Source organism: Pyrus communis, chromosome 9 (assembly GCF_963583255.1).
Source record: "Pyrus communis chromosome 9, drPyrComm1.1, whole genome shotgun sequence".
NCBI classification, from domain to species: domain Eukaryota; kingdom Viridiplantae; phylum Streptophyta; class Magnoliopsida; order Rosales; family Rosaceae; genus Pyrus; species Pyrus communis.
In genome coordinates, this window is record NC_084811.1 from 18,445,020 (window position 1) to 18,517,108 (window position 72,089).

At 36.8% G+C, this 72,089-nt stretch overlaps 5 protein-coding genes and 1 pseudogene across 5 annotated transcripts; 3 read left to right on the forward strand and 3 right to left on the reverse strand.

The window, feature by feature from the left end:
• The first annotated feature begins 10,085 nt into the window (after positions 1–10,085).
• LOC137745994 (two-component response regulator ORR10-like) lies at positions 10,086–12,065 on the forward strand. Its single transcript, XM_068486036.1, has 5 exons — positions 10,086–10,327; positions 10,476–10,579; positions 10,733–10,810; positions 11,274–11,344; positions 11,592–12,065. Exons 1-5 carry the CDS (start codon positions 10,222–10,224, stop codon positions 11,899–11,901), a joined length of 669 nt encoding a protein of 222 aa, XP_068342137.1. The 5' UTR covers positions 10,086–10,221; the 3' UTR covers positions 11,902–12,065.
• Positions 12,066–18,642: 6,577 nt separating this feature from the next.
• Positions 18,643–25,434, forward strand: LOC137745187 (uncharacterized). Its single transcript, XM_068485094.1, has 8 exons — positions 18,643–18,791; positions 19,956–20,186; positions 21,622–21,727; positions 22,482–22,664; positions 23,583–24,068; positions 24,190–24,273; positions 24,346–24,426; positions 24,832–25,434. The coding sequence occupies exons 2-7, from the start codon at positions 20,139–20,141 to the stop codon at positions 24,408–24,410; spliced, it is 972 nt and encodes a 323-aa protein (XP_068341195.1). The 5' UTR covers positions 18,643–18,791; positions 19,956–20,138; the 3' UTR covers positions 24,411–24,426; positions 24,832–25,434.
• A 4,574-nt stretch (positions 25,435–30,008) lies between these two features.
• LOC137744449 (uncharacterized mitochondrial protein AtMg00810-like) lies at positions 30,009–30,584 on the reverse strand. Its single transcript, XM_068484259.1, has one exon. The coding sequence runs from the start codon at positions 30,582–30,584 to the stop codon at positions 30,009–30,011; it is 576 nt and encodes a 191-aa protein (XP_068340360.1).
• A 5,960-nt stretch (positions 30,585–36,544) lies between these two features.
• On the reverse strand, positions 36,545–42,980 carry LOC137745165 (cystathionine beta-lyase, chloroplastic-like). Its single transcript, XM_068485066.1, has 13 exons — positions 42,763–42,980; positions 42,154–42,343; positions 41,955–42,067; positions 41,342–41,412; positions 41,136–41,227; positions 40,394–40,481; positions 40,206–40,317; positions 39,021–39,117; positions 38,847–38,928; positions 37,841–37,958; positions 37,523–37,630; positions 37,344–37,446; positions 36,545–36,891 (listed from the first exon to the last, which is right to left on the reverse strand). The coding sequence occupies exons 1-13, from the start codon at positions 42,829–42,831 to the stop codon at positions 36,716–36,718; spliced, it is 1,419 nt and encodes a 472-aa protein (XP_068341167.1). The 5' UTR covers positions 42,832–42,980; the 3' UTR covers positions 36,545–36,715.
• A 23,800-nt stretch (positions 42,981–66,780) lies between these two features.
• On the forward strand, positions 66,781–68,500 carry LOC137744450 (pentatricopeptide repeat-containing protein At1g62930, chloroplastic-like). The gene is made up of 3 exons (XM_068484260.1): positions 66,781–67,446; positions 67,869–67,899; positions 68,172–68,500. The coding sequence occupies exons 1-3, from the start codon at positions 66,781–66,783 to the stop codon at positions 68,498–68,500; spliced, it is 1,026 nt and encodes a 341-aa protein (XP_068340361.1).
• A 295-nt stretch (positions 68,501–68,795) lies between these two features.
• LOC137744451 (condensin-1 complex subunit CAP-D2-like) overlaps positions 68,796–72,089 on the reverse strand; it is a 7,804-nt pseudogene continuing 4,510 nt past the window's right edge.

Below are 72,089 nucleotides of genomic sequence, written 5' to 3' on the forward strand. Positions count from 1 at the left end.
ATCAATAATTCGAAGACCTTGATTTAGTTTACCCGTTTTACAAATCTCAAGAATAAACCCATCAAATTGCACATAACTCGGGGAGATTCTACTAAATAGTCAAGCATATATCGTCATTCACATTTCTTTCATCACGCAACTTGCACATGATACATCTCACTCACCTTCAAGATCGCCTGTGCACTCCTATATAGTACGCCAAGTGAATGGAGTTAGTAAATATTTTAAATAATAGTATACCCTTCGACTTGCCCTAATCCATCAACTACGTGATTCATCCATATAACATGTTGATTGCTAATACAACGTGACGGTGTAATAGTTACACTGCATGCTAAATCTCTTTACGTTATACAATATGAAATGTTTATTATTACCAATATATGTACTTTATGTCCCCAAAACAAGTGGTAAGTTGAATTTACTGGACTGAGATTTGAAAAGGGGATGAGGATCCTCTTCGGATCCTCTTTGTCAGGATCCTAGGGATCCTCATATCCTATCTGTTCATCGTACATCTTATGGTAAAAAATCGATACTGTGGATGCAAATTTCTTCCTTCTTATTCTTGGACAAAATTGCACCTACAAAACAAATAACACCTTAGGTCAAGACCAAGAGCCTCACACACCCACGATGATTTTTTTTTGGGGGGGGGGGGGGGGTGGGGGACGGGGGCTTTGGCCGAAGAACCTCCGATGTCAAAGATTAGAATTTTGAGGGAAAATTGTTTGGAGAATTTAGAAAATTTTGCAAGAGAGTTGGAATTGAGTTTGGAGAAAATGAGGTAGTATTTATAGGGGTATGGTCAGCCCCTTTGGGAGGATGGGGACCAGCCACTTGGATGGTTTTTTGGGTGTGATTCAGAATGTGTTAGCTAATTAATAAACTAATTGAGTAATAAATCAATTAATTAGCTAATTAATATAATTTGAAAGGAATGATTTGAGGGTTACCTTGTGGAGAAGATTTGATGAGGATGGATGAAATAGGTTTTGAATGATTACCTATTTTGAGCACTTTTGGCCTTAATTGAGTCATGATTGTCCACTGTTCGTGCGTAGGAGTTCTAGTATTCCTCAAGAGTAATTTTGTCATTTTTACCCTAGAATCCACGTGTCGCCGTCATATTTTTCTCAATTATTTTTGGCTCCACAGTTAGGTACTATTTGTATTTAATTTTAAATTAAAAAATTAAAAAATAATTTATAACCACACGATATACAATTAACGAATATAATGTGATGATTCTTAAGATCCTTCCAAAGAGGATTCGAGTGGGATCCAACGAATATAATGTTGAATGTCTGCATGGGTGTGTTGGGTGTGGGCATGGTGACATGATCATGCATGCCATGGGAAGCAAATCTTAAAAGGGAATCAAAAGAAATTGCCTGCTCTGCTTTGCCACCACTTCCCACCTGCTCGAGATATGGCGAGCGTGATAGGAGCATATTTATGCGACTTAAATGGCTTGTTCTCGTACATTTACGTTATGTTTCTTTAGTTATTTTAGTACTTTAAGCTATTTTCGTGTGTTTGTAGGTCTAAAGGGCTAAAGGAGCAAAAAGATGCATTTTGGAGACTTTTGGAGCACTTTTGGGCTAAGGACGGATAGCTTATGCTTGAAGCCAAAGTGTTGGACGAAATTGAAGACCTAATTGGAGCCAAAGTGTTGGAACCTTGTTCTCTTTAGTTTTAGGACATTTAAACCTTTCCTAATCCCAATCATGCCATGCATAACACACATCCATTCTAACACATTGTCATTGCACATGCATTTCCTTCATTAGTTAACCCACATGCACTTATCACTTATCATCACCACATATCATATCACTTAATCACTTATCACTTATCATCACCACTTAACCACTTATCATATCATAACCACATATCATATCACTTATCACTTATCACTTAACATATCATCCACCTACTTCACCTACAACATCCACCTACTTCACCTACAACATCCACTTCACCTACAACATCCACCTACTTCACCTACAACATCCACTTCACCTACAACATCCACCTACTTCACCTACAACATCCACCTACTTCACCTACAAATGACATAGCCATATGTTCCCTCCACTACTCCTATAAATACCCTTGCATTCATTCATTCATGGACATCTCATTTCATACACAACACACCACAAACACTTCCATTCCTTCTCTTTGCCGTGAGTTCCCTTGTAATCCAAACACCATTTTTCCATTTCCCTATTAATCCAAACACCACTCCCCAAACTATTCACACCATCAAACTATCCTTAGACCTTGTGCTACAACAACGAGGAAGAGAAGAGTGCCTAAACGTTCATACAATTCAAGTTTGAGTTGTTGGAATGTTTAGGTGTTTCTTTGATTTCAATGTTTAAATTCAATTCTCTTTGTTTGTACGTATGAGGAATGGAAGAGAAGAGTGCCTAAACGTTCATACAATTCAAGTTTGAGTTGTTGGAATGTTTAGGTATTTCTTTGATTTCAAAGTTATAATAAACTAAACCCCCTTTAGCTAGGGGTGATTCGAAACTATGTTTATATTTGCAATATGAATTGATTAACTTTCGTTGGAATTTCATAAGTTGTGGATTCAATTTGTTTAACCGTTTGATTGATAACTTATTTATGAATGTTCATTGAGATTGCAAGCTTAATTTTCATGCATGAATATGACGCTAGAATATAAGTGAATTTCACCTAATCGTTATGAACTTATATTCACAAGTAGTGGAGGTTGCTTATAAACAATCGCGTTAAATGAATTCTTGGCATAAGTTTCATGCGTATTCCATAGTAACGAATGCCTCGTCGATGTTTATGATTTCCGTTGAACTTAATGATCTTTGTTGAATGTCTCTATCATGCGTATTCCATAGTTAGGGACTTTGATTAAGAATAATTTGGTTGTAATGCGTATCCCATTCAATCCAATGAATATAGGGAAATCTGAAGGTTAATTTAAGCGGACCTAATTAACTTGGAGCATTGAGTTTCATAATTTATCGAAAGACCAACTGAGAATCAATCTTGTATGCAAGTGTAACATGTGTGGAGAAGAACCCCTTGGCTATTCCATCATCCATATTTTATTCACATTCATATTTACATTCTGTTTTAATTGCAATTTGTTCATTTAGTTTAATTTTGTCAAAACCTAAATCCCCCTTTACTTTAATGTCAAATTAGTTAGAAATCAATTTAGTTTGTGTTTTTAAGAGTTTTGAGTCTTTTGAACTTGTTAGAATCTGTTTAGTTTATGTTTTAAAGTATTTTTGAATTCTTTGAGTCTAGTTTAGTGTTTTATATTGTTTTTACGTTTTTAAGTCAGTTTCCAAGAGATTAACAATCCCTCCTAATCCCCGGTCCAGAACGATCCCTACTTATACTTATACTACAATTGTCAAAAAGAGGGTTTAATTTATGCGCGTATAATTCTCGCATCAAATTTTGGCGCCGTTGCCGGGGATTAGAAAATTTGCTAATCCCTTGGATTGTTTTATTTTCGTTTGTTTTTATTTTATTCCAGATTCTTATGTTATTTTGTTTCTTGTTCTAGGTACTAGTTGATGACTCGGAGTTCTCATCCGATTCGTGAACGTATCCTGGAGTGATTGGGTTCTTCGTCCGGCTGCAAGACGTAAAAGAAAGCGCTACTTGGGAGGCAACCCAATGCATTTTGAAAAAAAAAAAAAAAAAAAAAAAAAAAAAAAAAACATGGCAGAACGATGAAGGCTTCACAAGGGTTGTTTACTTAAAGACCCACTACGTGGCAAAACTCTTGAAGCGGAAGGCATCGGGACGGAAGACATCGGGACGGAAGACATCGGGACGGAAGGCATCGGGGCTAAAGACATAGGAGCGGAAGGCATCGGAGCTGGAGGCATCGAAGATAGAGCATTCGAGGCCTCAATACTTGGCCAAACGCTGGATGATCCAGGAAAAAGGTGCCTCTGGAGGAAAGACGAAAACCTTTGACGGTCACTTTGAATCCGACCTTCAGACTCTTGCAGTTCATCAAGCTTCCTCTTCATGCCCGTCGAATAGTTGTTGGCAAGCACGTGCAAACTTCTATTCTCATGCTTAAGCAGTTTGATCTCCTGCTTAAGACTTTCCACCTCTGCCATCAATGATTCCACCTGACGGGAGCGGGCAAGCAGGCGTTGGCCCATGTTGGACACAGAACTCGCACACTGAACACTAAGTGCGAGGGACTCTTGAACGGCCAACTCATCGGACCGTCCTGACAGCAGCCTACTATCTTTTGGAGTGAGGAGGTTCCTAGCTACTATTGTAGCTGTTGTGGCGTCCTGCATCACGGAGTCTTCACCTGTGAGAGGACCGTTAGAAGATAAGAAAGAAGGGCGCCATACGTTACCTTGACGCGGCGCGGCCGTATCACTGCTGAGACTCAATTCTAAGCTAAGGTTCGATGGGTTTGCCATTTTTCAAAAGTGTTCAAAGAGATGGGGTGGATGGAGTTAATTCTCAAAGGGCCGGAGTCGATTTTCAAGAATGGGAATTCTTCAGAGTCTGTTTGTTGTGGTGATCGATAGCTCTATAAGAAGCCAAGGCGACGCGTCCACCAATTCGAAAAGCCGGAATTTCCGGCGTAATTTAGACGACGCGTTCAACTTTGTCAAAAGATTTCTGACAAAGCTGAAAACACGTGGAGGCCATCATCGCAACTACACATCTTTAGCCGACAAGCGCAAAGTTCGGCGACGCTTTCTCTACTTTTCAGAAGACGTGTGCAGCTTTGTCAAAAGGAGCCGTATCTGCACTACCACGTGTCGTTCAGAAAGCGAAGGGGCGTCGTTCAGAAATCGAAGGGGCGCCTGCTCAGAAATCGAAGAGGCGTATTCAAAGATCGAAGAGGCGCCACTATTTCAAAGAGCCGGATTTGCGGGATCAAAACGTTTGTCGACAAGGGTAAAAAGTACCACCACTTGATATTATCTCTATATATGTCGACCTTCGTCTTTTATGGCAGAGCAAACCTGAAGAAAATGCCCAACTCTCCCTCACCTCTGAGGGCGCACTCCCAGCAAAGCCTTTCAAAATACTCAATTCTTTCTTCTTCCCCAAAGATGATACCAGATGCCTGGAGTACATATGACCCAGGAGGAAACGGCGGATTGAAGCATGTGCTGATTCATTCACCGCTTCTTCAAAGCAAAGGTATCTCATATCATCAAGGTCAAAAGCAAAAGTATCTCATATCATGCTCTTTCCCTGTCTTTTTCTTTGTCCTTGTTCTTACTTGCATGGCAAAGTAAAAGAAGCAATCAGCCGGCACTTGGAGTCAGTCTTCCGATCTGGAGCCAACTGCCTGGAATCTATTCCTGATTGCTTACCTAGCGTTGCTCTCGAGTAGTCATCTTCAACGGTTGTTACACTTCCAGAGAAGGGACCACTCCTGCAAAGATTGAACAAAGAAACAGAGAACAGGAGGAAGCTCAGACCTTCGGGGGAAACCAAAAGAACCATCCTGCTGCCCAGTTCAAGAAGTAGCACAAAGGAAAATCAACGATGGGCAGAAACCAGTTCAAGAGTAAGCCTGTGGAATCACAAAGATCAAAGCCTCAATGCAATCACCAAGGAGAAGAGGGAATTTACACTCCATAACCAGATTTGCGTCCCTAAACTCTTCTCTTTGTTAATTACATTATGCCATGTTTAATATGTTTAGTTGCTTTTTGTGTGTTTACTTATGTTTTGTGTGAATCTATGCTTAAAACATTGAGGACAATGTTTGATTTAAGTGTGGGGGGGTAACTAAAGTGTTTTGATGCAAATTCGTAGGGTTTTATCCACCATAACTTCTAATGTTGTTCCTTGCTATTTTAAGGTGTTTTTAAGTTGTTTTAGAGTGTTTTAGTGTGTTTTGTTTTATAATTCGAAAATCCCATAAAAATTTGAAAAATTGTTTTGAAAAACCCAAAAAGAGTTGTTTTAAAGTTGTTTTTGTGTGTGTTATTGTGTCTTAGGGTACCTTCCAACACAATGATAAGGATTTGGTTTATAATTGCATGACGGTTAGAAAGAGTTATAAACATAGAGAAAAGTTTGATTTACTCTTGGTATATGCTTGGTTATGGTTATAATGTATGACTTCACATGCAATCATAAAAGAAAAAAAAATTTGTTTTTGTAACATGCTTGAAGGAAGGAACTCAAACAAACGCTACAACCCTGAGAGACTTGAGCCTATAACGTTCCTTGGAGAGTATAATCTGTGATTTCTTGTTTTCTAAAGTCGTTGCATGATCTCATTATTCTTTGCTTGGTTACTACTTAGAAGGCGTTTTATCATATAGTTCCAAATGCTAGAACTCATGCCCATTTCATTCAAAGCATGTTATTGATTTGCATAACACATATTCAAGAAGAAGTTGTGTAGTGACCACCACCATAGCCAAATAGCCTTACTTCCCATACTTCGTATATGTTGTAAGTTTTAACCCCGTTGAGCCTTGTTTAGCCTTTATTCTTTGTTTACCCACATTTTCCTCACCTAGCCTAGTTTAGGACAATCCCCACCCTTGTTCTTAAAAGATAGTGAGCATGACTTAATTGAATTCCTTTTGAGTTACATTATGAAAGAAAATAAGTGTGGGGGAGAGAATGTTTAAGTGTTGATGTTTTGAGATTCAAAAGAAAAGAAAAAAAAAAAGAGAAAAGAAAGAAAGAAAGAAAAAAAAAAAGAGCTTGAAAAAAAAAAAAAAATGAAAGAATAAGTGATTGAAGAAAGGTTCCAAAACACCAATTCTGGGCGTAAATTGTCTAAATTCTCCCTTTTTGTTCAAAAGTTGAGTTTTCATTCAAAAGTGAATTCTAAGTTGATTCAAATGCTTTGCTCACTATTTCTTTAAAAACCTTTGTTTTCCATATCCCTTCTTTGTTATCCACATACCCCAAGCCCCGTTACAACCCTTGACTTCTATCTTGAGTGTTGTGTATTTCAATTTGTGGAGTTTGAACTTGGTATGAGCATATGGTATCACTGGTTCTCGCGTCTAAGTAGTAGCATTCCATTCATGAGATCATATCTAAACATGCTTATTAACTCCAGAAATTGCTTCCTTTGAAATACATATATGTGAGTGTTCGTTTTTATGATTACATCAATCTTCTCACATATAACTAGTTTAGGGTGTGTAGTCAGAAAATCTGTGTGAAAAACGAGAGTACATCTAGTAAGAAATTGAGGGAATTCTCTAAAGGCATGTTACTACATTTGAAATGTGTTTTAATTGCTTAATTGTGAACTAGTATGTGGTGACTATGATTAAGAATGTACTTAAGTGTAAAGATGGCTTAAATCTGTGAGAATAATGATTTTTAACTTGTCATGTGCATTGGAAGTCCCTGATACGATTGTTGGAAGGTGTAGGTTGTGTTTTGTTCTTTTTGTTTTGTTTTTCTGTTTTGCTCGAGGACTAGCAAAAGCTAAGTGTGGGGGTATTTGATAGGAGCATATTTATGCGACTTAAATGGCTTGTTCTCGTACATTTACGTTATGTTTCTTTAGTTATTTTAGTACTTTAAGCTATTTTCGTGTGTTTGTAGGTCTAAAGGGCTAAAGGAGCAAAAAGATGCATTTTGGAGACTTTTGGAGCACTTTTGGGCTAAGGACGGATAGCTTATGCTTGAAGCCAAAGTGTTGGACGAAATTGAAGACCTAATTGGAGCCAAAGTGTTGGAACCTTGTTCTCTTTAGTTTTAGGACATTTAAACCTTTCCTAATCCCAATCATGCCATGCATAACACACATCCATTCTAACACATTGTCATTGCACATGCATTTCCTTCATTAGTTAACCCACATGCACTTATCACTTATCATCACCACATATCATATCACTTAATCACTTATCACTTATCATCACCACTTAACCACTTATCATATCATAACCACATATCATATCACTTATCACTTATCACTTAACATATCATCCACCTACTTCACCTACAACATCCACCTACTTCACCTACAACATCCACTTCACCTACAACATCCACCTACTTCACCTACAACATCCACTTCACCTACAACATCCACCTACTTCACCTACAACATCCACCTACTTCACCTACAAATGACATAGCCATATGTTCCCTCCACTACTCCTATAAATACCCTTGCATTCATTCATTCATGGACATCTCATTTCATACACAACACACCACAAACACTTCCATTCCTTCTCTTTGCCGTGAGTTCCCTTGTAATCCAAACACCATTTTTCCATTTCCCTATTAATCCAAACACCACTCCCCAAACTATTCACACCATCAAACTATCCTTAGACCTTGTGCTACAACAACGAGGAAGAGAAGAGTGCCTAAACGTTCATACAATTCAAGTTTGAGTTGTTGGAATGTTTAGGTGTTTCTTTGATTTCAATGTTTAAATTCAATTCTCTTTGTTTGTACGTATGAGGAATGGAAGAGAAGAGTGCCTAAACGTTCATACAATTCAAGTTTGAGTTGTTGGAATGTTTAGGTATTTCTTTGATTTCAAAGTTATAATAAACTAAACCCCCTTTAGCTAGGGGTGATTCGAAACTATGTTTATATTTGCAATATGAATTGATTAACTTTCGTTGGAATTTCATAAGTTGTGGATTCAATTTGTTTAACCGTTTGATTGATAACTTATTTATGAATGTTCATTGAGATTGCAAGCTTAATTTTCATGCATGAATATGACGCTAGAATATAAGTGAATTTCACCTAATCGTTATGAACTTATATTCACAAGTAGTGGAGGTTGCTTATAAACAATCGCGTTAAATGAATTCTTGGCATAAGTTTCATGCGTATTCCATAGTAACGAATGCCTCGTCGATGTTTATGATTTCCGTTGAACTTAATGATCTTTGTTGAATGTCTCTATCATGCGTATTCCATAGTTAGGGACTTTGATTAAGAATAATTTGGTTGTAATGCGTATCCCATTCAATCCAATGAATATAGGGAAATCTGAAGGTTAATTTAAGCGGACCTAATTAACTTGGAGCATTGAGTTTCATAATTTATCGAAAGACCAACTGAGAATCAATCTTGTATGCAAGTGTAACATGTGTGGAGAAGAACCCCTTGGCTATTCCATCATCCATATTTTATTCACATTCATATTTACATTCTGTTTTAATTGCAATTTGTTCATTTAGTTTAATTTTGTCAAAACCTAAATCCCCCTTTACTTTAATGTCAAATTAGTTAGAAATCAATTTAGTTTGTGTTTTTAAGAGTTTTGAGTCTTTTGAACTTGTTAGAATCTGTTTAGTTTATGTTTTAAAGTATTTTTGAATTCTTTGAGTCTAGTTTAGTGTTTTATATTGTTTTTACGTTTTTAAGTCAGTTTCCAAGAGATTAACAATCCCTCCTAATCCCCGGTCCAGAACGATCCCTACTTATACTTATACTACAATTGTCAAAAAGAGGGTTTAATTTATGCGCGTATAATTCTCGCATCAGAGCGCCACATGATTTCCACACCCAGGAAAAAAGGCACCTCTGCTGACGTCACCCGTATCTCTTGGGAGGATTTTCATGGGCCCCCACCACACCCCTCTCACTCCTCCAACTTTTTTCCCTTTGGTTTGCACTTTCTATTTTCGCACAAAACCTCTCTTTGCTCGTGCAATTTTAACAAAATTAAATTTGTAGATAAAATTTACAAACTAAACAATATGTTATTAATAAAATTAAGTACATTATCAACGTTTAAATTATAAATCAATTATTAACTTTCATTATATCTAGTTTACAAAATATAGTCTTCCACTATGTGCTCCTCATATGTCTAGTGATTTGCATAAATACGTACAACCCACCACCCTTAGCCTGTCAACCAATAATTAAATATTATTCATTTCATTGGGATTATTAAATTAGATTTATCTTCTTTTTTCTTTTGTTCTTTTTTCATTGCTTGCCCTGTAATTCAAAAATCAAGTTGGAAAAAATTTGCAAGATTTGGGATGAAATCTGGTCGGATCTTGCTTGGTGGGATGTGGATATTGGTGGGTCTTCCTCCTCTTCTTATTTCAATACAACAAACCTCCCTTCTTCATCATTTCCTCCTCCTCCCATAGAAAAACACCACCCACCATACAAAAACAAGAAAATAAAATAAACCTCTAGCTATTTCTTTTGGTATTTGCTTTATTCTTGAACCTTCATCTTCATCTGTGTGAAATGGGGATGGCTGCCACAGACTCACAGTTCCATGTTCTAGCTGTTGATGACAGCGTCATCGATCGGAAGCTGATCGAGAGGCTCCTCAAGAGCTCATCGTACCAAGGTAAATAAATCCTCTGCGCTTGAGGTTTTGAGTTCGATTTTCCGACATTCCAATAAAAGAACAAAAGAGAGCAAATCTGATGAAATTCCAAGTGTTGGGTTCTCATTGTTTTACTATATTAATGTTGGGTTTTGATTGTTGAATGCAGTTACTACAGTTGATTCTGGTAGTAAGGCTTTAGAGTTTCTGGGTTTGTGTGAGGATGATCAAAGCAGTTCAGATTCACCTTCTGTTTCCCCAAACAATCAACAGGTACTACTATCTTCTTCTCCAGTCTACTCTCAATGTCTCAAATTCCCAAGCGTTTAGTTAATTTTCTCTCTATTTTTCCTTCTTTTTGCGTGAAGAAATTATATAAAAAAATATGGGCTTCTAAATTTGATTTGTTTTGTTGTGGTTGTGCAGGAAGTGGGAGTGAATCTTGTAATTACAGACTACTGTATGCCTGGAATGACAGGATATGATTTGCTCAGGAAAATAAAGGTGTGCTTTTTATTTGTTTATTTTCTTGTATTCCTTTCCCTCTTTTCTCCTTCATCATTATATTCCCTTGCTTTTTTCTTTTTCTCAATCTTTCTTTCCCCATTGAGATTTTCCTTCCATCTGTCCAGTACAGTTTCCTATTCTCCTACCCTTTTCTTCCATTATCTTGCACTTTTATTTTTGTCTTTATCTCTCTGTAAAAAAAAATAATATAAGCTTCTGGCTTCATCGTAACGATTTAAATAACAAGGGAGAGAAGAGAGAGATTAGAGGAGAGAGAATCGTACTCTGTTTTAGAATTGTCGAGTTGCCCACTTAGGTTCGAAATATCAATTAAAATCTCCTGGAATATTTTCCCTTTCAATTTTTCATCCCAAAATAAATCAGGTTCCAGATGTCAGTCACAAGATTTCCATTGTCATGTTCCATAAAGTTTATAGGAATTTTTATTTTTATTTTTCAGGAGTCTTCATCTCTGAGGAACATACCTGTTGTGATCATGTCATCTGAGAATGTGCCTTCAAGAATCAACAGGTAACAGAGGACAAAAGAACAAACCTGATTTGCAACCTTTTCCGAATGCAATTTCTCTCTCTTAGGTAGCCAATAGTGATTTTCACGCTCCGTTTTCTGTTTCTGCACTCCTCTGTCTACAAGAGAGGAGCACAGAGAACGAAAAAAAAAAATGAGAGCGCGAAAGTCACTTACCATATAGTATTGTAGAGATTTGGAAATTTTAAATCTGAAAAGTTTAGGCGATTAATTATGTGGTTAATAACAGATGCTTGGAAGAAGGGGCAGAAGAATTTTTTTTAAAGCCAGTGAGATTATCAGACTTGAGTAGGCTTAGACCCCATTTGATGAAAGCCAAGTCCAACAATCAAAACCAAGAAAAACAAGAAGATGAATCTGAAAGTTCAGAGACTCAATCACAGGAGCAGGAGCAGGAGCATCATGAACTAGAACAACAACAACCGCAACCGCAACTGCAACCGATACCGCCAAACAGTAACAAGAGGAAGGCAGTGGAAGAGGGGTTTTCACCTGATATAACTAGACCAAGATACAGTGGAATCGCCACTCTGGTTTGATTAATGAAGGTGTCCAATTTTTTTTTTTTCTCCTTGTGATTTGAACTGTATAATTCTATTACCCATTTTCGTTTTTTTCCATTTCAGCTGCTGGTTGACACTGGCCGAAATGAGTGTAAAGGGTTTTTCTTGCATTTTTTTTTTTTTTTTTGGCATGTATACAATTTACATGGAAATAGTTCATTCCAATTTTGTTGTGCTGCTTAAATTAATGACATAAAGTAGAAAATTAAATAAATAAATCATGTATATGAAACAAGATTACTGGATGTTGTTGATCGACAGAGTGTTTTCCTTCCTTGTTTCCTTCTTTCGTTTCTGTTTTTTTTCTTCTAAACATCGACCGATGGGTACATTAAATTCATAATCAGCCTGAATATAAACGTTTTACGACTCTAGATCTGGGTTCAGCCAAATTGGAAAGAGCAGTGTGTTTTCTTTAAGTTTGAAACTTAATTTAGATGTATGTGGTCCAATCTTCTAGTGGATGAGATGTTGGGTTTCCGCATACGTTCTGAGTTAGATGCTCTCCCTCTCTTAATTTATTGTAATAGCTTCGAACATTCTTTTTTTCCTTAATAATAATAATTTTAAAAAAAAATCTTAATTTTTATAAATTTAGTGTAAATTATTCTTTTTTGGTCAAAAATTAAAAAAAAAATACAAATAAAAGGTTCAAGACTCAAGTCACGCTCAAGCAGTCACCTAATTGCAAAGCATGTACCACATCATTTGCCTCCTGAGTCTGAAACCAAAACAAAAAGAGCATATCTTTCACGTCCTCCTCGATATCAATATCGTACAACTGTTCCTAAAATGAGAAATTCTTCTGTGCGGGAGCTCGATTTAGGGTGGTGTGAGGAGGTGGGACCAACAGTGGGTCAAGGTTTTTGGTACCGTTTGGTACGTGGGACGGAACGGAACAGAGTGGGACAAGGCGTTCCGTCCCATGTTTGGTGCGCCTAAAACGGGTGGAACGAGCTGTTCCACGGAATGAGTTTTGGGTCAATTTTCGTTCCACCTCACCCCCTGGAACGACTCGTCCTACATCCGTGGAACACAAAATTATAACCTCTCCGTCTCTTTCTTCTTCCTCCTTGTTTCCATCCGAAGGCATCTTTGCTCCCGCTCTGTTCCGTTCCGTCCTGTCCCGTCCCGTCCCATCCCGTTCCGTTCCGTCCCGTCCCAGCTGCATACCAAACGATACCTTTAAGTCCGGTCTTCTAACGTTAAAATTCCTCCCGTAAAACCCTTTCATCCAAGTCTTTTTTCTCATGTGAGTTGAGGTGCGTTAAGAGCCTTGTAGGTGGCAAGGCCCCTATAATTTTCGCTAAAAACATTTTCTAAATTGCGGTAAAAGCTTAAGCACACCCGATCACCCCTGTTCTGCCTCTAATGCATCCTTTAAACCGGGAAGAGGTCGTGACATTGTCCCCAACACTTCATCTTTGTCACTGTAAATAGCACTTCTCCCACAACACGAATGAGAGGGAATCCTCACAGTTAAACCCATGACAATTAAGTTTGGGTGGTACTATCCACATGCTATTTTTTACCTCACACACACCTCTTAATTTATGTCCTTTAATTTTCTTCAATTTATTCAATCTGACAGCCGAAATTAAATAAGATGTATAAGAGGTAAAAATAAGTATGTGGATAACATTATATCAGTTTAACAAGTCCATTACCTTTTAGCTTTATCAACGTTAATTAATCAAAACTAATGGAGCATGAACTTAAAATGTGGATTGGTAATTAAGTAATCTGCTAAACTAATGGATCCAACCTAGCAGGCCATTTTGATTACATAAAAAGCCCATTGTGATGTTAGGCTTTACTACTCTTTGTGGGAGAGCTTCTCTAGTGCACATGACCATATGCACATTTCTTTCTTTACCGTTAGATGTATCACGTTCACAACGTCGTCTCTCCTTCCTCCGTTGATCATCCTTTTCTGCAAATTTCACAAACAAAAGAATCAGAAAATAATTTTCTTCGGTGAAAAAGGAGTCAGATGTGGAGTTAATAAAAAGGAATATAGAAGGATGAATTGGGAAGATGGTGAGACCATCTTATAGAGATAAAAACGAGGAAAAAAGGTGGGTTAGTGAAAGACAAAAAAAAGTTCTTTCATGCGCGACTTCAACGCAGACTCTGTAATATTTTTTTTTCTAAATTCTTGCGTTCTCCACCTAGTTACCGTCCAGCCCCACCTATGTGTGCCCAACTCCACCTAATCCCACCTAGGCATTCACTTAATATGCTTTCTGATTTTGTAACTGATTAGGAGTAAATCGTGACGGTATCCGACCGTCCGCTCCTAGGCCCATTTTAAAACAGTGCCTAAACTCATGGTTGGCCATCTCCTTATGAATACTCCATCAACATTAATGTATGATAAGTTTTTGTTGCACACTTAAGTCCTAAAATCCTCTCTCTTTTCAGAGAAACTGACTTAGACATACGAGATCCATTAGCCAAATCTCCCCGCGTGAGGTTTTGGCCTTGATCAAAGGTTTTATTTTGTTTTGTAGATACAAGTTCGTCAAGACTGAAGGTGGTTGAATTTTGCTAACACACAGTACAAATATGATAGTGAACTGCTCAAGCCTTGGAGCATAAGAGCAATTTCACTTTTAGTTGGTGGCGGTGATGACTGAATTAGGCATGGGATCTATTTGGTTATCTAACCAAGGATCAAGGTGACTCAAAAGAGATAATAATGACTTCAAGAACAAGGATCAAGTCTCATATGAATTTCTGTAAGGAAAATGTTAGAGAGATTATGTTTTGTGGACCACATGTAAACCATCTCTTTCACAGAAGTGAGATCTACTTGTATTGTGGATCCTACCTCTATTATAGAGATTTTATGTGTTTTACAAAATATGATCTTCCTTGCATGCCGCTTTTATAAACCCTCACTCAATTTCTCTCTTGTTAAAATATATTGTTAGGCTCCAGTTGCTAGGGTGGACTATCTCGGATTGGACTAGGTTTAGGTACTTCTGAACTGGCTTGGCATAGACTAAACAATATAAAAATAGTGAAGCATTTGATGCGGTGCTGGATTAAGTTACAAACTATATATTTTATTTTGCCTTTTTTTAATTTCGCTGGCCCTTAAAAAAAAAAAACTGAAACCTCACCCTGCCAGCCACCATGATCACTTCTCTCTCACACAAATCACAACCACCATGGAAAAGGAATGCAGTTTTTTAGCTTAGTTAGAGGAATTATAGTCCATTACATGAGCAGTCTAAAGATGATTGAAAAAATCATTGATTTCTAAAGTAAATCACACCTAGGTTGCAGAGAAACCAAAAACCCCAAATACAAATTTTGCGACTATGGTGAGATCAGTAACGATGGAAGAGCTGAAAGAGATGACACAAAAACAACGACAAGATGACGACAGTAAGAAATGAAGATGGATAAGGGAGTTCGTTGAGATTTTGATATGCATAGAAAAGTTGAAAACCCAGTTGAAATTTTGATCTGAATTAAAAACCCAATGAGGAAATTGACTAATTTGGTGACAGGAGAAGGGGAGCAGCTCCTGGTGCTGATGTGTGATGGAGAAGGGGAACAGCTACTATTGCTGGTGCAAAAGAGAAAACCCATCACAATAGAAGAAACAGAGAGAGAGAAATGAGACCTAAAAGAAGAAACTGATATGAGGATTCGCTCGAGGAAGAGAACATCCAATCAATCCGCGCTACTAGGTTTTGGCGAAATGAAGCAGACGAAATTGTAGTTGATGGTTTTAACAACACTCTGTTCTTCGGGGAAGGGGGAAGAGGTCTCATTAAGACCATTTAGTCGAGGCGAGTCCCTCATAATCTTATCAAAGCTAGTCCATACGAATAACAAATACGATACTACACTATTAGTTAGTCCAGGTAATCACAAACAAACACACCCTAAAATTCAAGCACTATAAAAACATACACCAGGGACGTTTAGTTTGTTGAAGACCTGACTCAAAGCAACTTCACCCCTCCACAAATAAGCTAGGCAGCAACCCATTTTTCCCCTAGCCCTTGAAAACCCACTCCACCCTATCTAATTAGCTGGCCCAAAGTGGAGGCCAACTTTGAGCCCAACCTAGAATTGACTGGCCCAAAAACCGGCCTACATGACCCCAGGTTGACGTCAGCCATGTGAATTAATTTTTTTTTTTACGACTAGCCTGTGGGAAACATGTGCGCGTTCTCGACAGCGGGCAAATGGGGGCCCATACTGTAGGTGCATTAATGGGGACACGGGATTTAGGCCATGAGGCGCCACGATGGCTGTTGGATTTCCAAAGGTAAAAAAAAAAATTTGAAGTTGAAATCTAACGGTTAGTGATGTGGCAAAATCTGTACCGTTTGATTTCTAGATCAACGGTCTAGGTTTTTCTGCCAAAATATTTTCTAAAAAAAAAATAAGGAAAATGTAAAAAATCTTACCATTGGCACATCCAATTTTGGGTTGGTGGATTTCGATCTTTTTGAAATTCAAAGGTCCATATTAATTAACTTAATAAAAATTGTTAAAAAATTATTAAAAATTGTTAAAAAATACATAAAAAAATAAAATGAAATTTATTATTATTAGTATTATTATTATTATTATTATTATTATTATTATTTTATAAATACCTAACCATCATCTTCCACCCAACACCACATTTCAATATTTTCAACACTTTCAATAAAGTTTTCATATACTTTTGTGTTAAAAAAAATGGCTAATTGGATGCTTATCAAAGATGTTACGTTGTGTGAATGTTGAGTTTAAGCTACTCTTGACTCGATTATGGGTAATGAGATGCAATTGCGAGAACTTGGGAGTAAAATTACTACATCTTTTTGTGAGAAGCTTGTAAAAGGCTCAAGAAGTGCTCAAGGTCTTCAAGGTTGTTGGAAAAAAACTCAACCAATCGTTTACTTGTTAAAAAAATGTCATCTCTCAAGCTGCCAATAATCTGAGTAGTGACAAAAGTTTAGCGGATCAGGTGACAATATTTTTATCTATTTATTTGTATTACACCCACATTTTATAATATTGTCTTATCCAACATTAATTACCTTGATTATAAATTGTCTTCTCTTGCATTTTATAGACACTTCAAGCACAAGTTTAGTACAGTGCGAACAACAAAAACAAATCATTCTATCGATAGAAATGTTGGAATGTTGTCAAAGATTGTCCCAGATACAAATTTGTGCCAACTGGTCTAGAAGTTGTCATGCACAGCATCCCTCTACACTGTCCACTAGAAGCAGACCCAGACCAACAGGAAGGTGACACATTTGAAGTACTGGAAGGGACATCTGAAAGTGCCAGAGCTGACTCGTCTGTCCTAAGGCCTAAACGTAAAAAGGCAGCAAAGAAAAAATGGAGTTCTTCCAAAAGTGACTATACAAAATATATGGACGAACTTACTTGCCAAGGTGAATTGAACTTGGTGTGGGACGCGTTTAGAGATGAGGCAAAAGCTGTAAATATGCAAGCAATCTTTGTAACTACTGAGAGACGTGATGCGGCTGATGAGAGACAAAGACAACTACTTAATCAAGAAATGGAGATGCTTAGAGAAGAAAGGAATGACTTAACAAGATCGTGACACTATGAACAAGCCTCTAGAAGGAGGCATGCAAGAAACGAGGGAGCAAGTGGAGGGGGTCATAGCTACACAAATCCTAACAACGAAGATCCTAGCACCATATATCCTAGATACTCAGGGTTTATGTAATTTCTTATTTATTTTTAGTAATTTATGTAGTTTCGTATTTATTTTTAGTACTTTATGTTATTTCTTATTTATTTTTAATACTTTATGTAATTTCTCATTTATTAAATTGGGTACTTTATTTAAATTAAGAGCATGTTTATTCAACCAAAATAAAATTACAAAAACACACTAAATAAACTCAAAAAAAAAAAAAAAAAAAAAAAAAAAAAAAAAAAAAACCCTACCAAATAAAATTACATAAACACACCAAAATTGTAGTTTTGGATAATGATACGTGATGTGACAATACTGATAAAAAGAATCTATCCAAAATTATTTATTTTTAATTTTTTTTATAATTTAAAAAATAATAATATTTTAATACAAATTGACTAGACAATTTCTTTTAAGAGTAAAAATACACTTGAACAATTACTATTTATTACAGTCAATTATTATTTATTTGGGTGAATTGAATTGACTCTTGACGAGGAGGGTTTTAGGAGTGGGGTTGCTCTCATTTCTTCATAGATTTGGATCCTCTCTTAAGCCTAAGGAGCGAATCCTCCTGGTCAAGAACTGTGTGCCGTTAAATTTTCATCAAACGGTTATAATTATTATAATTTTAAAGAATTATACTATTTGTAATCGTTAGATGAAAATCCTACTATCCATAACCTTAATCAGAAGGATTCTCTTCTAGGCCTTAGAAGAGGATCCAAATCCTTTCACCGCTGGTCAAAGCAGTCAATGACTAATCAGCGTTGGTAATGATTTTTGATGAAACTCTTTTCTCTCTCTCTCTCTCTATGATTGGATAAGGTTAAAAATAAATAAGAATAAAGAAAAAATACAAGTCCCATTCATCCTGATCGCCTACTGTAGGACCCCCACCACTCTCCGCTACCGCCACGTGGCGAGAATCCCCGCTTCGCTCAGTCTATTTTGCCCCAGAGCGAAAAAAAAAAAAAAAAAAGGAAAAAAAAAACAAAAAAAAAGAGACAACTAACAGAAGCTTTGTGGAGCGAGAGGAGTTCCACCATCAAAAGCAGAGGGCTTCGTCACCTTACACTTTCCAATTCTCTCTGATCAGGCGCTCTCTCTGTCGAAGCTTTTTCTCCCAGTAAAAGCCCTGGCACTTTCCCAAAAGCTCCACTGAATTCAGGTAAGATCAGCTGCAAACCAGCTTATTGTTCCAAGAGATTCCCCTTTTTTTTTTTTTTTTCTGGTTTGATATTTCGTATTTTGGTTTCGGAATTGTGATTGTGTTGCATGTGTGTGATTGTGTATGTATGGGTCTGTATTTATCAGTCTGTAATTGGGGCGATTTGTCTAGGGTTTTGCTTTAGTAATTTCATGTAATCATGGAAAAAAATCATTTTTGGTTGTGATCGATTCGGTGATGTAAATTGATCAAACCCTAACCTAATAGTCTGTTTGATTGAAGAGAAAATCGCTCTGAGTTTCTCTGTGGTTCCGAGTAGTGGGAATTTTTCGAGAATTTGAAACTGCAAATGGTTTTGGTGTACTCCCATACCATATATTGAATCCTCTCTGATTGGACTCCATTTTTATTTTCATCCCATATAAGTTATTCTGTACATGCACTTGAGGAATATGTGATTTTTCGCGGCATTCTTGTGAACGGAACAAGCAATACAGTCCTAGCATTGAATAATATTTTATTTGGTGTCACGGTGCCAAGCATTTATTCATGTTTTGATTTATGTAAACAAAATTAGTTAGTACAGCGGGGAAGTTTCAGTCGGTGTCTTTTTTTGGTTCTTCGATTTCGCTGATTTTTGGGAAGGCTGGAGTAATAGATAGTACTTAAATATTCTAATGCATTAGGATTCTGACATGTGAATCGGGTGGTGTGGAAGTGTATTCTTCAGTAAGTACCTTTTTGAAACGGATATTTCATTCATGATCCCATTGCAGATAAATGCTTAGATCTAATGTGAGAGGTGGTAGTTAGGGAATCAGGTTCATAAACAATTTACTACTTAAAATTTTACTGTTACAAGAGATGTAGTTAGGGAAATGAATAATTCGACCATTTTTGTTTTTAAATGTCAATGAAGATGTAGCTTGCCATTTTTGTTTTTTGTTATTTGTTAAATGTTTCTCTAGAAATTTGTTATGTATAGGCTGTGTGCACAGGCACGCGCTCTCGCTTTCTTTGGAACACATATTATACAGTATTTGATACCATATTAATGCCTGGGCCCTTTTATTTAATGTCTATTATTGGTAAAGCGCTAATCTTCAACCAATAAATTTGAAGAGCTAATTCAAGTATGAATCCCTATTTTTCTTTTGTCATCAGGTTGGTGCATCACATTTATATGTATATGATATATCTGAAGCTGAAGTGAAGAATCCATCAGTCTCGAAGTTCACTGGTCATCTGCGGCATTTGTTTTACAACCAAGAAGGATTCATTTATAAGTTTAAAAATCAATAAGCGTAGCTTTCTTACACAAGAATCTTCCTACTGGAACCTTGGAATATGTCTAGTGGATCCGTTAGACGGGTCTCACGTGAAGATATACAACTGGTAAGTTGTTGAACTGGATTTTTGTTGATGACCTATATCATAGATTATCCACTTATGCTTGTATTTTTTGTTAAAAAAATACAAAAAGAAAAATACGTAAACCATTTAAACTAGGCTATAGTAGTGGAACAGCGACTGTGAGACATTTTCTGATGCAAAGTTGCAAAATGAAATAGGAAGAAAGCAACACAGTGCTTTGTTTTAATACATCTTTTCTTTTCTATTCCTTGTTTTTCCCTTGCCCATGTATAATTTATCTTAGTTCTTCTGTGAAATCATTTATTGGGACGTAAAATGTAAGTAGTTGACAAAGTGCAAGGTAACCAAGTGAATTTTCATGGCCTTTCTTTATAGTAGCTCTATCTTGGTTTCTCTTGATGTAGGACAGAACTGGGCAACATGGTTTAGATTCGAGTAGTTTAGTGGAAGCGAAAAAACGCATAAAATTGAAACTAAATGAAAATTAAAGATAACTGGAATATCTCGAGGGGCATCATACTTGTTCTTGGCCTCTCACCGAGAATTTTGGCATCTAACCAAACCTTTGGCCTCTCTCCAAAGTAATCCCATCGCAGGATTAGAATTCCAATCTCTGTAAAACAAAACTTTTCTATGCATCTACTCTTTGTTATTCTAATTATTGGAATTACAAGGATATTTATAATGCCTTAACATAGTGAATGCAGCGAAGTAGACCTATTCTAGGAAAGAAATCCTAATACAAAATAGAATACAAAACTAAATCAACTCTAAAGTTTGACAATTTCTAGGAGTTTGAAATACATTGAGTATTAGAGAGTTAAATATAAGATTAATTATGAATGTTCAACTGTCAAAGCTAAGTGATGTTTATTACATTTAGATAAATTTATTTATTTATTTATTTATGTTAAATTAACTTCTAGATAAAATCCATTTTACCTCCAATATCATATTTGACGTGTATTCCCCACTTCTAACAAGCTCTCCAAATCTGATATGGGATTAGAAATTAAATGCTTTAAAAAGCAAATCTTAGCATATTGCTAAGTGTGCAAAGTTTGTATGCTTAAGAAATTGAACATGCTAAGTACTGCTTCTGTCATCTCATACATAAAATAAAAACATAAGCCTAATATAAGATTAATTAAAGCAACTAACCAGAAATAAAAATTAAATTATTACATGAATAAAATGTGATGAAAAGGTAAAATTGTAATCTCAAGCAAATTGGTCTTTATAACTTCATCCACTACTGTAGGGAAATTAAAACAATCGTGAAAGAAAGGATCTCTAATTAAGTTGACTAATGAGTTGGAGTCAAGGGAGGATAAAGCAAGTAATGGCTACACGCTTGCTTTGTTCACTCAACTAAATGTAGAAGTTACTATAATTCCTTTTTTTGTTTTATTCCTTTCATTCAAGTTGAACATGCAAAATGTTTGTTTATTTTTAGGTGCAAAACCTTATCGAGCGATGTCTCCAGCTTTACATGAACCAGAAGGAAGTGGTAGATACTTTACTGGATCAGGCAAAAATAGAGCCTGGTTTCACAGAACTTGGTAAGATGATATCCTATAGTCCTCTTTATTGCTTTCTTTCTTATTTGTTGTAGTTTGTTACCTTCTCGATGTTTTCCCTTAATCTGAAATTCTTTTTCTTCATGGTTTTTTTTTTTTGTTTGTTTCTCCCCTCACTCACAAAATGTTTTATAACATTCTGCAAGCTGAACATTACACAAAGAATTGGTTTGCTTCTTTTTATGGCCCGTAAGGCATTACTTATTGAGCATGCCAGAATGGTTTTTCTCTTGGGTATTTTTTCAGTCATTTTGCCTACTTTTGTATAGTGGTTGTGTTCTTCTCGATGGGGCCATCAACTTTTATTGCCTTCTGTTCTGAGTTGGAAGTTCAATCTTCTTGCTTGCGGTGTTTCTTTTTATTAGCCAATCTGGTGGACTTTGACGTTTTAGTCTTGTATTAGCCATCAAAGTTGCTGTAACTTATAGATCTATTCTTTTTCATTGAGAGATCAGTGGTGATGAGAAACCTAACTTATAATCCTTCGAATCTGAATTTTCTCTGCAGTGATTTCGAAATGATTAATCTCCAATGCAGGAAACTTCGTATTCTGAACTGTCCCATGTAATGAATTTTTTTAGTTATATAATTATATTGCAATGACTATGAAATGTTAATATCCAATATTAACTTATTTTTAACTATTTCTGCTCTGTGTCAATAGTTAGAGAATTTTAGAGTGATGTTCTCTGTGTTTGTATGCTCATCTTTACATTAATTCCGGCTGCACTTCCAGTTTGGCAGAAACTTGAGGAAGAGAATCGGGAATTCTTCAGGGCTTATTATTTAAGATTGATGGTGAAGCACCAAATAATACAATATAACAACTTGCTTAAGCAACAGGTGGAATTGATGAGTCAGTTACACTCAAGTGGAGTCACTTCAATATCTAGTTCCAATGGATCTCACATTTCATCAAGTAAGAGTTCTTCTCACTTAGATGGAAATTTTATTATGCTTAAGCTAGGGGCTTTTTTTGTATCCGTGCAAATGAAGCTTTATAGATTCATGTGGGTTTTGATCTGTCAATATGTTGTTTTGATTATTTAACTTATTTCACAGTAATGGTATGCCTCTTAAAATAATCAATGTAATAGATCGGAAGAAAGAAAGTAGTGAGGGGCACTCACAATTAAATGCTTGATGTAGTTTGCATGCAGACCTTCCCACCCCCTCCCCCCCCCCCCCCCCCCCTCTTCCTCTCTTCGTTGGTCTCTCTTTTTACCTTAAACAGCTTTGTGATTAAGTTTTCATTATGCATATTGGAATAATAGTTGCCATTTAGAAATATATCATCACTAAGGTTACAAATTTTTCTCTTAATTAAGTTTTCATTATGCATATAGGAATAATAGTTGCCATTTAGAAATATATCATCACTAAGGTTACAGATTTTTCTCTTAAAAAGTTTTTACAGATTAACAGGACCAAGAGATTTGTACCCGTAACCTGATTTCAGGGTATTTTGCTGCATTTTCAATTTAAGCAGTTAAATTGTAGGGCCTTGGTATAAATAATTCAACCACTTAAATATTTTCTCTTGGTATTACTTAATTTGGCAACATATTCTTATGAAATATATGGATTTAAATTCTGTATGAGTAAACAGTGATGCGCACAACCTAAATACCAAGACGTAACGACTACTATTTGTCTCCTCAAAATCTTTTGCCCTTCTACCCTCATCCATCCTGTAGACAACTCTTACTCCATTTGATCACATGTTTCATTTCAATTTCTTATCCTTGCTTTTAGATGTCATCCATGCTCGAACTGAGGGTATAACAGTGTAATAATTTTGAAAAAAAAATTGACAATGTAATACTTTCTCTCACAGTGCGCCAAAACTCAACATGCTACGCACCAGAGCATGTAGGAACAACGCTGAAGACAGAAAATATACACCACCAAGTTGGTTCCTGCCTACCTAATGCATTTACTAATGGTGGATCTTCACTGCACACCAGTATGCACAATGCTGGTAAAATGTCTGCTCATACCAGTAGGATTGATGTCCAACCAAACATGCTTTCGAACCAGATCTCCAACATAGGTCTGATGCATGGAATGAATGGGGGAATTGTCAAATCAGAAGTTGGATATTCAGGCAGTTCATACATGTTTAGTGCTGATGGAAACCTCCTGGAAACCCGGCCCGCCATTGGAGATGCTTCTGTTGCAGCATTCAATAGCGTAGAGTCCAATTCACAGTCCCTAAATGAATCACTGCTTGATGCAGACAGTTCATCATTTGGTCTTTTAGGTCAGATTCCTCGAATTTTGAGCTTTTCAGATCTGGCAACTGACTTTTCTCAGAGTTCAGGTGATCTCTCTCTCTCTCTCTCTCTCTCTATAGAAATTTTTATCTAAACACTAACCATGAGAAGTCTTTACACTAAACATGAGAAATTTCTATCTAATCATCCCTGTTCTAAATGTTTTAGACATACTGGAGAGCTATCCTAGATCACCCTTCTTGGCTACAGATAATAACAACTTCCTGGATTCTCGTGACAGAGAACATCAAGGTGAGGACTTAGACATATCTTTCCTTGTTTCACTGCAAGGGGCTTTCTGATTTTGATCCGTCACTCTTACAGGAGACAATAACAGATTGGACACCGTCTCAGAAGGTGTAAGTTATGAAGATTTTGGCAGTGAATAGTTATAAAATTCCAAATGTAAGTTAATCACTTGTATAACTTTTCTGTTTTCCGACATTTAATATATCTTTGTTTCCTCCAATACATTTTACCTCTTATATCAAATTTTTTTTATGTTGCTGCGTACGTAGAAATTGTGTTTAACATCGATAAGATCTAATTATTGGATCTTCATTCTGTGGATACATTTGAAGCTCACAGTTTCTGTGTCAGAGGCCATGATAACTTACTACATCAGTAGCTTCACCTTTATACTGAATGTGATTAGAGAAAATGAATCTTAGTTCCATAGCTGCTTACCCGGAAATCACGTTTGCAGATATGCAAAGTTTTGTAGTCCAAGAGTTTTAGCTCATATAACGCTGTTAAAATTACTATATGTACTTACATAGGCACTGACTTTTGCCTCGGCTTTGTATACAGGTAAAATTTCAACCCTAGGACAGAAGGGTTTACATAGGCACTTACTGATGGTAGTGAGAATGACAGTTGGGGTGGTTCCTTACAACAAGAGGACATCAATGCTGGAAGCCGTTATGGAAATCGTTTTTGTTATCTTGGATATTCTGCTAGCTGCTGCAGGTTTTATATTCAGTTGCTTTTTTTGAGGTATATTTTATCGCAGAAACAAATGTAGTTTGTTTTGATGACGATGATGGTCGTGATGTGATATGTCGCCTATCACCCTAAAAAAAGGAGGAAAAGGAAAACCAGTGCTGCAGTTGGAATTGTTGATAGTCGATAAAGAAATTTGGGTATTGTGGTTGGTTGTTCTGATATACAAAATGTAGTTTTGTTTTTCTTTTCTTGGTCTGGAAAGAAATGTAGTCTTTTTTTCCGTCAGACGGAAGAAATGTAGTTGAATATAAATCAGTGTTTCTGAAGTGGGTAGATATAAATCAGGGATGGGCAAACGGGTCCTGGACCCGCTTGTCAGGGCGGGTACATAAGGTTCGGGATTTTAAGTTTTTATGTATTGTGTAAATTTGCAGACATGGTGAAATTTGAAGTTTTTTAACTCAAAAATGTCGTGGTTGCACTTACAAATTGCTTGTGGAATAAATTAATTTCGTTGTGGTTTTTAACCGTAAAACCGGTACTGATTGTGATTAAATGAATAGCTCTTGGTTTCTATTATTATATGCGGTGGAGATGAGATATTGGTTGAGATTTTTGGTGCATGACTTAGTTTTGAATTTGGCAGCCACCCCGTAATCGGGTGTTTGAGTTTCCAATAATTTGTTCTAACAAAAAAAAGCAATTGGACCAGTGGACCCAACCCGTTTTTAGGTTCGGTTCTTAAGTTCAGAATTCTGATACCGTTCCGCCTTGCCTTGTTACATTTTAGAATAGGTTCGGTCTGGTTCTTTCAAAATTGGGCCCGTAGCCCCTCGTCCACCCCTAATATAGATTACGTCTAATTGGAAAGTCTCATAGTGACAGTCTAGTTGAAAGATAGTTCATGTGCTTAAAAATATGATTTAAGCTCCTGTGGTTAAGTCGTTAGGATTTAGGTTAAAAATTAAAAATTTCAACAATTCTCCGTTAATTATTAGCACGTGAGCTGCACATATTAGGCTAAAACAGAACTTTCTATTAATTGTTAGCACGTGGGGCTACATGTGAGGCTAACTTTATTTTTATTTTTAGTCTCGGAGGTGAGCCTTTATGTGCAAACAATTAACGTACAATTGATGAAATTTTCAAATTTAAGCCTAAATCCTAACAGACTTCACCGTAGAGCTTTAAATCCTAATTTTTTTTACCACAGAGGTTATCTTCTAACTATCATATCACCACGTAGACTAATAATCCAATTAAGCCTATAAACTATCAAAAATTTGTGTGTAGAATGCGTGTGGTTTGAAAGAAGGGATGTTTGCATGAGTATTGTGTTTGTAGTGATTCATTAATGTATGATAAAACGTTCGCATGTTTTGTTGGCGACAATGATAATGATATCGACATTGCTGACCCAGACATCGACCACCAAACAACTTTGGAAATCCTCCATCAATATCCACACTGATTTGTTCACATAAGTTGTCCTTAATAGTTATGAGATTCATTATGTTTCTACGAAACATTATCACGTTTGAGAAATTACATTAACTCTTTATATATAAATTTAAAAAAATAAATTAAATATTACTATAGCCTAGTGAATTCACCCACCCCCATTTCCTGACTAATGGTGATGATGTAAGATGAAGATGATCTCTATCAAACAAACATACCACTCCAAATTCATCTTTTTCTTTGATTCTCGAACTCCATTAATTTGAGCATTAAGGAAAAGTGCTTAAATAAGTAATTTAAACATTAACTTGCCGACTAAAACGCAAATTAGTGGAACCAACAAATTAAAAAAGAAAGTCATGTCTTTAATGATAACGATATATATGATGTCTTCCTAATTAAGGTCTCGTTTGGCAACTCAGATCGTACTGACTATTTCTGTTGGATAGGATAAATAGCCACCGGATAGTACTGACTAAATTAGTCGGAAGTTTGGTGCAGTATCGGACTAGTGACCGTATTATTTATACTGTGTTTGGTATTATACTAGATAGGAGGAATCAAACTCAAAATTTTTTTTTATAAATAAAGTGAAATCATTTTTTTGTTCCCAGATCTCTCCGCACCCCCGAAACACCCTCCTTCTCTCTCCCTTCTTCTTCCCCGACTGCAGAAGAATCCCAAATAATTGTTCCCCAGCTCTCTCCGCCACACCCCCCAAACTCCCTCCCTTTCTCTCCCATATTCTTCTTCCCCGACTAAATAATTCGGGCGTTTTGGTTGGTTTTATTAAGCGGGTGTATACCGTGTTATTCTATCCGACCGGTTAAATTAATTCGGTGCTTATTTAGTACGAGTGAACGCCAAACACCCGAGTCCGTATAACTAATCCTATCCGATCCTTTATCCGATCTGCCAAACAGGGCGTAAGTGTTATTACACAGTACAGAAAAGGATTAACTTAAGAAAGTTAGGATTCCACCATAAAACCAATTGAGAATATGGAAAGTAGTTCAACCTCTTATTAGCCCATGCAAGGTCCATTTTCCCATTAATGTGAGATTCATTCTCAACATTAACAACGAATTTACAATAAAGAATTACTTCTGTGAAAGACACGCATCATATCGCATCAACCTCGATCAAGGCATGTCATCTACATTCAAAAGGGCATCAAAGTTATTAAAATTTGCTGCAGTTTGGTCTTGGTCCATGCCATATTGCAATTGAGGGCATGCTGGTGCTTCTTGTATGCTGGAGTTGTAAAGGTACGTTGACAAGCCTGTACCACTATCCACACCGTTTTGCTGAAGACAGCCTTCTTGCCTAGCATCGGAGTTTGGCTGATGCGGGAGACATGATGCATTTGCAACCAAATCATCTGGCCGAGCAGCTATACGTAATGACGATGATGAGACCGTAGTCGTTACCATTGCGCCTTGTGTTTCTTTGGTAGTAGCAGTATCGTGGTAAGTCGGTAATGATATGCTCTTGCTGGTGCTGATTATAATAATGACCAACATTAACACCGAAAACTTCCGAAGACATGGGAGTAACATTATTATTTGTGGTTCATACTAGTAGTTGTTTGGGTTAATATTTAACTTTGGGCTTAGAGGAGAGAAAACCCAAAAAGAGTTCAATAAGAAGAGGTTTTGCCCAGAGCCTAACACCAAGCCCAGAGCGTCCATCTCAGGACCAATTGGCACTCCCCCATTAATGCAAAGGCTAGGTGCCTACGAGAGAAGTGACAACTGATGGAAATCAACATACTCTTAGCCCAAAAGTACTTTTCAGTGGCAATACAAGTAAAATACTGATGAGTCACTACCCTTCAATTGCTTTTGGGTAAGAACAAAGTTACAGGCAGTCGGGCTAATTCATCTATAAAAGGAGAAAGAGGGCCCAAAAACAAAGACACTTAACCAATCAAACAAACAAATATACAACTTGCCTCTCAGTCAAACAAATACCCAGAAAGTCGTGCTTTGTCCAGACTTTGCACCTTTGTAGCTTTAGATTTCCTTAGAAAGACATCCTTTGTCTATGTAAAGGCTCTGCTACCTTATCCTAAATGTTGTCGTATTGATCTCCCACGTATAAACTCTTTTCCAATCATCCCCTTTAACATACAATCCTTTCATAACTGTCAAGAGAAAAGATTGTAAGACATTTAACCTTACCTAACAAGGTGAAATCTTGCCTGACTCTCTTCGTTTTGTCTTTCAATTAATAGATCTGTTGTTATAATGCATTCCCCAGTTTATATTCAAGTTGTTTCCAGTCTTTTGATGACTCAAAGCCTCATTAGTTCTCAGATTTGGTTCATTTAATGGTTTTATCATCATAGGAAGATTGAAATAGATTAAATTGATGACTTAATCAGATATGGACCTTCACCCTTTAAGCATACAAGATAACGAACTAAAAGTCCTTGGTCTCAAGGCATAGAAAAGAACTTAATGTGGATTTAACCCATCCATGACAATCCTTTGATAACAAGAAGTCAGAATAACTTGGGGTGCAAGTGATTGGATTAAATACACTTGTTCTACGTTTGTCATACAGGGATGGCAATGACACGTATTCGCACTTAGTTAGTTTTAATTGTGAGCCTCAAGGCCTACACCTAAGGCCCCACAAAGGCACCTTTCAGAACTAACTGTGTCCTCCTCTTGAAGCATCTCGACAAGCAGGAGGCCGACAAATAACCAAAGTGCCAACTCCTCAGGGAGCTGTGTGCTCGAGCCAGGGACCCTTCCTAGTGAAATTCCTGCTCGAACAGTAGTATTGTGGCTGATCCACATTAGTCTCACCAACAGTACTACTAAGAGTACTAGTTGTTAGTGATGGTTCTTAGATACAAAATTAGGAAGAAATGGTGATGAAAGCTATGGAGGAATGTACATAAAACTTGAAGAAGAAAAAGGAGAATTTTCGATCAAAAATTACAGAGAATATGACTTTGCATTGCATTCCATAAAACTTAGGCACACTGAGCATATGAGCTCATACAAGACAAAATATGATCGTTAGAGAGGAGAGAGAGTGATACAACTCAAGTATCAATCTCAGTTATTCATCCTATACTGTGCTAAGATTAGAACACTTGTCACTCATCAAACCCTATGAGACTTAACAAACTAATTATACTTTAATCAAATAAGCTTAGCCTATGACCAACAGTATTACACTAATTAAAACTTGTAATCCTCTTCAAATCAGTTCTTCAATTTACACATCAACACTTTTTCTAAATTGTGAACTAATTTCACTCCTAACAGTTCTTTGAGATGGCAAAATTGATCTTTAGCTAGAGCCTTTGTGAATATGTCAGCCGTCTATTTTTTGGTTGGACAATACGCCAAATTAGTGATCTCATTTTGCAAAGCTTCATTGATAAAGTGTTACCTCATTTTGACATGTTTAATCTTTTGGTGAAAAATAGGGTTCTTGGTGATGACAATAGCTGAAGTGCTATCACAATTCAGTGGTGTTGCCACAGTTTGTGTTTCACCAAAATCTTCCAATCCAAATCTCAACCAAGATGTTGTGGCTTGTGCAACACTAATATACTTTGCCTATGCAGCGGATAGTGCAACACAATATTGTTTGACTGAAGACCAAGAAAATACTCCACTTTCAATTGTGAAAGTATACCCAGATGTACTTCTCATATCATTTTCAGATCCACTCCAATCACTGGTCACAACATCCAAACAACATTGCTCCTTGACTTTCTTGCACTCCAAGCCATAATCTAAAGTGTTTTGTATATACCTCAACACTCTTTTAGCAGTTTTATAGTGCTTATTTGTTGGATAGTGCATGAATCTTGCAAGTAGACAAAAAGTATACATGATATCAGGTCTGGCTACTGTGAGATACATTAAGCTTTCAACTATTTTCCTGAACCAAGCTTCATTTGCTGCTTCACTCTCATCATATTTTCTCAATTTGTCACTTGGAACTAAAGGAATGCTAACTGGTTTACAGTCCTGCAATAGAAACTTTTTGAGAAGAGAAGTGGCATACTTCTTTTGGTGAATGAAGGTACTAGATTCAGTTTGCATAACTCTTATTCCTAGAAAGTGATACAGCATGCCCAAATCAATCATCTCATACTTGTTCATCATGTCAGCTTTGAGATCTTCCATCAATTCAACACTACTCCAGTGTAAATGATGTCATCCACATAAATTGACACTATGAGCATTCCTGCACCTTATTTTCCCTTTCTATGCAAAGTTGCTTCATTGCTGTTCTTCTTGAACCCACATTCTTCAAAATAAGAATCAATTTCCTCATACCAAGCCTTGGTGCTTGTTTCAGCCCATAGAGTGCTTTGTGAAGTCTATCCACCTTATCCTCCTATCATTTGGCAACAAAACCCTTTGGCTGATCCACATACAATTCTTCTTGAAGTACCCATTAAAAAATGAAGATTTAACATCCAATTGAAACAGCTGCCAATTATTCTTTGTAGCAAAAACAATCAATGTTCATATAGTGTCTAGCCTTGGAACAGATTCAAATGTCTCATCATAATCCACTCTCAGGTTCAACAATGCATAAATTGCAGTGCTCATACACTTCAAGGAGATTTCTCCAATTTAAAGGAGTTGAATCAAAGACTTGTGTATCAACAGAACTCATTTGCATACCTGTGCTCTGAGCACTAGATGTTTCACAAGAGATGGGAGATATTGAATTGGTTGAGGTCTCAAGCATTGTTTGTCTCACACCAGTTTCACCTTCACTAGTTTCTCTATACTCAGGTGAAATTAAAGGAACACATACCTCTTTTACTTCGTTCTCCTCCCAATTCCACTTTCCATTCTCATCAAATATTACATCTCTGGACATAATCACCTTCATTGTAACAGGATTGAGAATTTTGTATCCCTTCTCACATGAGCCATATCCAATGAAGATCCTTGTTGCACTTGACTCTTACAGTTTGTGTCTCAGATTTCCAAGTGTTAGAGAATAGCACACAGAACCAAATACCCCTGAGGTGTTTAATCCCATGCTTTCTTCCATTGTAAAGCCTCAAATGGTGTAACACTGTTTAATGCACTTGTAGGACACCTGTTCAATAGATAAATAGCAGTGTTGATTGCCCCTCCCCATAGCTTATAGGGTAGTTCATTTTCATGCAGCATGCTCTTAGCCATTTCCACTATAGTTCCGTTCTTCTTTCTACAACTCCATTTTGCTGTGGAGTGTAGGACATAGTAAGCTGCCTTTCCATCCCAATTGATTCACAAAATGCATTAAATTCAATGGAAGTGAATTCTCCATCCTTATCAGTTCTCAGCTTCTTTAGTAATCACATTGCAGTTCAACCATGGCTCGAAACTTCTTGAATATCCCAAACACTTTTGATTTATTCCTCATAAAGTAGATCCAACACTTTCTTGAATAATCATCAATGAATGTGAGGAAATACTTGTTTCTACTTATGGTTGGAACTTGCATATGTCCACAAACATTTGCATGCACCAATTCAAGTGGTTCTTGTGCTCTCAAAGTAGTTTCCTTAGGGAATGACTCTTTGTGATGCTTCCCAAGTACATACCCTTGAGACACATCTTCACTATCTTGGATTTTAGGCAGCCCCAACACCATTCCTTGATTTTGCAATAACTTGAGGCTCCTGAAATTTAGATGACCATGTTTTATGTGCCACATTTTTGCACATTCTTGCACACTAGTACTCAATGCAAGCTCCTTGTTTGTATTGAAGATCAAATGAAAACATCTATTCCTCTTTTGTTTCACATTGACCACCAGATTACTTAGAAATTTGTCATCAAACACATCCACTCTATGGTCTCCAAACAAAAGAAAATAACCATGCTCCAAACACATTCACATTGACCACCAGATTACTTTGAAACTTGTTCAAATTGCAATACCTAGCAATATGACCAATCTTATTGCACTTGTGACATTTAACTTTGTTTTTAACCCAACATTCTCCATAATGAAGTTTATCACAAAACTTACATTTATCACATTTATCTCTAGTATTGTTTGCATCATTTTTCACAAGAACAATAGCCTCATTGCTCCAATCAGCCTTATGACTATTTTCCTTTTGTCTTAAAACTCTTTTGATATTTGCCATTGTTAGCTTGACCATTAAACTTGTTTGGTTTAGATGCAATGTTCAAGCTAGCAAATGCCTTTTCTGTGCTACTCTCACCATGCCTATCAAGTCTTTTCTAATAACCTTCCACATCCTGAGCATTTATGGTCTCCAGATCCTTAGTATTTTCTATCACATATACAATACTGTCATAGGTAAACTAATTAACAGTTTCTCCACTATTTTTTTTATTACTCAGATCTTCACTATAGCTTCTCATTTGGTTAATCAAATCAAACAGTTTAGCCAAATACACAGAGAATGATTCATCCTTGTTTATATGAGTATATTCAAAATCTCACCTAAGCTTTGAAGTTTCACAGTCCATACTTGTTTATCGCCAACAAATTCTTGTTTCAGAATGTCCCAAGAAGCCTTTGCACTTTCTTGTGTTGCAATCCTCGAGAAAATTTGATCTGAAACTGTGCCTTGGATGATTCCAAGTGCTCTGGCATCCTTGGCTACATTTTCTCACATCAGCTTCTTCTCGGAGTCTGTGAACTCCTTCTCCTTCTTCCTCGGAGTATCAAAACCCTTTTCAACCAAATTCTAAAGCTCATGTGATCGAAAAAAGGTTTTCATTTTCATTTTTCAAAAATCAAAATTCTCGCCATTGAAAACTGGCGCTTTGAGTTCTCCTCCTCCAGATCTAGGCATGTTAGACTTAGATCACAGATACGAACTCGAATCACTGTATGAGCTTTTGCCATGAATTAAAGCTCGATCCTTCACATATACGATGCCCATAAATTCAAACCCAACATGATTCTGATGCCATGTTAGTGATGGTTCTCAAATATAAAATTAGGAAGAAATGGTGCTGAAAGCTATAAAGAAATGTATAGAAAACTCGAAGAAGAAAAAAGAAAATTTTCAATCAGAAATCATAAAGAATATGACTTTGCATTGCATTCCATAAAACCTGGGCACACTGAGCATATGAGCTCATACAAGGCAAAATATGACCGTTAGAGAGAAGAGGGAGAGTGATACAACTCAAGTTTCAATCTCAGTCATTCATCATATACTATACTGAGATTAGAACAATTGTCACTCATCAAGCCCTATGAGACTTAACAAACTAATTACACTTTAATTAGATAAGCTCAGCCTACGAGCTGCAGTATTACAAAATTAAAACTTGTAATCATCTTCAACTTAGTTCTTCAATTTTCACATCAACACTAGTCGCATTCATATTATAATTATTCTACTCCTGCTGTGGCTGCTAAGTGTAGTGAACAATATTAACCTCCTTAACAATATTCTCTAATTTCCTTTGAATCTTGTTGCATGCCTCTAGGATTTTACTACTCGACTAGCCTCGTCACAGTCATGATACCGGTCTTCTGCCTTTCTCTTTCTGTCATAATTCTTTCAAATCCGATAGTTTACATATTCACCGACATCATCTTGACGACCACTTGAACTTGATTTAATGTGCATGAACGGTTTATGGTTAAGACTAAACGGGTGCATAATCCAACAATCGTTTTCTTGAGGATATTTAGTATTCCTGCAATTAAACATTTTCCATATACCTATCGTCTCCTAGTCTTGGGATCTTTGACTTTGGTCCCTGAGTTCTCGCCGTGCCATGTCCCTGACCCTATCGTGGAAGCTACACAGATCCCATACCGACCTTGGTTGTACTCGTTGGCTTCAGTTTGATGAAGAACTAAAGGTCTTCATCCCTTTCTAAATTCTATCCGCGATTGTTATTCCATATGTCTTTGGCCTATATGCTACCACAGAGGTCGACCTTGGGAACAACATGCTCATACCTAAACGATGCGCCACAAACCTTGTTATAAAGAGGGTATCCTACTAATTCCTCATCTCTTGGATGAAACTTGTAACCCAACGGGAGATCAAAAGCTGCCATATATATACTAGAATAGGTAGGTTAGAGAGGGCGAGGGTTGCGGAGAGAGAGAGATTGATGGTACGTACTGTGACTGCGTGATAGGGTATAATATAGGGAAATAACCAGAAATATGACATGTTCTTAATCTTGGGACAAAAATAGAACAAACCGGCTATGCACACCATACACAAAACCAAAATTACTAAAATACCGACATATAAATACTAAAAATCATCAGCCCATTGCATCACTTTTATCATTTAGAAGAAATGGATGTCAAGAGAGCTCTGTGAACTTTGGGTTTCTGGGTTGAGCTTAGATCTCTGAGCTCCGATTTCAAAGAAAGGGAAGTCCAAAGAGAGGAAAGAAGAGTGAGCTGGATTTTGGGTTGACCTCATACCTCTAATTTTGAACAAAGGGATGGGAGAGAGAGAGAGGTGAGAATAGTGAGCTGAATTTTGTACCATATTTTTTGTTTTGGCCGGAAAGTTCCATTTTTTTCGATAACTAAAGTTTTGGCAGGTATAGTAAGGTAGGGTGTTTAGTTCCAAGTTTCTTCATCAATGGTTTATGGAATAGATGAGTTGTTTGTAAGATGAATTAATACTTAGAAGTTAATTTAGGGTTTGTGTTTTATGTTGGGGCTTATGGGTTGTGGAATAAATTTCAAGTTTTGACGTGCTACAAAATTGGGATGGAACAATTTCTATTTCAAGTGTTCAATTGTAGAATTCTATGAAATTTTCTCCGTAATGTGCAAGTGGTGTGCATATAATGTGCATCACTACATCTTAATATGAGGAGTGGGAATATTCACTAGTTAGGATGCAAATATGTTATGCTCCGGAATTTAGCGAGTATGACCACAACCTAGTTAGCCTCGGCAATAAACAAAATTAAGAAAAAGCTTAGAGGACGTTAAGGGTCATGCGTGTCCATGAAATAACGACAACGAGTATCATATTTTCCACGTGCAGGGTTAAGGAGTGATTGATATACGTAACATGACTTTTCAAACTGCCACTGTAACTTTATATACATAACAATTATATTTTAATTGTATCCACTATACCAATAGGATCCCGTTAAAGTTTCTTATTAATGAGAAAAGCAACTCGTTGCTCGATCTCCAGTTTTGTGCATATCATGTGCATGTATTATGCATATGGTGTGCTTATAGTGTATATGGTGGTGACGTCACAGGTGATGAAGTCATTTTTCTAATTTCTAAGAGAGAGCTGTGAGCATATCATGTCTATGTCCTATGCATGTTGTGTTTATGTCGTGTGCATATCACTGGAAATAGATGATTATTAATGAGATTTCCAAAATCTAGGTTCAGGTCAAAGAATTATAAACTACAGATCTCTAAGGGATTTCCAGAATCTAGGCCCTCACATATCCCCCAATGTCGTTAATTGCACAATGCACGTCCACAACAAAACCAACGTCATTGCACGTATTGGTACAGATAACAAATTTTAGATTTTCCTTGAACTTAGATGGAGAAGGCGTCCATCGGTGGAGGGGAGAGAGAGATTGCAACAAAAAAAATGGTGTTTTTAGTTTTTCATAATGGATTTTCTTCGACATCTGAAAATTTTTTTGGACTCCAGATTAGTTTTGTCCTAGATGGGTTTTGAATGGAATTTTGAATTTGGGGAAGATGATGATTTGAGGAAGAAATCCCTAATCTGCAAGCATGAAATATGTTCATTCCCCAATCTCCAGATAAATCAAATCTTCCAACTGGGTTGTCCATTGTCTTTCACTAATCTAAGAACATCCAATAAATATCAATTTGAGAGAGAGAGAGAGAGAGAGAGAGAGAGAGAGAGAGAGAGAGAGAGAGAAATAAAAAAATGGGAGGAAATAACACAAATATACGAAGGCAATTTGGTCATTTCAAGGTGCAAGATAAATCATATTTCTGTCCGATTGTTGTGCATGACGTGTGCATATTCGAAAAATCCTATTTTAATCCTAAGATTAAGAAAATGTCCTATTTTTGTCTAATTTCCTTTAATATATGGAGGAGAAGTAGTATCTACGATCAATTCACCACGCCTGTACAACTAAACCAAAATAAACATGCATTCTCAACTAACAACTGCGTAGCCGATCAACTAAACCAAAATAAAATTATTGTCCACTGTTTGGGAGCAACGAAAATCAGAATGACTAGTTACCTATTGCTCTGTAACCCGTTTGCGGCGGGCAGATATCATTATGCCAATTCAAGGCTACCAGTCATAACCCTTGGGCAACTACAGAGGGCCAGTTTTAAGTGCATGGTCCAAATCAGCAATCAGATCATTCACATCCTCGATCCCCACAGAAATACGAACAAGATCTTCAGATAGGCCTCTGGCCTCACGCACTGCAGATGGTATGCTTGCATGAGACATGAAGCACGGCAGGCTTATAAGGGACTTCACACTCCCTGTAATTATAAGCAATCTAAGGTCAGCTTAATTATAGAATTGTTTTGCATGATTTTCACCCAACAATGTTGATGCTCAAGATTACTCACTAATAGAACAAAACATAAAAACAATAGCATCAGTAATGGTGATGATAATCAAAAGAGCTTTCAAATACACATGTTTTGAATAAAAACACTGCAAATCAACAGTATGTCTATCTACAAGTAATCATGTATTATAATGCATCGCATTATACACGAAGAGATTTACATAGTACACATGCACTAGTCGTGAGTGCAGTCTGCCTTTGGAATCAGTTTTCTTATTGAACCTTCCCCTTTCATCTCTATTCATATTTAATAGGAAAGACAAACCTTTTTGACACGGTTCTCACTATCTACCACTCACAAATATCGGTGCACTATTTGTCAGAACAATGGAAAGCTGATAATTGAGTAGGAATTATTACCAAAACTGACAGTTATACTGAAGTATTTGGTAGTCTCGACAATATGCTTTGATAGTGACAATGAACCTGTCAAAAAACTCAATACAGATCCTGCACCCTTTGCCTGAAAGAGGTGTATGAGAATCTGGAAAAACTGATCGTGTTGAGTTATGAATCTACAATTTTATTGAGGTTCATACCTGAGAATAATGCAAGGCACGTCCAGGGTGACCAGAAAGCCCAGCGTAATTAACTTGTGTCACTCGTGGATGGGAAGCGAGGAACTCAGCAATTTTTTGAGCATTATCCTGCCAAATGTGCAGAAGCATTAGAAATACAGCAGATTCTAATCAGTAAAATTTTGGGGAAAGCCAAATCTTTCACAGAGCCTGCAACAAAACTCACTAATCTTTCATTGCAAAAACAGTAGAAAAGAGAGCATTGTAGTATCTATATCCTAGAATGATAAACGTATGATATCTGAAATGGCACAATTACAAGTGCAATCGAAACTACACCTGTTGCTTCTCAACACGCAAGGCCATTGTCTTAATTCCTCGTAAACAGACCCAACAGTCAAATGGAGCTAATCCAGAGCCTTCTGCATTTTGTAGGAAATATAGCTGTTTCGCCAAGCTATTAACAGTGGAAACAAGTAGGAAGTCAGGTATGGATATCTATATCATAGAAAGCCAGCGCCCCACGCATGCCAACAAAAATTTGGGGTCACACCATTCGACAAAACAATTAGGACAAAATTGCCCCTCAACCAAAAAATCCAAAAGCAGCCCAATATAATATATCAAATAATGCAAGGGTAATTTGGTAGTTTGATCATTATAAAATATAACGGGAAGAGATAAAAGAATAAAAAAAGTTTTTCGCACACGGATAACAATGTGATTAAATAAGTTGTCAAAGGTCTTTCGCACACAAATAATAATGTGATTCAATTAAAGGAAAACTAATGAAAAGGGCTTGAAAACTTTTTGAGTTTTAACAATAAGGACAAAATAAAAGGTAAAGTGAATAGTACTATGATTGACTTTTTAGTGTAAAAATGTGTTTTTTCGTTAAAGTGAACAGTACCGGGAGCTTTTCGTTAAAGTTCCCTTAAATTAATTGTTAAATGATTGTTTTTTTTTTTTTTTTTTTTTTTTTTAAAATAAACGATGTTATCTACACTAAGGGGAAAGGAGGTGAGCTTAACCTCACAATAAGCTAGCAATAATATAATCCAATCAATTGTTTATTAAATATTATTTTCTCTATTCTTAATTTAAATTCTATAGAGACCGATTTTATTATGTGAATTTAGCTGCTTTAATTGGTTTATGAATTATTCATTTACTTTAAATATTTGACTTTCCTTTTGTCAATTTACTCATATAAATATATTTAAAACGTGTAAGTCGCACATACTACGCCGTGATTCAAAAAAATACCTTCTGCACACGCGTGAGCTCGTGCATGAAGGCTAGTAAGACATAAAAGCAATGGTAAAGATAGAGTAAGAGGCTCAACCTATCGCCTTTAACAGCTAAAACACCTGCCATGACATCACTGTGTCCAGCAATAAACTTTGTGGCCGAGTGCATAACAATGTCTGGAAGAATGATAGATGAACAAAAATCAATAACAATTGAAAAGGATTTGTAGTTTGCAAAATCTTGGAAGTTGGCAGCTTATTTTCTATACCTGCTCCGAGATCCAGTGGCTGTGACAATACAGGAGACATTATACTGTTATCCACTAACACAATAGCACCATGTGCATGAGCCATCTCTGCTATTTTCTGTCAAGGGATAGGCATGAAACAAATTTTTCTTTAGAAGATAGCATCCTGTTGTACACATCCTAATTTTGTTAACAAAAGAAATTAAGACAGATATTGAAATCAAAGTTATTACAGAAAAGATCAAGAAACTTTATGATGTATATCCAATCAATGGTGAAAATCACTAAACGAAAGAAGTGAGCAGCAGTGCTATTGCATCATCTATCAGCAATATGCCCCAGCATCAACGCAAATATAGAATAAAAAAGAGTTAGGCACTTATTATACTTTGCATTACATTTGGGTGGTGGTGGTGACCCATGGGTCTTGTTTCAAACTTCTATTGAACCCGCAGGCTATTTTCCTTTAGTTTTCAAGATTTAAGGCCAGAATTTTATATAACCCTTCTACCATACCATAGCACCCCCGAATTGCTCTAGTTACATGCAATATGATACCCATTCAAGTAGAATGGCCGGGTTGGTTGCTTATCAATATTTTTGTATTCAGGTCATATTTTTAAGAATTGATGGATGAACCTAACACTCTACATGGTACGACTTGTTTGGTTACTAACGTAAAGCTAATTTAGGGAAATTATATCTATAAATTTATATCCAAGTACATGGAACCTGGGCATAAAAGCACAAAGAAAGTTCCCAGTTGTTCTTATACAACTTCACTATTAGAGCACAAAGATCAGAAGATTCAAGATTGCCACAAAAATTTAAGCACCACATTGCATATTGGGCCAAGAGTTTTGATGAACTGAAAAGCAAGCGCTAAAAGTTTTGGGATGGAAAAATAATATGACGCTCGTAGGACTTGATTAAATAGTATTTATTCAACTTCCATATCGTTGTATATCATTTACAAAATTCTATACTCCTAAAGACAAATACTATTGCTTTGCAACATATTTTACAATACAACCTCAAAGGGTAGTTGACTTCCTAGATCATCATAAGAAAATGGATATTTGTTCACAAACATCATACCAACAATCAAGCATAAAATATTGTCATATATAAAAAGATACTAATAATAATATAAAAAAATCTCCGTCACTTGTGAGCTTGTCTAGTGGTAGGATATAAATATCTTACACGAATATCAGAAATCATTTGTCGAGGATTGGTGGGACTCTCCAGCCACACAAGCTTTGTCCAGGGGCCAATAGCAGATGCAACCTCATCTAAATCACTTGTGTTCACTCGTCTGAGTGGTAAATCATTATAATTTCAGAGTTCACTCAAAGTGAATGAATATAAGAACAGGAGAAAATCATACTAACTTCACCACAACTCCAGTCTTTGGAACTACTTGTGATAGCAACCGATCAGAACCTCCATAAATGTCGTCTCCTGCAACAATCTCCTCACCTAAAATGGCATCATTACCATTGACTATTCAGACAGCTTCCAAAAAGAAATGAAATTTATTTGAGTACTCGCATACAAAACTAACTTGCTCAGAGCAAGGTCTTAACAACAAAATTTAGTCCAGCTAATGTGATTTCTACAGAATAACTGCTAAAAACCCTACGAACATAAGCTGATTGCAAGATAAAAATCAGGATTCTTAATCCGGCCTAACTAGCTCAAAACCATATCGCCCAGAACTTTGGGGGCTGCACTTTATGAGTTCAGAGTTCAGGGTGATCTTGTGCTGCACAAGGACTGGCCCTATTACGGTGCCCATCTGCAGATTTTATTTCAATCATCCGTACCATCTATTTTTCAGGGACAAGTATGACTTATCTTTTTCCTTCGTTTTTCTTATATATGTTTTATTTGCGTTTTCCCATGTACACTTACATTTCGAACGACCTCAAAGCCTGAATCATTTGTATATACATTTTCTGATAGGTAAATCCCTTACACGTTTAATTATTTATCATGTTCCAATCCAAGTATCTGATGCATTTTGAGGTGTATTAAGGGAGTACGTGTATAGTGTAACTGACACTCTTACGTCAATGTAGTAACTAAACTAATCTATACAACATTAAAAGGTACTATAGTTGAAAATAATACCTGTTCCTAAAAGATGAGCAACAGCAGCCAAAGCAGCCATTCCACTAGTGAAACAAAATGCTCGATCTGCTTTATCAAGCTTTGCCAAAAGGCTGAAATACAAAGGAATGAAAGCTAACAAATGTAGAGAAATAAGAATATAAAACATTCAAGAGTTGTCAAATCGACTTGAACAGCATTTAACGTTCAACAAAGTAAAATCAGACCTTTCCAAGGCATCCCGTGTGGGATTTCCACTTCTAGTATAATCATAAGCACCATTTTCTGTTGCTGAAGGCTACATATTGAAGACATAACTAATATGAAACTCAGTTACAGAATATCATCTAACAAAGACATCACAAGCCAGAGATTTCTCCCACAATCAAGAAGCCTTTGAACACATATTCAAGCCTAAAATTGAACAACGGGCACAAGCACCCTCCTCTTATGAATGCAAAGAATAATAAGTAGAGAGAAACTTATACAAACATTCAGACATGTTCAAAAATTAGTTCTTTCTTCAACTCGCCTGAAATGGCCTACCCCCTACCGGTAAGAACATAGCTTGATGCCTTAAACAAGAGAATAAAGTTATGACTTCCATGGTTCCTCACAACAACCCCACACCAGATTCTCACCGTGCATTAAAAATACCTCAGATTCATACACATTAGTTCCTACTAAAAACACTCCTACAATAGCTTATCATGTCCCTAAGCAGCATTCAACTTTAATGACTTTAAACTCTTCACTACCATTAACAACTATAGCAGTTAGAATAATCATGACCACACAAAACTTAGCAACAAGTCTTATATCTTCATCTCCGTGTGTTACCTGCTTAAACGTAGCTGTTTGGTAAAGTGGCGTATTCATTGCATCAAACGGATCAAACTTGTTCTCAAAGTTCATCAGCACAGTTGAAATACTTGGCTCTTTCGGCCCAACTTCTGTGAGATATTTAACAGACTAGCAAGCATGAACTATATATGAAGCATAACAACAACAACAACAACAAAAGAAGAGCCACACAAACCATTTACGCAGTCTGCAACACCATCAGATATTGCTGAAGTGCTCAGATCCATATCTCTGTCCACCGAACACTTGAATTGAAATTTATTCTCACAGGACAACGTCTTTCCCCTTGATTTGGTTGCCTTTGTGAACCCGAAACTGACCCGGGAATCCACAAAGCTTGGTCTGAAATTCCCAGGCGTTAAACCCTAAAAATCCACCAATTAGAACTGGATGTAAACCAATTTTAAGGATCCACTAGACTGTAAAATATTGTAGACATTGGACCAATAACAAATGTAATGAAAATACTTGAAATACTCCTAAAAAACATCCAAATTTCAGTAAAATCCTAAATTATAAACCCTAATTTAAAACCATTGAATCAAATTCCAAACTGAACCACCTAAACTGGACCATAAATTGAATTTACCCAAATTAAATCTACTACAGGAATGGGGCAATAAGAAGGCAGGAGGCGACAAAAGTCAGGCGAGTCAGGCGAGCTGGGATGCTAGCTCTCACATTCAAAAACATCCGTCCCTAACCCAGCAATAGTTTGTGCATTTTCTCGGCATCCAAACACATATTAAAACACAAAAGCAAGAATGGGAGTGGAAGCACTTACGGCGTCATTGGAATCGGCGGCGACGGAGCTGAAGAAAGACCTAAAAGAGAGGGGAGAAGAAGCAGCCATTGCTGTTGGTTGAGAAAATGCGGAATGTAGGATCGGTGGAAATGGGAACAGTTTCCGCCATTCGCAGGGTTGTACTTATAAGAATATATTCAGTAACTGTTTCACTCAACGCGTGTGCAACTGCAACTACAAATCCCTTGCAACATCACGGACTCGTGGAGTATGTGAAATGTGAAATGTGGACAACGTGCCCGTGTCGAATCTTTCAATACCTAATAAGAAAGGGGCACTCTAAAAATCCTATTACATTGTTGGCATAATTTACCGAACAAAAGGCCAAAGAGAGAGGGTGCAGCACATAGAGAGAAGAGAGATGTGTAATTGTGATATGTGTATTGTATCACCACATCGTGCCTTTATTTATAGTAGTAAGGAAGGTTAAATCATTACCCATAAACTCTAATAGGATAATATATAATCCTAGAGAATATTCCAATGTATCTCTAGATACACTAGGATTTATACAATCACATTCTTAATCTAATAGGACTGCAACACTCCTCCTTGAGTGTGTAAAATAAAGGCTCAGTGGGAAAAATGCTCTTAATCGTAGGAAAAAGAGTACATTAAGATCAACTAAGTATACTTCTGGATACTCTCCCTAAGTTTGATAGAACTTCCAAATGAGAACTATAAGCATTGCATATGAATAGTTAGGCATACCAATTCCTCGGACAAGCTTCTAGAAGGTTGACTTCGGTAGTGACGTCGTGTAGAGGTTGGCAAGGTTGTTTGGGATCGGCTTGCATGACTTCAATCTCCTATTGCTTTATTGATGTAGATGTAGACATAGACGTAGATGTAGACTCAATATGTCTTGGTGTTGGCTTATTTGATGTATCATGTCTTGGTCGGGTTGATACATGCGGCATAGTCATCATGAATCATTGTCGGGACTCAACGATGGATGAAAACAACAAGTACTTCGAATATGCTCAACAAGAGATCTCAACCATGTTTCACATGTGGCATAGTGAAGTAAGGTGAGTCTTGGAACGATTCAAAGATTTCGTAACTAAGGTCATATCGTGGACCTCCAAGATATTGTGATATCCCTAATGGTAAAGACATAACCATTCGAGGATGTGCCTTGTGTGAGTTTGATAAGTACCATGCGTCAACGTAACAAATAAGGCAAGCATCATTCTGAGGATCAGGGGGTGAATCCGCTCGAGATGCGTTGGGATTAGCCCAAATCCGTAGTACATTTCAGGGTAAGGGAAAAACGTCTTTAATACCAATTCAATGGTTGCATGTAAGCGCAGTGCTGCATCTTTATCAATAGGTCAACAATGAAAGAGATGTCTTATCTAACACAATGAGTTAAGTACAACAAATCACAAAATTGAACTTAGATATGGAATTTCAGATTCCATAACCTCTTCAAGGATCTTATTTGCATATAGTGTATGGAAGATCATAGGTTTACTCAAAGGTAACACCTTCGGGGTGTAGTTTGACTGGTAGATCAAAGTATCGTCAAAACAATGTTTTAACTTCAAGTCAAGGCATAAACAAGTTTTCCAAGATCTTTCATCTCAAATTTCATTTTTAGATGCGAGGCAATTTTCTCAAGCTCTTCTAGAGTCTTAGTAAGATTCATGTCAACGACATAAACTATAACTTTAGCAATTCGGAATATGACTTCATAGTTTAACACACAAGGGCATAATTCATATCCCTGACTGATCAAATAATCACTTAGACAGGTATACCATATCCGCCAGATTGCTTCAATCCGTAAGTGAACGCCTCAAACGAGTTGAGAGTGTTCCGTGGTTTGGAATTATTTGAGTCAGTCTATGTAATTCTTCAGGAACTTACATGTCAATCTTTGTATCAATATCTCCATGGAGAAACAATAACCGCATTTCATAATGCTGCAATCAATCACATGGTGTTTGAGAGAAACCTAGCACCGTAATATGTGCATCATATTGCACTATTTCATTCATCTCATTATGCTTCATTTCCCACTTGTAACACAACAAGGTTACCTTGGGCAGTGTAGGAATGATATGTCCAAAACAAGGTTACCTTGGGCAGTGTAGGAATGATAGGTCCAAACACACTTCGGTAAGGAATTTAACCTGGATTGTAATTTGGGTTATCCAATCAGTTTATGTTGTTGCTAATCAACGGAACACGGTTCGATATCGTCACTTTTCATTTATGTCAATAGTTACATATAAGTGAAAACATCATCGATGCTAATCTCATTCCAATTCCATTATCTCATCCAAACTAGTATACTGGACTAAGAACTTCACGTCTCGGGAGTAATTCGGATTAATCTCATGAGATGGAAATGATTGAGACTACGATCAAGTATAAAATCATTTTGTTCTGTGATCTTCCTCTTTTAGGGAAGTGAATCCTATCAACCGAGTGATCTGTCATGGTTTAGGCCAAGATAGATTGATTGGCTATCCACGGGTGTACCGAACTATCCAACATGAGCAGCCAAACCGTCCAACAAGAGCAGCATACCCTTCGGGGGTGTTGACTTGACATCCTTTAAGTATGTCTATCCTTGTAGGCATGTTTGATAACTCATGTACTTCATACATTTTATACCATCCATTCCTAGTCTCTTTGTGATATTTTTGAGTTAAACTGGTTGCGTTTACTCTCTTTTGTGTTAATGTGCAGTTAACTGTATTTTAGAGCCATTTGAGGGTAAATAAGGCAAAATGGTGTTGAAAGTGGAGAATTGAATGTGGATTATGATGTAGAGAGAGATTCAAAGAGTACAATTGAATATGGAGATGAATATGGCACTTTAAGAGACCAATAACAGCAAAAAAAACTTCTGAAATAAATGCTCCATTACTAGGATGTCTTGGCATTCTATAAAAGCCTCTTAACCTTAGAAAACTGAGAGTTTTAGCCACATTTAGAGAAGCTCCCCCTTGGGGCCGCCTAAAGCTCTCTCTCGTCTTTTTCTTTGGCCTTTCTTCAAGAAACAAAATCCTTTCTCCATTCACCATTCGCAGCCACCAAAGAAACCACGCAGCCATGCTGATCTTAGGAAAGTTCAACATCAGAGTTGCTTCAAGGGGGTTTCTTCTATGAACTTTAATTTCACTTATGTTGTTCTTGATATTTATATATTCTGTAATCATGTTGTGTACCTAAGTTCATAGCTAGGGATTTCGATGTGGCCTTGCAAACCTACTCTATGTTATTAAGTTAAAGTATTCAAATTACCAATATGTGTTCTTGTTTCATTCACTGATTTTATAGTATTATTTGTTTATTAATCTTAATGTTTGATCACCATTAGGGCTGCTTATGAATTATTTGATCGAGCTTATAGTACACATCATACTTAATCTTGGTGGACATGTGAATGAATGAAGAAACTGCTATGCATACATCATGCCATATGATTTCTTTGGTTCTTTGAAGTTTTCTTGTTCTTAATGGATTCTTAATTGGTAATTTAAGTGGAACATCACAACTAGGTTGCAGATTAAGAGTACTTGATCACAACCACACATCAAATGGATGATCATAAATAAGTAAAAATTAACCGTAGTTGTAGATTGGAGAGTTGATGCGTTTTGACTTAAATTTCATGGAATTAGCTTGTAATGGTGAAATCGGTATCCCTAGTTCCATTCCCATTGTTTCTGAATCAATCTATCATTCATCTTTATCTTGTCTTGCATTTTAAGTTACTTTAGCTTCCAAAACAAAAATCTAAATTCAGTTTTTATTTTCATTATTAGTGAGGGTTCACATAGAGCTAGTAATTTGTAGAGTTCTAATCAGTCCCTGTGGTTTGACACCCTTACTTGTGCCATTATACTATCCTTATATTTGCACTTGAAAGGAGCACAACAATGTTTGTAGCTGGTATATGATCTCGTCACTTTAGCTAGTTCAGAGGAATCATCTGGAGCAACATTCTGAAAGCTATAATTCATCACACTTGTGCGGGTACGAGGATCTAGATGAGACATAGTGGGGGACATCCACACAAATTCGCACTATTCTATAGGAATGTTGACATTCTTATCACCCCATAACGGCGGGAAAACTGTGTCATTGAAGTGATAATCCGCAAATGAGCGGTAAAGAGATCGCTTGCAAAGGCTCTAAGAGAGCTAGTGTGAAGGAGAATCGTAATCGACAAACATTCACATCCTTCTTTAAGGACCCATGTTGGTACATTGCGGCGGCACAACTTGGCACATGGAATGCACACCCAAAACATGTAAGTACGAAATGTTAAGTTCGTACCCAGTAACCAATTGTAACGTCGAATAGGTGATGGGTGCATATTTTCATATATTTTTGTCATATACTTCCTTTGGATTTTGTATATATGAATGGGTTAAATGCACTAATTATATTATTTTAATTTATAGGCATTCAATACCGGAGTTATGCAAAAAAAAAGAGTGGAAAACAAGCTTTTCGGGTGTCTAGAGTAATTCCAGTGGAGCACGATCCTAACTAGCTGTGCGAAGACATGTGCATTACAACAAGAAGATGAAACCAAGCAGTTTTGGAATCAAATAGACATGGGAATGCTTGTCACGCCCTGCCCTAAATTATTTGCTTTATTTTGGGAAATAATAATATTAGTGATAGGCACAAACTAAACTCCAGTTTAGTTTGCTACTATTTCTTTTATCTTACTTCTAAATCTCTAACCAATTTAATTCCTATAAAATTAACCATGTTTTTGGTGTGAAAATTAACTTGACACATAAATTAAACCCTATTTGTGACAATTGTAGTATATATGCAAGTAGGGATCGTTCTAAATCGGGGATTAACTAGGGATGCTAATCAACTCAAATATGACTCTAAAACACTAAACTAGACTCTATAAACTCAAAACTAACTTAAAACACTCAAAACAGCAACAAATAATAAAAAAGACTCAATTCTAGACCTAACAAGTTATTTGGACGAATTCTAACTAACTTAGACTCAAAACACTAAATTGGACAGATTTAAACACTTTTCTAACTAATAGGGGTGGGTTCGGTTCCGTTCGATTCGGTTTTTTGCCAAAACCGGAAACCGAACCGAAATTACTGTTCGGTTCGGTTCGGTTCGGTTTGTGTTCGGTTCGGTTTTTCTCGGTTCGGTTTCGGCCCGGTTCGGTTTTTTTTTTTTTTTTTCTTCTCTTCCAAGTAGCTAAAAAAAATTGTATGAAACCAACTTGCAGCCATTTTGTAATAAGTCCCATTTCAACATAATCGTCAAAATAAGCATTCCAAAATTTCTAATATAATCATTCAAAGACAATGAAATAATCATTCAAATTTCTAATATAATCATCCAAATTTCTAATATAATCATTCAAACATAATCGTCAAAGACAATGAAAATAAACATTCAATTCAAAGTTCAATTATAATCAAATGTTCCAAAGTCCAAAGTTAAATAAACATCAAAGTTCAAAGCTTCCAAAAGTCCAAACTTAAAATAAACATCAAAGTTCAAAGCTTCCAAAACTCTTCTTATGCCTTAATGGTATGAGAGTGATCCACCAACTTTTTCAATGATAATTTGCTTGCTAATGCTTGGGTGGCTTAGGGGGCAACATATCACCTTTTTTTGAACTTCCACTTGCCATTTCTACATACAAATAATAAAAGAAAAGATATTAATTAAAATATTATTTAAAATAATCTAACAAAATCAAATGCAATAAATAAAATTACCTTTCTCAACTTCTTCACAAAACTCCATCTCCTCAATGGTTGGCTCATGATGTAATGCAACATGAATGGACCTAAGCCAATTTTGAGTACATATCAAAGCCTCCACCATTTTTGGACTTAAAGAACTACGATATGGATCAATTATCCGTCCACTTGTACTAAAGGAGGATTCCGAAGCAATGGTTGATATGGGAATAGCTAAGATCTCTCTTGCAACACGTGCCAAAATAGGGTACTTAGAAACCCCATTCACTCTCCACCAATTCAATACATCAAAGTTCTCCTCTTCTTCTCCTTCATTAGGATCGGAAAGATACTTGTCAACATCATTATGCACAACCCGGGCTCTCTTTGCTTTTCTCATTTCACTTTTTACTTTCAACTTTCTTTCTATTTCGGTCATGCTTGATGAAAAGTCTCCACTTGTCGTTTGAGAACTACCACCACCACTTATACTTTGTTGTGTACTCAAAGACATATTTTCATGAATCTTGTAAAGATCAATCAATAAGTCCTTCACCCCATTTGTGGCACTTTCAACCTTTTCTTCATCCTCACCAAATTGTATCTCAAAATAATCAACAACTTTATCTAATTTGTGGCGAGGATCAAGCACAAGTGCTATAAAAAGATATTGATTCATGTCCTTAAGTGAACCCCAATACTTGTCATATTTTTCTTGCATCAACTTGGAGATCATAGACAAAAGTTCATCATCTTTGTTTTCATGCAAGAGACTTTTGATCTTAAACAAATCACCAAAAGTAGTATGAACGGTTGGAGTATTAGAACAACATACTTTTAAAGTGACTTCATAAAAAGGTCTCAAAAAGATTGCAAATATCCCCGCCTCACTCCAATCATCCATCGAAGGTGGCCCCTCCCTCATATTATCATGATTGTCTTTAACAAAGTACGGAAGGTAATGACCATCATCTACCTTTAATCTATCAAAAGCCATCTTGAACTTTAAAGCCGATTCCAACATTAAAAATGTGGAATTCCACCTAGTAGGGACATCCAAAATCACAAGCCCTTTGCTCTCTATTCTCACTTTCTCAACACACCTTTTAAAGCTTTCCAACCTTTGAGGGGAAGATCTTACGTACCTAACTGCATTACGAATGCTTTGTATAGCCGTATTCAACAATTTTATCCCATCATTCACAACCAAATTGAGGATATGAGCAACACACCTCATATGCAAATATTTTCCATCATGCAAGAGTACATTAGGAATCCCCCACCCACTTATTCGGTGCACCAAGTCCCTTAAACCGGAATCATTTGCGGAAGCATTGTCAACCGTAATGGTTAACACCTTCTCTATACCTCACTCCACTAAACACTCCTCCAAAAGTTGAGCGATGGATTCTCCTTTATGATTTGGAATAACACAAAAATTCAAAATCTTTTTATGTAACATCCAATCATCATCAATAAAATGGGCGGTGAGAACCATATAATTGGTTTGTTGAATAGAAGTCCATGTGTCCGTTGTTAGACACACCCTAAATGTCTTCAATTGACCCTTCAATTTATCCTTTTCGGAATAAAACAAGCTAAGTACATCCTTAGCAATTGTCTTACGACTAGGCACTCTCCACATAGGACATGCTTGCATGCAAAAACGGCGAAAACCTTCTCCTTCAACAAAAGTAAAAGGCAACTCATCTATAATTATCATCTCAACACAAGCCTTAGTTACTTCTTGTTGAGAAAAACCTATAGCTTCCAACTTATCTTTCGTGCCGGCAAAGGTTAAGATCTTTTGCCTATTTGCGGCAAATATTTCCTTATTAGGACCGTAGCTTCTACATCTTGCTATATGGTTTCTTAAATTAGTTGTACCATTTTTATCTGGGTCGGCCATATATGATTGAGCGCAATACTTGCACAACCCCTTAACTCTACCACCCTCAATTTTTCTTTCAAAGTGCTCCCAAACTTTAGACCTTTCATGACTTTTTAATGATTCCAAAATAGCTTCTTCTTTACTTACTTGGTCACTTTGGTCACCTTCTTTTGGAGTTGCATCGGCGGGATTTCCGGATCCACCAAGAGAACTAGGAGCTTGTCGAGGTGCCACCATGGTGTTTTGAGACGGAGTTGATTCACCAATGTACATCTAAAATAAGAGAATCATACAATTAATTTTTCAAAGAAGAGATTCATTACAATTAATGAATTAATTATTAAACACAAGGGCAAAAGTAATAGAAAGATATGACTACTTACTTCCGATGGTATACTCGAAGATGAGTTTGTTTGATCATGAGGGCTATTTGATTTTGATCTCATTGAGTTTGAACTTGAGCTTGAGGCCCTTGAGACCTTTGACGCCTTTGCGTTCATCTAATTCACACAAAACAATAAGAGGATAGTAGTTAGTACTACAAACTTATACAAAAGTAAATGTTAATCAAAACTGGCAAGCACATTAGTAGAAAACTAGCAAGCACATTATTATATCTTGAGAAGATGCAATTTCTGGTGTGACAAGGTTAGATCTGTCTAAAAGAAACTCTGTCAAATATATGCTGCATGGATAGCTTCGATTCCAAATTTCCAAGTCACAACCTCACTAGTTGACGGATGACGGAATGAAATGTTTGTTGTTGTTTGGTAACACTTTTGTCTATTCATTTTTATGCGATTCATTGTTTATGTATACAGGTTCTGATTAATCTCAAGCTATTGGGATCAATTGGCCTTTTTTTTCCTGTTATTCTAGCGGTAGTCCACGTTAAAATAAGGCTTATTTTTAGCTAAGCCTACTAATTAGGCAGTGTTAAATCCTAGCTCATGCATAATTGGACAATAAAAGCGATAGTATTATGAAATTGAATCCTCCTAAATTCGAACTCAAACAAACAATCCAAGGCCCAAGGGTGTTCAATTGAAAATCAAATCAAAGTGCTTTTCATTCAATTAGCCAGGTGTATCTCATTACTTGATCTTTTTCTTGCTTTTTGATACATAGACATGCTAATATGCCAATACATGAACTTAACCAGGAATGATGTAAATCCTTCCTATTTTCCACGGGATATGCATATTAGAGAGGTACATTTTATAACCGACTTGATGCAATTGATAGTTTGATACCATAAAATAATAACAAACTCTATTCTCTTTAAATGAAAAAAACAGTTGGTTATATTCTTTGATGACTCGTGCATTTTTCATAGATATTTTCCAAATCATAAGACAATGGCTTTAAAGAGAATAAATAAAAATAGAACCTGCCTTGTTTAGTCGTCAGCCTTTTTGCCACCAACTACACTATTAGATGAGCTATCCTGTACACTACGAGAAGAAGAACATCTACTTGACGAACTGCCTTCTCTGTGTTCCAGCCTCGCTGACTTTTTAGATTTTCTTCGTACGGATGACAAATCCTACAAAACAATGAAGTTAGGTAAATGAGGACTGCCATTCCCAAAAATGTAAAATGAAACCAACAAGGTCCATCCTAATTGCGTTAAAATGATTGGATCTTTTCAAGCAAAATTAGGGTCTGTTTTCATAATTTCAAGCAATTGGATCTTTTCCCTCTTTGTTCTTTGGATTAAAATTTCACCAAAATTCAATACAATCATGTATTTTAAAAAAATGGAAGAAAAACCCTAATTTTAAACAAATTGAATGAAGACATGAATTGGGGGAAACAGATGGGTTTCAATCGAAGTTTTCAAACAAGAAATAATAGAGAATTTTTGAAGCACTTGAGTCACTAACCTTTTGCTATGAGTGAGAATGGTCACCACCGCTGGTCCACTGGCGCTAGCTGGGAATGAGAATGGTCACAGTGACTCAGCGAGAGCTTGAGAGAGGATGAATTGGGAATGAGAATGGTCACAGTGAGCTTGAGCCTTGAGAGAGAATGAGATTGACAGAGTCTGATAGAGAGATGAGGCTGAGAGAGGATGAAGAAGACCGAGAGCGGAGAGACTGAGAGTGAGAGCCTTGGGAAAACAGGCGAGGCGGGCGAGACCGAGAGCGGAGAGACTGAGAGCGGATGAAGAAGACCCTAGGTTTTAGGTTACACTCGAGCTAAACGGTGGCGTTTTAGAATTAGGATTGTTAATTAATAAAATAGCATAAAACGACGTCGTTTTGAATACTTCGGTTCGGTTCGGTTCGGTTCGATTTCCGAACCCCAGAAACCGAAACCGAACCAGACATTATTCGGTTCGGTTCGATTCAACCAATTCGGTTCGGTTTTTTTTTTTTTTTGGTTTTTTTCGGCCTCGGTTCGGTTTTCGGTCCGGTTTTTTTCGGTTTTCGGTTTTTCCAACCCACCCCTACTAACTAATCTAATACACTTAATAAAAGGGGGAATTGATTTGGACGAAATTAATTAAATTAGGCAGATTGCAAAACTAAATTAGGTGAATTGAATGGGTAAAAGATTAGACACTAAATTAGTTACACATGTTCATAACAATTGAAAAGCAAATTAAAATAAACATGGAAACGAAACTAGGGAAGAAAGAACTTTGAAAGTCTCCAATGGATGCAGATTGCTTGCGGCGCAAGGTCCTCTTTTTCCTATGGAAGCCACGACATACTCCTTCTTCTCCCAAGGTTGCGGCAAAGCTTAGTTCTGAATGTATGGTGTGTGGTGTGATTGAATCAATGAATGGAAGAATGAATGGCTGTGTATGGTGTGTAAGGGGGTGCGGCAAAATTGAGATATATATATATATATATATATATATAGTGCACGGCAAAACCCTAGGAAATCAGAATTAGGGTTAGACTTAGCATAAACAAAGGATTAGGGTTCCTAAGGTGCGGCAAAGCTTGGGAAAATAATTCATAGCCCAATTAATTTCTGATATGGACTTATACAATCCAAATCCAAGAGGAAAAGGGTCAATTCCAATCAGAATTCAAAAGGAAAAAGGTTAGGGAAATTCGCCAAAAATTAGGCCTTCTAGAAACTATGTGTTTTGTGGCTAATTTTGGGTCTTCTACAAGAAATGAAAGGGGGAAGGGTGCGGCACTCTTTTAGGATTAGATAAGGCTTCTAGAAATCATGTATTTAGGTCCACTTGTAGCTAGAATTAAGGTGGAACAAGATTAGGCTAGGATAAGATAGGATAAGGTTTGGATAAGATAAGGTTGTTAGGATAAGTTTCCATATTTCTTGCTCTTTCCTTATCTTCTTTGTCTTGAACTTGTCTTTTGTGATTTGTAACATGTTCCTAGCCTCTTTTGACTCCAAATTCGTCCATCCACCTTGCTCCATATACAAGCTATCCATAATAAGCCCAAAACTACTCTAAAAGGCTCAAAATTGCCTTTTCTTGCCAACTTTTTCATTAGGACCTACAAACACACCAAAATAGCTTAAAACACTATAATAAGTAGTAATTAGCTAACTAAATGCAAGGAAACAACATAACTAAGTAGCATAAATATGCTCTTATCAGTTTTTAATTTCCATAACAATTAAGTAAGTTAACAACTTAATTCCCCAAATTCTTCTATCAAGCAACCTCTAATTCAAAGATTAATTCTCGAATATTTAATCTTACTGGTATTATGGCTGCATCTAACGTCTCGTTAGACTGCCTACGTACCCTAAACGGGGATCAAGCCATTCGTAGTTCACAAATTCCAATTCAATTCAAACAAATGTATTACATTAAATGCTTAATAAATTTAAATGCAGAACAACAATATTAGCCTAAAAATACGGCATCGGCTCCCTGGCCACGCGCCGCTGCCGTTGGCGGTCAGCCGCCCCGATTCACCGGAAAATATCAACTATCTCCAAAAATTACCAAATTTTACTGGAAAGTAGATCTTAATGAGAGGAACAACTTTCATACCTGCGGCCAAGCCCAATTTGTCCGGAAAACACCTCAAATCGGCCACAAACCGCCAAAAACCCTTAAATTTTGGTGTGTTCAATTCGACCTCAAAGTAACTCTGACGCCCTTAAACTTGTTTAGGATTTGTTCCACACCTCAAATGGAGTCTAATGGTGGTAGTAATTTGATGGGAACATTTCAAAATTTGAGGAATCTCGAGCAATGACCGTCGCACCCCCCAGTGCGTTTTTCCTAATTTCAAGGCCAAATCTATTATTTTTGGGGTGTGCTAGGAAGAGGGAATGATTGGGTTTGAAGTAAGGATCAATTTGACACCTTTCATGTCGTTTAAGGTGGCCGGAATCAAAAGATTCGACCGAGTAGGGTCGTGGGTATAACCGGGTCAAAGGATTCCCTCATTCTCCCCTCTTTCCTTTCCTCTCCTTCCACTCTACCCCTATTGGCCATCCCCCCTTGATTCCTTCCTCCTTCTCTCCTTCTTATGCTTTTCTTTCACTCCCAACCGTCCATTTTTATTTCTTCCTTTCATCTTAGCCACATATGTGGCATGTCACATGGCTCCAAATTTTCTGGAGCCTTCTAAAGATCTTCTGGAGCCTTCTAAAGATCTTTAATAACTTCTTCGTTAAAACACCGTTTCACGAACGGTTTATGCCTACGCATTCATGAGATCAAGCTCTATTCAAAAATATAAATTTTGACCTCGAAAGGTCTACGTATTTTAAATAATTAATGTCCAAACTTTAAACCTTGTAACTAGTTTAATTTAAAGCTAAACTTTTATGAATTAATATAAATTCTCTTCGCATATTCATAATTATGAATATCCAATTCATATATTTAAATTTTCCAGGGTATTACGATGCTATTCAATAGACTTTAGGAGAGAATTTAATTTCTAGTTTTTATTATTTCCGTTTATTTAATAAGGATTTAAAGGTCCATTAGTGCTAAGATTAGTGGTAATTTATTTGACCATTTCTACTTGGTATTTTCAATGCTTGCCGTTGGTTTTATATATGGACATTGGTTCTCCATTGTAAAAAGACAAAGCCACAACACAAAACCAAAAATCAGTTATTCTACATAGGGGGCTGCGGTAATGAAGGCCAAGAAGAGAGCTACTTTGGATTTCTTCTTTGCTAGGGCTACGATGTAGCCTAGTCATGAATACTTATTGCCTTGTGGCATAGTTATTATCAAGTTTTTCATCTTTATTGAGTATCTTTTGCTAATCGTAATGCGCTTAATTTTTATTTAGATGCTTGATCACCATCTAGGTTTAAATTAGGTTGATTTGATGCAAGTTAGAGTAGATGCCATACTTAACTTGGGTTTAGCTTCTTGCAATTGATACCATAACCATCTATTTGAAGATGCCATGCAATTAGGGTTTGTGAAAATTTCCAACGATTTCCATAGAGCTTAATCGGTTCGTACTTGTTTAAATTCATCTAGATACCATAGAGGGTTAACATGTAAAGATACTTTTGATGCAACCAGATGCCATGGCCATTGAATAATTTAGGAAAAATCGATCATCAATATTGGGAACTAATTGAGCATAACATATAAAGGGAATTAAGTAGAATTGGTTATGGTGAATTTGGATGCCCTAGGTTTTATTTTCTCATGTTTTTAATTTTATTATTTCATGCATTTCATTTTAAAGTCATATTTCATTTTTAGCTTAATTCAAATCTTCTATCTTTTCCGTTAAAGCTTCTCCACTATAATTTGTTTTGATTTAGTTATTAAGATTTTAGAATCAATTCGATCTCTGTGGGACGATATCCGTGCTTATATGTTATACAATCATCTTATTCGTATACTTGCGAGCACTAAAATTTGAGACTTAATGAATTTAATTTTTGTTATCTAATTTACGCAACAATAGGTTGGGTGGCAATAGGCCTCAAGGCGGACCAACATAGTTGTGCACAAGATTGCATAGCCCTAGGCAGAAACCGAAAACTTGGTGCTTTCACAAAGGTCCGGGTGATCATTTAAATTGCGCTTTATGATCATTATGCGAGGCTGTTTTGGGATGAACATGGGAATTTAATGTCCAATTATAAACCCAAAAGACATCCAATACTTTATCAAAAATCATCGATACAAACTCTCTGGCATTATCTAGTCTTCCAAACTTTATGGGATAAGTAGGGTAGTGCACCTTTAAAATTGGCCAAGAGGTTTAGCAGTAATGTATGTGGACAAACATGTGACCAGTTTGTTGATTCATCAACCAAAACCATAAATACTTATATGGTCCGCATTTTGGTTGGATTAGTCCACATATATTCCCTTGAATCCACTGTGAAAAGAGGGTCGTTTTGTATCTTTGCTAAGGATGATGTAGAAAATCAGTTTCCCCAACGAGCAAGCTTGGAAATTTGTGCTTGTAAGCACAAAATCCTTACTTCGAGTAAGGAGAAGCATCATAGCATCATTGTTCCCGGTCGTGCCAAGGCAAGCAAACTGCTCGAATCATCTGGCTCTAAGCCGGTCACATGTGGCGTTCCTAATTGGGAGGTAGCCCATTGGCCCTAAAATAAAGCTTCAGCCTCATTTTTCGAGGTGATGCAAAGATATTTCACTCTATTTTCCATCAGTGGTTTCATTCATGATCATTGTCATCTCAAATATCCTTAATGCTCAATGACGTTCTTCCAGAACGAAAAGAATATAAGGTTTCTGAAATGTTAATTTAGTACCATTCATGCAATGAGAAACGTGCCAATACTCTTAATCAGGTTGGATAGACTTGAAGTCATTGCTAGAGATGTGATTTAGGTATAAAGTTAGTGTGCGTACAATCGCATTCATCTAGACAACTAACTTTCCCACATTCATACGTAATCACGTATTTAATTGACTTCGGTCACATGTTTTAAGAAACATGATTCAATTAACTCATATTCGAGGACAATATCAATAAGATTATCCATAACTAAAACAAACACCAAATGTGAATCTAAGAACATAAAAAAAATGTTCACAAAGTAAATGGTTTACTAAGGGGATTTGGCCAACAAGGCCATCCATGTCAAAATTCTTTTCTTCCAACGATGTTTGGTGGATCAAAATTAGTCTCACATATTGGCTACGAGAATGGTACTCCTCAACGACATTGGTTGGGGCATGAATATGTGCATAACCAATGATCTATTCCATTAAGACGAGAAGAGATTTTGCAGGGTTAAGGTTTGAAAATATTATCCCTTATTCTTGAAGTTTTAGGTCTTAGGTGCCAAAGATCATGCTTCGGGCATGATGCCACACCTTGGCATGCCTTGATTCTACCATATATTGTAAAAACAAACTCGAAATTGGATTGTGAGAAAGACAGACCCAAACTTGGGTTCGGTAGGCTCCAACCGAAGCTGGAAGGGTCTGTTCAGTAGGCCTTTGCTGAAGCAAAACAATACCGTTCGATGCATCTCTGTCGAAGCAGAGCATGCCTTTCGATGCATCTCTATCGAAGTAGGGCATCACCATTCGATAGACTCCAGCCGAAGTTGAGTTTATACCGTTTTCTCACATTTATGGTAGTACTCAGATCCAAGAATTTGGTAAACTTTCGTTCTCTACACTGTTTCTTCGAGAGCGAGTTAGAAACAAGGAAGGACGAGAAAGGTATTCTCCAACCAAAATTTGATCGGATTTATAAACTCCATAATCGTACTCATTCATGGACGTAATCATGGTATGCTTTAGGAAATATCTTGCATGATTAGACAGTTCGTATAGGCGAGCCAAAATGCCATGGAATCTTCGTTCGAGAGGTATTTCCGTTTGTAATGCTTCGAGCATAAGTCTTTGAATGAAGATCATGACAGAGGCTTATTCAGTTCTTCCATGCTATTGTTGGCTTCAATGGTTTCTCAGCTTCTTGAAAGTCAAGTGGAGATTTATGTCTTATACCCCACATAAAATGGTTTCTATTAGAAACGTCCAAATTAGGAAAAGCGAACTTGTTACGGTATGACAATCCACTGAATGGAGGGAACAAGATTGTGATTGGTGATATAGAAAATAAAATATCCATAAACGTCTAAGTTAGAACATTCGAGTTCTAAGACATGGTTTACATGAAAAACGTTGGGTTTTCATGGGTATATTGTTTTAATGAATGTTTAGTTCATCAAAGAGAGGTTCCTGCAAGAACACAAAATACAATATGCTGATTTAAGTGTATTGGATTTGAGTTGCTTTAGGAACTCAAGTATGAGAAAGGATGTTAATGGTTCAAAGAAGAAAAACAAATTATTGAATCGTTAATGTCCAAAAGTGATATTCGGGCCAATAATCGTCTTGTCAGATTAATGGACTGCTGGTCACTTTTAATTAATTCAATAAATCGGGACCATACGGGGTCGATCGTGGAAGCAAAATAATGACATGCGGGTCTTATTAGCTTCAACTGGCAGTGATCCAAGTGACAAGTGAATTATAGCTTAATTAGTGTTAACCAAAATATCTCAAAAATTAAATGGGTATGGTTATGAAGCGGGAATGCCAAAAATTAACATTGGGTCAAAAAAACAACACAACCCAGCTTAATTAGGCTGGCTGTAATGCATGGGTAGGGCCCTACAGCATGGTTGCAGGACTTTAGGGGCCTCAAAAAGGCTGTATGCCTTTAGGTAGTGGGTTTGGACAATCCCATTAGTTCAAAACTGCTGGAATTGGGCCAAAAACAAGAGTAAGAAAGCAATCCTAGCTTGCTCTGGCTTGGGCTGGTGCAAGATGAAGCCTAGCATGAGTTGGCTTTGGTTTTAGGCCAGAGCGATGCGAGCGTAGCAGCTCAGAGGTTGCTGGCAAGCGGGCCGAGACGCAGAGGCCAACCTAGCAACGCATGGGCAATAAGCGGGCCATATTTTATGGACAAGGCCCAACAAGCATCTAGAAGTGGGCCAGGGTGCAAGTACAAGCCTAACATGGCTGCTTACTTGCTGGAATAGGCTAAAGGCTTTAGGCCCGGGGGAACCTTACCCATACCAAAAGGCATAGTTGTCAGTGTATGCATTGCAAGCCCAAAGAGTTGTTATTATCGGTCCAGACTTCAAAATGACGTCATTCAATCATGACTGCTCAACGGGCTAGGTTGCAAGCCAGCCAATGAGGCTCAGCGTGTGGTGGCAATGCAGTGTGGAGTCACAAAAAATCCCAATATTTTTTTATCTTTTTTTTTTTTTTTTTTTTTCGACCTAGGGCTTGAAAACCCCTAATTGCTTCTAATTTATTTCGATGCTTTGACTCACAAATTCCACATAGCAAAAATTGCATAATGCATGCAACGCATATATGTTGACAAATATATGAAACATATACAATATATATTGGAAGGTAAATGTAAATGTAGGGGTTCATGCATCATGGGGAATTTTTTCATGCTTCATGGTCGTTTCAAATATCTTACTTTATTTTAAAAGAACTTGATTGGTAGAAAACAATTGAGCCTTTGAATTTGTAGAAGATCCTTCTCGGAAAGCCGGAATTGCATCTCCAATGCGTTGTATTATGTTCAACAAAGAAAAATTAAATTGAATCAAATAGCATGTATATCAATTCAATGAAATAATAAATTAACCATAAAAAGAATGATTAAAATATAATACTCCCCTGATTGAATATCAAACTCTCTTTAGCGCAGCGTCAAGAGCGTGCTGATAACGTGTTGTAGGCATAATTTACTGAACAATTATGGAGGCCAGAGAGATGTGAGCGGCACATAGAGAGAAAAGAGAGAGATGTGTAATTGTGATGTGTGTGTTGTATCACCCCATTGTGCCTTTATTTATGGTAGTAGGGAAGGTTAAATCCTTACCCTAATAGGATTATAACTCTAATAGGATTAGGGGTGGAAAAAAACACCGAAAATTCCAAATCGAACCGAAAAAATCCCTAAACCAAGTCGAAAAAATCCCAAATCGAAAATTTTGGTACCCAATCCCGAACCGATCCTGAAATTTCGGTATGAGAATCGATCTCATATTTTCATTCATTCGGTAATCCCGAACCGAACCGAAATAAAAAAAGTATATATTATTTAATTTTAAATATATATTTAGAATTGTAACAGCCATCGGATTTGGTTGAGATTTAATCTCAACCGTTGAATCCAAATAAAACCTTCACTTAGTCACTCCCTCTTTCAACCTCACTCACCCTCCTTGCCGATTTCTCTCGATTTCTCTCCTCCTCCTTATTTGCCATCTTCGATTTCGGCCACACCTACATCACATAAGTAACTCACCTTTCTCTCAACTAACCTCTCTGATCTCTCTTTCTCGACTTCTCATCCCTCACTGTAGAGCCTTCCTTCACCACATAATTGAAGTGTGAGGTATGTATTTTAGCCCAAAGTCATTGTGCTTCATTCCCTTCAAATATGAACAGAAGGTCATTTCTATTTGCTCTCAAACACTCTGATGTGTGGGGTTCTTCCCCTGTTAGTACTACTTCGAGAATTTAGTGGTTTGTTACTTTCGTGGATGATTGCACCCGTATGACGTGGTTGTATGTATTGAAAAACAAAAGTGAGGTTTTGTGATGTGTTTCGTATGTTTCATCATATGGTTAAAACTCAGCATTTCTCTGATATTAAAGTTTTGCGTTCTAACAATGATGGAGGGTACATAAATTCTAAGTTATCCCGGTTTCTATAAGATCGTGGGATTGTTCATAAAATTACATGTCTGCATACTCCACAACACAACGGGGTGGCGAAAAGGAAGAATCGTCATATCTTGGAGATAGCTTCTGTTTTGCTTATTGGTGCATTTGTTCCAAAAGGTTCCTAGCCTAAAGCAATTGTATATGTAATTTATGTTATGAACTGTATACCTTCTCGGGTCTTAAGTTATCAAACACTACTTCAAAAGCTTACTAAAACACTATGTCACCTCAGATCTTTGATTGTGTGGTCTATGTTCACATTCAGAAAGCTTATCATAGTAAGCTTGATCTCTGTGCACTCAACTGTGTCTTTCTTGGATTTTCCTTGCATCAAAAGGGAATTCAAGTGTTATCATCCTGCTAGTCATCATACTTTTGTAACCAATTTAGATCACCGGAGTATTTTTATTCTTCATCTGTACCCAATTTAGATCACCAGGGAGAGATTAGTGATATTGGTTATCTAAGCTAGTTAGGATATAATTTAGTGGGAGAAACCGAAGCTGTGGAAATCCGCCCAGTTGTTCGGCAAGAGCCCACCAAACCTAACACTTTGGTTCGACAAGCTCCCACCTAACCAGGTAGCCCATTTCGGCATGTTGCAACCAAAGAAGTTGGAGATGTTCTGCATAGCCCTATTGAATAATACCACCTTGATCGGCAGTGCCCAATTAAACTGTACTGTCCAGGTCAGCAACTTCCACCAAACAAGTAGCCTAGTTCAATAGTAATCTGCCGAGGTGCCCAATATGTTTGTAGTACTCCTTCTCTCTGATCCTGTAGTGCATGTTTCATCTCCTCTGAATATCCAAGTGGTACGTATTTTAAATGATAATAAAACTAATCTTGATATTAATGTGAGTACTTATAAATTGCCAGCAAGACAAAATCATGGTGTGCCACCTAACAGGTTCTCTCCAGAAGGGAAGGTCAAGTATCTAGTTGCTAATTATGTATCATATGAGCATTGTTCATTAAAACGTAGGGCATCGGTAAATCATATGGAATCAATCAAATTCCAACTCAGGTAGAAGAAGCCTTACGAGACCCTAAGTGGATACAAGCGATCAAAACCCCGCCCTAATCTTTATATTTAAAGCCCACAAACTAGTTCAACTTCCAATTCTTCTTTGTACTGGTGAAGGTGGTGGCGGTCGCATCATGATAGTCCATACCATTTTAGCAACCTACAGAACTTTCTTCTTGATGTTGGCGGCTTGTGTTGTAGGGTGGAGTTGGTGGTTGTCCGTCAGATTTGGAGGTGATGGTCTGATGAGAGTGGTAGTCACCGTTAGTTAGTGAACGCCAGTTTCCATGACCTTCTATTGATTTTGGAAACAAAGTAAGCCCTAATTAATTTAACAAAAAATCAAGGGGCTTAATGAAGGTGACATTTGTAATAGGTTGGGAATTTGTTTGGATTGTTAAAAAAGATTGAGACCAATTTAGAATAATGATAAAAAAATAAGAGAGTTTTTAGTACTTAATTCTTAAAATTTAGTCTCCTTAACATTATCATTTCTCCCAAGTTATGGTGCCGGTCTCTCACTCATTCTTCAGGTTTTTCATTCCACCGTTTTCCAGTGACTACTAGGCGTCAAAAAACGGAGGTTGGGTGCATCATTTTCTGCTCACTCTTTTTGTGTGTTGTGCGAGTGTTATTAAATTTGTTTGCTTTGCCTTTGTAATTGCCTGTGTTTTATTTGGGTTGTCAATTTTCCATGACTTATATCGAACTCCAAAATGAGTATTTATCAAATATAGTCAAAATTTGACCTTTAATTTCAAAAATATCAGTTTTTATAAAAAACAAAAAAACAAAAAAAATTATATCTAGCCAAAAATGAACTTCAAAACACTTAAATACCCTAATTGCATATGAGCTCTTGGGATTTTTTTCTGTGACATCCCACATCGCCCAAGGGAGTGATCCTTAAATGTATATTCCCATCTCTACTTAGCACTGGGCCTTTTGGGAGCTCATTGGCTTTGGGTTCCGTAGGAACTCCAAAGTTGAGTGAGAAGGGGGCTAGAGCAATCTCATGATGAGTGACCCACTGGGAAGTTGCTCGTGAGTTCCCAAAAACAAAACCGTGAGGGAATGGTAAGCCCAAAGCGGACAATATCGTGCTACGGTAGTGGAGCGGGCCCGGGAAGTGATCCGTCCTGGGCCAAGATGTGACAATGTGGTATCAGAGCCTAACCTTGGCCGCGTGTGTGCCGACTAGGACATCGGGCCCCTAAGGGGGGTGGATTGTGACATCCCACATCGACCATGGAGAGTGATCTTTAAATGTATATTCTCATCCTTACCTAGCACGAGGCCTTTTGGGAGCTCACTGGCTTCGGGTTTCGTAGGAACTCCGAAGTTAAGCGAGAAGGAGGCTAGAGCAATCCCATGATGGGTGACCCACTGGAAAGTTGCTCGTGAGTTCCCAAAAACAAAACCATGAGGGAATGGTAAGCCCAAAGCGGACAATATCGTGTTACGATGGTGGAGCGGGCCCAGGAAGTGATCCGTCCCGGGCCGGGATGTGACATTTTCTCTCCGTACCCAGTAATTGTTTAATTCACGTATGCATATGAGATTTTTTTCTACTCTTTCTTTTTTTCATTTTTAGGGGTTTTGATTATTTCAATATATTCCAATCCAATAAGTAGAAAGAACAAAAAGAGAATGAGCAATCAACCTGTCTAATTCATTTATTAATTGATGAACACCTACAACTATATATTCTTGCATGATAATCATTTGAAAATTTTTTTTCTTCTGAAAACTTCATAGACCTGCAACCTCTACATAATTTCAAAATATAATTTTTCATGTCTTTGTTTGGGTAGAAATCTCTAGTATACGGTTCCATGGCATTATGCATATATAATATTAATTTGGGGAACACACATTTTTATAACAATCTAATTGTTGTTTCGATTGCTCCCCATAAATTCTAATATATCAATTTCTACAATTTTTATACTTATACTGCGTTCTGGTTTCACAATGGTGCAGCCAACATACATTCATGGTGTTTGGCTTGTTTGACAAGGCCTGCAATATCCCCGTTTGCCACTCCCTTCCTCATGAACAACGATGAATAAAATTTAGAAGGCTGATGGCTTTTAGTTGTAATTAGGTTTTAATTTTGAGGGCAATCGAGTATATTTAAGTAGAATTTTGGATACATCTGAAATTCTTTGTAAAAATTGATATTTATGAATTTAAAGATTAAATTTTGGCTATTAATGATAAAATCCCCTCCAAAACCAAACCAGGAGAAGGAACGCAGCCGCTTCATCACATCACAACCCAAAAACTCAAAGGCCAGTAATTAAATTAGTTTTATACCTTTACTTTTTACAGAAACAACATTTTTTTTAAAATTTTTTTTAAATGATATTATCGAACCTAAAACTTCTCACTTACAAATAAAAAAGAATATCATTAAATTATAGTATTAAGTGACAATGTTTCTCTTTTCTTTGTTATATCTGGGTTATAAACTGCAATTTACAAAAAAAAGTTTGTAGCACAACTGTAAAAAAAAATACCGCAAAGAAGAAGATTGAAAAGAAAAACACAAGCAAATGTTAGGAGGTATATGATAAAGAAAAGCCTCTAACATGCACGGTACAAAACAATCTCCTAAAAAGTAACAATGTTAACAACTAAAGCAACACATTCCGCTCCTGCGAGAAGCTAGTATTGTATAGAACCAGAGAGAGAAATGTTGAAAGAACGCATAAAATCAAAGAATCTGAAATAAATTATGATTTGAAAAGAATTAAAAACTAAACCGAAAATTGACATGTAAAAAAAAAAAAAAAAGTAAATAAATAAAACAAAAGAAAGAAATACTCCCTGGATTGATATTGATGCGGAATCTCCAAATGAAATGCAGATTGAAAACGAGAAACTGACAACAATTCAAGTAAAAGATGAATGAATATGAAAAGCCCGCAACAAATACGAAAAAACTCAAATGGAAGTTTCCAAAAAGACTTGAAAGAAATTAAGAAGAGAACAAAGAAAGAGTTGACTTCAAACAGCGATACTCAAACGCTAACTAGTTAGTTATTTGATATGGCATTACTTACTTGTTTAGTGTCATTCCATAATACTTTTTATAATCTGAACCATCATTTTAAAATTTAAAGGTTAAAAGATCATCTCTGCAAAATTTCACTGGAGTCAGTAGACACTTCTCTAAGAGTCGAACACTATGTTAAATGTTCACAATAATGTTTAAAGGGCTCAACTATTTTCAATTTGAGTGAATTATGTAAAGTTTGATCTATTAATGAGAACCTAAAAAATGAATGATTCAAATCATGAGATTACTTTGTGGAACAAACCCAAATAAATTACTAACGAGTATGCACTTGAGCACTTTTGTAAGAATATGTTACTATCACTTAATACTACATTTTAGGGGTGGAATTATGAATAATTTTCGAACAGATCAAATCGAAACCAAAGTTTCAAATTTTTATTTCCAAATTTTCCAATCGAATCGAACTTTCCAAATTTAGACTTAAAAAATAGTGAAAATGTTACAAAACAAGTTTCCAATCTTAACATCTCCGTTTTTATTTTGTATTTTTTATAAACAAAAAAAGGTTATCAAACAAGTTTTCAGTTTTTTAAAATACAAAAACAAAATATTTATTAAATAGCCCTTAAGTTAGTTTAAATTCACCATGCACAAAAAATATTAATACAAATTTTTCCTCCATTTTGTTTAATTTCTCCAGAGAAATGATAAATATACAACCTTTTTGGCTTTTTATACACCTCTATTTAAACTCCGTTGAAGTTAAAACAGAGCATGAAAATCACCTCCCCTTCTCAAATGCCACAATACAATAAATCATCTAAAATAAGACAGGACTATTAAGTATACAAGTTAGCAATACAGTTAGTAAGTTGGTTAGAGTAGTTAGGCTTTCTCTTATGAAAGCAATCGTGTAACCTTCATTCTATCAATTGATACAAAAGCATATTTCTCTCTTTAAATCTCTCTCTCTCTCTCTCTCTCTCTCTCTCTCTCTAAAACTCTTTGTGTTCATCTTTCTTCTTGATTTTCTTTTCAATTCCCAAACATTGCAATGTAGTTAACATGGTATCTAGGCTCATGCCATGATTGTGGTGGTTCCACTTCCTATTATTTTACATATGTTTCTAGCTTAGTTTCTTTCCAAATTTTCATTAGATGTTAGGAATTATGTTAAGTTTCTGGGTGCTTCCGCGATCGTTCCTTTACTTCTGGGTTAATGTGTTTCTGGGTTGATTTCTTTCCGATCAAATTCATGAGTCTCCCCGTTCCCGATCGAAAGCAAGAGATCGAAAGTTGGAGAAAATTTCAGAGCAAATGCAGAGAGTCGCATCTCCACTGCCGCAATCGGTTGAGGCACCGAAGAAGAACAGAATTCAGGTCTCCAACAACAAGAAACCGTTTTTCTTCTACGTTAATCTTGCTAAGGTACATAAAGCAGTACAAGGAGACTCAATATTCTAGGTCCGATTGTGGAGGTTTCTTTGATATCTTGATCATGGCGGTTGGGCAACTCTTGGCGTTTGCACTACTTGCATAGAAATGGTTGTTGTTTGTTCAAGATTGCAAATCTTGGGAGCTCTTCAGGTTAGGATTGTGTGCACTCCAACTGTTTGAAGGAATGGGTCAGTGACTTCTTTGATCTCTATTCTGTTCTTTGGTGTGGAAGAAAGATTGGACATGGGTGCAGTCCAGGTGTTTGTCGAAATGCCCAACTCAAAAGTTTCATGTGAAGTCTTTGTGGTAGCCTTAACTGAACTTCTGCGGGATCAATTGAAAACCAAAAGGACTCTTTCCAGAAGCTTGTCAAAAGTGCAACAACCATTTGGTTCTAGGTTCATGGATGATCTTCTTGCATTTTTGGATGGATCGGAAGTTACATCAAGCGAATGTATAATATGTGTTGTCATTCACAACATTGATGGACTTGGATTAAGGGAATCAGAAATCCAACAGTGTCTTGCACGAGTTGTTTCTTGTTTTCATATTTGCATTGTGGCTTCTATCGATCATGTCAATGCACCTTTTTTGAAGGACAAGGGATTGACTCCGGATGCTTATAGTTATGATCCGTTGGTTTCTGCTTTCTGCAAAGAGGGGAGATTGGATTTGGTAATAGAGTTTTTGGATTACATGATATTGGATAGCTGCTTGCCAGATATTGTGAACTACACTATGATATTAGCTGCATTGTGTAAGAGTGGAAAGGCTTATCAGGCTTTGCAACTCTTCGAGAACCTCGGTGAAGTAGGATGTCCTTCGAATGTGAGCTCATACAACACTATGTTCAGTGCACTGTGGAACTGTGGAGACAGAGTCCGAGCTTTACAAATGGTATTAGAAATGGTAAGCAAAGGAATAGATCCCGATGGGATTACTTACGATTCGTTTATATCGTGGTTGTGCAGTATATTTTCTTATCTCAGCCTATAATTTTAGAGTCTAACCAACTCAGTTGTTAGCATGAATCTACAGTAAGTCCGGTTATACAATGAAGTTTAAAGAAGTTGTGCACGGTAAATCCCACGAAGGGTAATTCCGTGATGTGAATAGGTAAATCCCACGAAGGGTAGAAGAAGTTGTTAATGGTAAATCCCACGAAGGGTAATCCTACATAGATTCAGTTGTTGAAATTGTGAAGGCCGATGCCATTGTTCAAAGAAGTTGTTTTTTGGTAAAATCCACAAAGGGCGATCCCGTGGTGCTATAGTTAAGGCCGATGCCACGCTGTAGTTTGTTAATTTTCTGTTTTTTTGTAAATATTAAAGGCCGAAGCCAAGTTGAATGAGATTGTTGACGGTAAATCCCACGAAGGGTAAACCCTTAAGAAGTTGTTATACCAGCATGAGGGTGTGCTACGACGCCTTTATACAAGGTTGTTCTTTGATTGAAACTCATGTGAGAGGCAGAGGAATATTGGATTTTTTGGATGGGAAGATTGTATCTGCAAGGGTTGAAATTCTTTGGGAAAGAACCAATATGAAATTGCACCGTTCTTGAGTATAGATTTAGGTTTTGTATACCTGTCAATTTAGTTAACATGGGTTGAGATCATCGTTGTGGTGGACTAGGACTGACAGCTAATGTTGACCTTCAAAAGCAAAGAGGGCCATATGTTCATGCAGAATCTCTTCAACGTAAGCCAGTTGGTCTCCATATAGCTATTACTGCAGCTACTGTCATGGCAGGAACTCTAGGTGGTGCTCAGTCAAAGTGCTACAGAGATGCCCAAATCCCTTATGGGTTCCATTATTGCAGCTATGAAGATCAAGTAGATGTCTCAAATTGGATGAAGTGGAATTGCAAGATTGCAGATGGTTCAACTCTGTGTTCTGTTTTATGGTTTCGTAGCAGTGATTGCAGATGTTCTTCCGATCTCAAACTGGGTTTCCCCAGTTGAGACTGAGGGGGAGTATTAAGTATACAAGTTAGCAATACAGTTAGTAAGTTGGTTAGAGTAGTTAGGCTTTCTCTTATGAAAGCAATTGTGTAACCTTCATTCTATCAATTAATACAAAAGCATATTTCTCTCTCTAAAACTCTCTGTGTTCATCTTTCTTCTTAATTTTCTTTTCAATTCCCAAACATTGCAATGTACTTAACAAGGACTATATAACTAAATAGCTTTAGAAGCAAAAGAAATTATTGCTTCTACTCGGTAAAAATGGTTAACCCCAACCCACTCTTTACTACTCTTACCTTTGCTTCGACCTGATACTTTTTCTTGTGTATGCAGAAATCTGACCTTATTTATCTTTCATGTTGCTTGTCTTGGCTTTCGATTTCGAGGCTTTTGTCATATATCAGCAATTTAGAGAAAATGTACAATACACATTTAACGTTACGAAAAGCTATAGTGCTTAAACTACCTCTTATGTTAGTTTTTGGTGATTGAACTTCAATGTCACCTGGTTCTGATTATGTCAACTCACTTGAAGCATTGGAATTTTCTTTTAATTCACACGATATAGATTTTGAGACGTCATTCACACGCTCAATCATCCCTTCGACAGATGAATCAATAACGTCACCATCTGTTTCTATACCAATTACCAGATACCCAACAGGTTAGCAGCAACTCAGAAGCATAACACATGCATGGAACAAAATTCTCTAGTAATAGGCTTCAGCACATGAGTTGATTACACTAACCTTCAGTAATGTCTGATTCTGAACTAGCACCACCAGCTTTTTTGGTAACCCCAAATCCTTCCATGCTGCTGATCTGATGTTGATGAATTTGGGCATTTCGTGTTGTCGCTTCTTGTTCCTTCTTTTCCAAGTTTAACTTATTCAGCTTCTCCTCAAATTCGATGCACAATTTAAGTTCTGGTTTTGCGAACTACTTTGCCTGTTTCCGGTTAATTGTAAGAAAACAGAATATACATCTTAACTGATATATATTTGATAATTCTACTAAAGGAGATAAATGGATACCTTGTTAATTATGTTTCTGAAGTGGTTCATCACAGAATCCTCCGAAAGGACATGTTCATACGTCTTGAATGACTCTATAAACTTTTTCATTCTCTTTTCCGTGAATGCCAGCTGAGAGAGGCAATAAGAAATATATTCCCATTGTCTGATATCTGCAGCAATAGACTTGCTCAAAACTGAAACTAACTTGAATAGAAACATGAAGAAAATGTGACTGAAAATTCACAAAACATGATTTGAGATAAGGTTGATAAGCAGCTTCCATATAACACACTACATCAACTAAACTAGGAAGTAAATGATAATAGCCTTCTGGCCCTGGAATCGTGAATTAGTTCAAACATGTGGAAATAAGACTTAGCTACACATGGATGAACTTATAACACAGTGTTTACCCCATTAACTCACGATAAATGATGAACCCATATGTAAGTAACAAAGCCTCCGTAAACTAAGTAAACCACTCAAAGGAAAAACACAAACACCAGGTTCACAAATAATTATAGCAATAAACAGAAAAACCACAATTTCACCAAGAACACTCAATGAGGTCAATCTAAAAGCTTGTAATGATCAAATAATACTTTACTCCCTGGTAAATGCTTAACACAAATAACGGTCACTGGGACTTTATGATTTTACACCTCGAACTGTACGACTACCAAAGTTCAAAATTGACGAAATAGAAAGATCTATCAAACAATAATATTGTTCAAAGATAAAATGGAGGAAATAAAGGAATTGTTACCTGTAACTCCTCTAAACCTATTGCAAAGCTTTTCAACAAGGGCTTCCATTTGTTTGTCCAGAGTACGCAAATAACGTAATAACTTAATTGAAACAAATAAATGCTAAAGCAACCAAATTGAAATAGATTGTACCTTCTTGATGGAACCTATTAAAAACTGCATGATGTTGCAAAAAGACTCTTCAAATTCTGGTTGGATAACTTTCCAAGTATATCTGGAAGTAGATTATATATCGGATTGCTCCTTGTAGGCATAATTGAGGAGAGAAAAAAGTTCAATTTCATTAAGAATGAAATTCCATCAAAGCAGAAGAAAAATGATAGTACCAAAACAAAGTAGCCGGATGGATACCTAAGTTTACCTTTCTGAGATAACTCATTGAAAAAAAGTTTAACAAGATTTGAAATCCTCTCATCCTCATCTTCTAGTCGTATGGCCATTTCATTTATAGCCATAATTAGAGGCCCCTAACATAACAAGAAAGGTCTACAAGCAAATCCTATTTTCTTTTTCTTCTCTCTTTTTGTGTGGGGGAGGGTATTGACTGAATTATAAAGAATTTCATTACTCAAATTAGGGGAATCACCTTCTGCATCAAACTAAAATTTCTACAAAGTTTTGACAAGAAAGGTTCACAATGTCCAATCAAGTTCTTTGCAGCGGAACTGCCACCAACTATTTCTTTTTCTGCTTTTTCAGAGAGTATATCAAGTACTGCATCTTCAGAGGCCACTAGTGATTTGATTAGAGACTAGGAAGTACCAAAGAGCGACCGCTTTCACTACCTAGGATCTATCTTGCAAACGAACAGAAAATTGGATGGAAACCTTAACCATAGAATACAAGCTGGATGGATGAAGTGGAAGAATGCATCCGGCGTGTTGTGTGGCCATCGTATGCCATTTATGCTTAAGGAAAAATTTTCTACGACGGCAATAAGGCCGGCAATGTTTTATGGCAGGGAGCGTTGGGCAGTGAAGTATCAACACGTACATAAAATGGGTGTAACGGAGATGAGAATGCTTCATTGGATATGTGGGCACACAAGAAAGGATAAGATTAGGAATGAGGATATCCGAGGTAAAGTAGGAGTAGTCGAAATTGAAGGAAAGATGAGAGAAAATCGGTTACGATGGTTTAGACATGTGAAACGAAGGTCTACTGACGCTTCGGTTAGAAGATGCGATTATGGGACAAAGGTTGAAGGCCGAAGGGGTAGAGGAAGACCTAGGAAGACTTTGAAAGAGACTCTAAGAAAAGACTTAGAGTACTTAGATCTAAAGGAAGACGTAACACAGAATCGAGCACATTGGCGTTCTAGGACTATGGCAATCACAATCAGATTCAATCTTATATACTTGCTTATTTAGACTTATACATGCTGGGAAAATGTAGCTGAACCAATCGTGATATCAAGCATACTGAAGACTATCTATAGAAACCCACTTGGTAAGGGGGAAAGAATACCTCGTTTCTCATAATCACTTAAAGTTAAACTATCAAGCGTGCCCAGTGTTAAAATTAAAGTGGTTTTTCTAGAATGACTTCCCACATACCCAACAACTTATATTAATTCCTTAATTGTGGATATCTTGGGAACCCACATGTTTTCATGATGCAGTGGCATTCCTTTATGTTTTGGTTTTCACAACAGTTTTCAATTGCATTCATAACTAGCTGCTGCTTATCCTTTTGAGTTAGTTTTTCATCTTTCCTTTTGGTTGTATTTTTCATGCTCTTGGTGAGAGTGTTGTAACTTGTAAGCTTATTTCCTTGTTAGTGAAAGTTGATTCATCTTCATTG

Bases quoted from the DNA above. Each gene is read 5' to 3' on its own strand.
- LOC137745994 (XM_068486036.1), top strand. From the start codon at position 10,222: ATGGGGATGGCTGCCACAGACTCACAGTTCCATGTTCTAGCTGTTGAT. The intron at 10,580-10,732 runs GTACTACTATCT...GTGGTTGTGCAG, and splicing joins TTTCCCCAAACAATCAACAG to GAAGTGGGAGTGAATCTTGT. The intron at 11,345-11,591 runs GTAACAGAGGAC...GGTTAATAACAG, and splicing joins GTGCCTTCAAGAATCAACAG to ATGCTTGGAAGAAGGGGCAG.
- LOC137745187 (XM_068485094.1), top strand. From the start codon at position 20,139: ATGTCTAGTGGATCCGTTAGACGGGTCTCACGTGAAGATATACAACTG. The intron at 20,187-21,621 runs GTAAGTTGTTGA...GTTTATTTTTAG, and splicing joins CACGTGAAGATATACAACTG to GTGCAAAACCTTATCGAGCG. The intron at 24,274-24,345 runs GTGAGGACTTAG...TCACTCTTACAG, and splicing joins TCGTGACAGAGAACATCAAG to GAGACAATAACAGATTGGAC.
- LOC137744449 (XM_068484259.1), bottom strand. From the start codon at position 30,584: ATGGAAGATCTCAAAGCTGACATGATGAACAAGTATGAGATGATTGAT.
- LOC137745165 (XM_068485066.1), bottom strand. From the start codon at position 42,831: ATGGCTGCTTCTTCTCCCCTCTCTTTTAGGTCTTTCTTCAGCTCCGTC. The intron at 39,118-40,205 runs GTAAGATATTTA...ATCCCTTGACAG, and splicing joins AAATGATTTCTGATATTCGT to AAAATAGCAGAGATGGCTCA. The intron at 37,959-38,846 runs GTTGAGCCTCTT...CACTGTTAATAG, and splicing joins TTAGCTGTTAAAGGCGATAG to CTTGGCGAAACAGCTATATT.
- LOC137744450 (XM_068484260.1), top strand. From the start codon at position 66,781: ATGGGTGCAGTCCAGGTGTTTGTCGAAATGCCCAACTCAAAAGTTTCA. The intron at 67,447-67,868 runs GTAAGCAAAGGA...TAAATATTAAAG, and splicing joins TACAAATGGTATTAGAAATG to GCCGAAGCCAAGTTGAATGA. The intron at 67,900-68,171 runs GTAAATCCCACG...GTGGTGGACTAG, and splicing joins GTTGAATGAGATTGTTGACG to GACTGACAGCTAATGTTGAC.